At 37.8% G+C, this 72,089-nt stretch overlaps 1 protein-coding gene across 1 annotated transcript; it reads right to left on the bottom strand.

Annotated features, from left to right (window-relative positions):
- Positions 1 to 22,912: 22,912 nt before the first annotated feature.
- On the bottom strand, positions 22,913 to 52,906 carry BTG3 (BTG anti-proliferation factor 3). Its single transcript, XM_077118749.1, has 5 exons — positions 52,740 to 52,906; positions 48,395 to 48,573; positions 44,237 to 44,374; positions 39,728 to 39,929; positions 22,913 to 23,613 (listed from the first exon to the last, which is right to left on the bottom strand). Exons 2-5 carry the CDS (start codon positions 48,565 to 48,567, stop codon positions 23,374 to 23,376), a joined length of 753 nt encoding a protein of 250 aa, XP_076974864.1. The 5' UTR covers positions 48,568 to 48,573; positions 52,740 to 52,906; the 3' UTR covers positions 22,913 to 23,373.
- Between the last annotated feature and the right edge of the window lie 19,183 nt (positions 52,907 to 72,089).

Raw genomic sequence — 72,089 nt, forward strand, 5'->3', positions numbered from 1 at the left:
CAATTGTCTATAGATGAGAAGGTATATACCTGAACACTCTATTTTATTTCATTGGTCAATATATCTATCTTTATGCCAGTACCATGCTATTTTGACCACTGTAGCTTCATAATACGCCTTAAAGTCAGGTACCATGAGACCTCTGACTTCATTTTTCTTTCTCAGGATACTTTTAACTATTTGGGGCACCTTGCCCTTCCAGATAAATTTGATTATTCATTTTTCTATTTCTAAAAGTAAGCTTTTGGGATTTTAATTGGTATTGCATTGAATTGGTATATCAATTTAAGTAGAATTGACATCTTCACTATAGTCTTCCAATCCATGAACACTCTATGCCCTTCCATTTATTTAGGTCTTTTGTCATTTCTTTTAACAACTTCTTTTAGTTTCTCTGTATAAGTCTTTTGTCTCTTTAGTTAAATTTATTCCTAAATATTTTATTCTTTTGGCTGCTATTGCAAATGGAATTTTTTTCTTGATTTCCCCCTCAGATTTCTCATTATTAGTGTATAGAAACACTACAGATTTTTGAGTGTTGATCTTGTAAGCTGCCACTTTGCTGTACTCATTTATTAGTTCTAGTAGTTTTGCTGCGGATTTTGGTGGGGGGGTTGACATAGTATCATATCATCTGCAAACAGTGAGAGTTTTATTTCTTCCTTTCCAATTTTGATGTCTTGTATTTCTTTTTCTTGTCTAATTGCTCTGGCTAGAACTTCCAACACAATGTTGAATAACAATGGTGACAGTGGACATCCTTGTCTTGTTCCTGATCTTAGGGGGAACGTTTTCAGTTTTTCCCCATCAAGGATGATGTTAGCTGTGGGTTTTTCGTGTATTCCCTTTCTCATGTTGAGGGAGTTCCCTTCTATTCCTATCCTGTGAAGTGTTTTCAAAAGGAAAGGATGTTGAATTTTGTCAGATACCTTTTCTGCATCAATCAAGATGATCATGTGGTCTTTCTGCTGTGATTTGTTGATATGGTGTGTTGCATTAATTGATTTTCTTATGTTGAACCATCCTTGCATACCTGGGATGAATCCTACTTGTTCATGATGTATAATTCTTTTAATATGCTGCTGTATTCAATTTGCAAGAATTTTGTTGAGGATTTTTGCATCTATATTCATTAGAGAGATTGGTCTGTAGTTTTCTTTTCTTATAATATCTTTGTCTCGCTTTTAGTATGAGGGTGAAGTTGGCTTTGTAGAATGAGTTAGGTAGCTTTCCCCCCTCTTCAAGTTTTTTGAAGAGTTTGAGCAGAATTGGTACTAATTCTTCCCGGAATGTTCGGTAGAATTCAGATGTGAAGCCGTCTGGTCCTGGACTTTTCTTTTTGGGGAGCTTCTTAATGACTGATTCAATTTCTTTGTTTGTGATTAGTTTGTTGAGGTCATCTATTTCTTCTTGAGTCAATGTTGGTTGTTTATGTCTTTTTAGGAAGTTGTCCATTTCACTTACATTGTCGAGTTTATTAGCATAAAGGTGTTCATAGTACCCTTCATTACTTTCTTACTTCTGTGGAGACAGTGGTTATGTCTCCTCTTACATTTCTGATTTTATTTATTTGCATCCTCTCTCTTCTTCTTTTTGTTAACCTCACTAAGATAGGTCCATCAATCTTATTGATTTTCTCATAGAACCAACTTCTGGTTTTGTTAATATTCTCAATTGTTTTCATATTCTCAATTTCATTTATTTCTGCTCTAATCTTCATTATTTCTTTCCTTTTGCTTGCTTTGGGGTTAGTTTGCTGTTCTTTCTCTAGTTCTTCCATGGGAAAATTAATTCCTCAATTTTTGCTCTTTCTTCTTTTTTGATATAGGCATTTAGAGCAATAAATTTCCCTCTTAGCACTGCCTTTGCTGCACCCCATAAATTTTGATATTTTGTGTTTCCATTTTCATTCACTTCAAGATATTTACTGATTTCTCTTGTAATTCTTCCTTGACCCACTGGTTGTTTAAGAGTGTGTTGTTGAGCCTCCATATGTTTGTGAATTTTCTGGCACTCTACCTATTATTGATTTCCAACTTCATTCCTTTATGATCTGAGAAAATGTTTTGTATGATTTCAATCTTTTAAAATTTATTGAGACTTGCTTTGTGACCTAGCATATGTGACCTAGTCTATCCTTGAGAATGATCCATGAGCACTTTGGAAAAAGGCATATCCTGCTGTTGTGGGGTGCAAAGTTCTATAAATGTCTGTTAAGTCTAGCTCATTCATTTTATTATTCAAATTCTCTGTTTCTTTATTGATCCTCTGTCTAGATGTTCTGTCCATTGAGGAGAGTGGGGAATTGAAGTCTCCTACTATTATGGTAGATATGTTTCTCTTTTCAGTGTTCTCAGTGTTTGCCTCATGTATTCTGGAGCATTCTGGCTTGATGCATAAGTATTTATGATTGTTATGTCTTCTTGTTGAATTGTTCCTTTTATTAATACATAGTGTCCTTCTTTGTCTCTTTTAACTGTTTTACATTTGAAGTCTACTTTGTGGGATATTAGTATAGCTACTCCTGTTCTTTTCTGATTGTTATTTGCATGAAATATCTTTTCCCAACCTTTCACTTTCAACCTATATTTATCCTTGGGTCTAAGATGCGTTTCCTGTAAGCAGCATATAGATAGGTCCTGTTTTTTAATCCATTCAGCCAGTCTATGTTTTTTGGAGAGTTTAATCCATTAACATTTAGTGTTATTACTGTATAGACAGTATTTTCTTCTACATTTTGCCTTTGTCATATCTAATTTTTCTCTTTTTATCTTTACTGATAGACTTCAATTCTACACTCTTCTCCACACCTCTCTCTCTCTCCTGTCTTTTAGTATCTGTCTCTAGTGCTCCCTTTAGTATTTCTTGTAAGCCACTCTCTTGATCACAATTTCTCTCAGTGATTTTTTTGTCTGAAAATGTTTTAATTTCTCCCTCATGTTTGAAGGACAATTTTGCTGGATATAGAATTCTTGGTTGGCAGTTTTTCTCTTTTAGTAGTTTAAATATATCATCCCACTGTCTTCTCACCTCTTTGATATCTGCTAGAAATCTACACATAGTCTTATTGGGCTTCCCTTGTATGTGATGGATTGCTTTTCTCTTGCTTCTTTCAAGATTCTCCTTTTCTCTCTGACCTCTGACATATTGATTAGTAAATGTCTTGGAGTATGTCTATTTGGATCAATTCTGTTTGCACTTCTTGGATCTGTAATTTTAAGTCTTTTATAAGAGTTGGGAAATTTTCAGTGATAGTTTCCTCTATTAGTTTTTCTCTTCCTTTTCCCATCTCTTCTCCTTCTGGAACACCCACAACACGTATATTGATGTGCTTCATGTTGTTATTCAATTTCCTGAGTGCCTGCTCATATTTTTCCATTTTTTCCCTATATTTTCTTTTGCTTGTCAGATTTCAGATGTTCCATCCTCCAGCTTGCTAATCCCATCTTCTGCCTCTTGAAATCTGACATTGTAGGTTTCCAGTTTTTTTTTCATCATTCTACCATGCCTTTCATTGCCATAAGTTCTGTGATTTGTTTTTTCAGACTTTCAATTTCTTCTCTTTGTTCATTCCTTGCTTTCTTTATATTCTCCCTCAATTCACTGATTTGATTTTTGATGAGGTTTTCCATGTCTGTTCAAACATTCTGAATTAATTTTTTCAACTCCTGTATTTCATTTGAATTGTTGGTTTGTTCCTTTGACTGTACCATATCTTCAATTTTTCTCATGTGATTTGTTATTTTTTGCTGGCATCTAGGCATTTAATTACCTTAATTAGTTTATTCTGGAGATTGTTTTCACTTTTTTTACCTAGGATTTTCTTGCTGGATGACTTTGTTGTCTATCTGTTCTTTGATATTCAGTTCAGCTTATTCTGGACTTCTAGCTTAGGTTTTGTTTAACAGATCAGAATTTCTCAGTTCTTGTATTCTTGTTTTTTGCCCTGCCTGTATGGTGCCCTTTTTTCCCTCCTTAGAAGGGAGGTCTACTTAGGTATTATAGTCCACAGTCAGATTTTCCTAGACCAAACTGGCCTCTGTGAGGGGAGAAGAGTCACTTGTGTTAGTGTTCCCTCAGGGTGAGACCCAGCAGATTGAAAGGCTTTCCTGTGAAGCCTCTTGGCTGTCCATTTTTCCTGTCCTGACCAGCATGTGGCACTTGTCTGCCTGCAGGTCCCATCAGCATAAATGTGGTAACTTTAACTTCAGCAGACTCTCCCTGCTGGGGGGATGGTGGAGACAGAGGAGAGGTTGTACTCTGGTTTTAATCGCTTCACTTTTCCAGACCCTGGGGTGTGAACTCTTGAGGGGGGGGATTCCACCTGAGCTGGGCCCCACCCCTCTCCTGGGGAAGGCACAGGCTCCAGACAAATGCTCAAACAAGCTTAATTCTGCCTATGCCTGGGGCAGTGGAGCCTGAAAAGCCTTGTAGCTGTACCCAAAGAGCAGTCAAGCCATAGAAAAATAGCCACCAAAGTGAAAGAGAAAAATCCTTTTAAGAGCAGGACCCCCATACCTCAGATTTGCCAATCAAAAGCTTAAGTTGGCACTTCCAGGCCAAGATGGTGGCTTAACAATGTGTGCATTTTAGTTTGTCCTCCAGAAAAACTACTAAATAACCACAAACAGTACAGAACAGCTCCTGGGCCACGTCAGTGACCAGACACACAGCATACCCCAGTCTGGACCACCTGGACGAGCCCCCCAGAACTGTGAGTTCCCCAAGTCAAGGCAGCTGGTGCCCCTCCCCCACAGGCTGCTTCCCAGAGCAGAAAGGAAAGGGACTTTACCAGCAGCAGGGGCTGAGCCCAACTAAACGCCAATTGTGGAATTAATTAACAAGTTCTGACTACTAGAAATAGGCCCCCAGCTCAGGTGAACCTGGTCAAAGCAGAGGTCGCTCACATTTGCTCCAGAGCCGAGGGGGCAGGGCTGATGGAAAAAGAAAAAAAAGAGGAAACAGAGGTTTTTGTGGCTGTATTTCTACAAAGGCTTGACTGCCTCTGGATTCAGTGGCAGGACTTCTTAGGCTGCAACTGCCTCAGACATAGGCAAAGACAAGGTTGTTTGAGAGCTTGTCTGGAGACTTTGCCTTCCCCAGCGGAGGGGTGAAGCCAAACTCAGGTGGAATCCCTCTCTCAAGGAATTCAGACACCAGGACTTGGTAATTTGAAGCCATTAAAACCAGCCTACAACCTCTTCTCAGTCTCCACCACGTTCCCAGCATGGAGAGTCTGCCAAAGTTAAAGGTACTGCATCATCTTACTCTGGTGGGACCTGCAGGCAGACAAGTGCCACATACTAGGCAGGATACAAAAAACAGTGTCCAGAGACTTCACAGGAAAGTCTTTCAACCTGCTGGGTCTCACCCTCAGGAAAAACCGACTCAGGTGACTCTTTCCTCCTGATAGAAGGCCATTTTGGTCTGGGAAAATCTGGCTGGGGTCTATAATACCTAAGTAGACCCTTCTAAGTGTGTGTGTGTGTGTGTGTAGGCACCATACAAGCAGGGCAAGAAACAAGAAAACAAAAAACTGAAAAATTCTCCTCTGTTAAACAAAACTTAAGCTAGAGGTCCAGATAAACCTGAACTGAATGTCAAAGAACAGATAGACAACAAATTCATCCAGCAAGAAAACCCTAGGTAAAAGAAGTGCAAGCAATCTCCAGAATAAACTAATTAAGGTAATTAAATTCCTAGACGCCAGCAAAAAATAACAAATCACACTAGGAAAATTGAAGATATGGCCCAGTCAAATGAACAAACCAACAATTCAAATGAGCTATGGGAGCTGAAACAATTAATTCAGAATATACGAACAGACATGGAAAACCTCATCAAAAACCAAATCAATGAATTGAGGGAGGATATAAAGAAGGCAAGGAATGAACAAAAAGAAATCGAAGGTCTGAAAAAACAAATCATGGAACTTATGGGAATAAAAGCAGGATAGAGGAGATGAAAAAAACAATGGAAACCTACAATGATAGATTTCGAGAGACAGAACATAGGATTAGTGAACTGGAGGATGGAACATCTGAAATCCAGCAAGGAAAAGAAAATTTAGGGGAAAAAATGGAAAAATATGAGCAGAAACTCAGGGAATTGAAGGACAATATGAAGTGCATGAATATACATGTTGTGGGTCTCCCAGAAGGAGAAGAGAAGGGAAAAGAAGGGGAAAAACTAATGGAGGAAATTATCACTGAAAATTTCCCAAGTCTTATGAAAGACTTAAAATTACAAATCCAAGAAGTACAGTGTACCTCAAAGAGAATAGATCCAAATAGAAGTACTCCAAGACACTTACTAATCACAATGTCAGAGGTCAAAGAGAAAGAGAGAATCTTGAAAGCAGCAAAAGAAAAGCAATCCATCACATACAAGGGGAGCACGATAAGATTATTGGTAGATTTCTCAGCAGAAACCATGGAGGCGAGAAGACAGTGGTATGATATATTTAAATTATTAAAAGAGAAAAACTGCCAACCAAGAATTCTATATCCAGCAAAATCGTCCTTCAAAAATCAGGGAGAAATTAAAACATTTTCAGGCAAAAAATCACTGAGAGAATTTGTGACCAAGAGAACAGCTCTGCAAGAAATACGAAAGGGTGCACTAGAGACAGATATGAAGGCAGAAGAGAGAGGTGTGGAGAAGAGTATAGAAAGGAAGACCACGAAAAAAGTAAAAAGAAGGAAAATTAGAAGGACATATAAAAGCCAAAAGACAAAATGGTAGAGGAGGGTACTGCCTGGGCAGTAATAACACTGATGTTGATGGATTAAGCTTTCCAATCTGGGGACATGGACTGGCAGAATGGATTAGGGAATGGGACCCATCTATATGCTGTCTCTACTCAAAGGACATGAGGGCAAGGACACAAATGGACATTTGCACATCAATGTTTATAGCAGCATTATTTACAATTTCCAAGAGATGGAAACAGCCAAAATATCCATCAACAGTCAGGTGGCTAAAAAAAACTGTGGTATATACATACGATGGAATATTATGCAGCTGTAAGACAGATTAAGTTATGAAGTATGTAACAACATGGATGGACCTTATGGACATTATGCTGAGTGAGATTAGCCAGAAACAAAAGGAAAAATACTGTATGGTCTCACTGATGTGAACTGACATTGGTGAATGAACTTGGAGAATTTTGTTGGTAACAGAGACCATCAGGACATGGAAATAGGGTAAAATATTGGATGATTGGAGCTGAAGGGATGCAGATTGTGCAACAGGACTGAATGTAAAAACTCAGAAATGGAGTTACAGTTACTACCTAACTGTAATACTGTTATGTTAAAACACTGAATGAGGCTGAATGTGAGAATGATAAGAGGGAGGAGGGTTGGGGACACAAATGAAATCAGAAAGAAAGATAGACGATAAGGATTGAGACGGTTAATCTAGGATTGCCTAGAGTGTATAATGACAGTGGTTAAATGTACAAAATTTAAAAATGTTTTTGCATGAGGAAGAACAAAGGAATGTCATTACTGCAGTGTGCTGAAAATAGATGGTAATTAATATTTTAAAATTTCAACTTATGTGTGAGACTAGAGCAAAAAATGTTTGTATGATACAAAATTTATATTTTGACTAGTGCATTTCCTAATATGACTTATGTAGATAGCTTGGTTGAACGACATAAGTACATGGAACCTTGGGTAGGACATGAGATTTTGTTGATTTGTCCAGAGTGGTGCCCCAATGAATCCCAGAGTGATTTGATTAGTGAGCAGAAAAGTATTGGCAAAGTCCCCTTTGGGGAATGGTGAGAATGGGAAAATTCAACCCGCCAAGTTGAATTCTTGATATTCTCACAAGCAGTGTGGACAACCAAAGCTATAGGCTAAGCCCCCAGTCCTGGGGTTTGTTCATATGAAACTTAAACTCACAAATGATAGAGCAAGCCTACTAAAAATTAGGCCTAAGAGTCACCCCCAAGAGAGCCTCTTTTGTTACTCAGATGTGGCCTCTCTCTCCAGCCAACACAACAAGCAAACTCACCACCCTCCCCCTGTCTATGTGGGACATGACTCCCAGGGGTGTGGACCTTCCTGGCAACACGGGACAGAAATCCCAGAATGAGCTGAGATTCAGCATCAAGGGATTGAGAAAAACTCTAGAATGAGTTGAGACCCAGCATCAAGGGATTGAGAAAACCTTCTCGACCAAAAGAGGGAAGAGTGAAATGAGATAAAGTGTCAATGGCTGAGAGATTCCAAACAGAGTCGAGAGGTTATCCTGGAGGTTATTCTTATGCATTAAGTAGATATCACCTTGTTATCCAAGATGTAACGGAGAGGCTGGAGGGAACTGCCTGAAAATGTAGAGGTGTGTTCCAGTAGCCATGTTTCTTGATGATGATTGTATAATGGTGTAGCTTTCACAGTGTGACTGTGTGATTATGCAAACCTTGTGTCTTATGCTCCTTTTATCTACCTTATCAATAGATGAGTAGAACATATGGAATAAAAATAAATAATAGGGGGAACAAATGTTAAAATAAATTTAGTTTGAAATGCTAGCGATCAATGAAAGGGAGGAGTAAGGGGTGTGGTGTGTACGTTTTTTTTTTCCTGTTTTTGTTTTATTTTTCTGTTGTCTTTTTATTTTTTTTCTGAATTAATGCAAATGTTCTAAGAAATGATCATGATGATGAATATGCAACTATGTGATGATATTGCGAATTACTGATTGTATATGTAGAATGGACTGATCACATAGTAAGAATGTTTGTTCCCTGTAATTTTTTTTAATTAAATTAAATTGAAAAAAAAAGCTTAAGTTGGTACATTGCTCTGTTTATCTCCAGGTTCTCTGTGCCTCCTCCTTTCCTTCAGGGCCCAGACCTTTTCAAATCCAAAAAAAACCTCTGTTTTTTTTTTCCTTTTCCATCACCCCCGTCCCCTCTCCGCCGAGGCAAAAACCAACAATCTCTGCTTTTTTTTTTTTTTTCAACCTTGAATCTCAAGGTTCAGCTGAGCTGGGGACATATTTTTAATCATCAGATTTTGTTAATTAATTTCACAATTGGAGTTTTGTTGCAATCAGCCCCTGCTGCTGGTAAAGTCTCTTTTCTTTCCCCTCTGGGAAGCAGCCTGTGGGGGAGGGGTGCCGGCTGCCAAGTCTTGGGGAACTCACAATTCTGGGTGGGCTCGCAGTTGGTCCAGCTAGTCCAGACTGGGGTACGCTGTGTGTGTGGCCCCTGATGTGGCCCCAGCAGTTTGTTCTGTACTGTTCCTGGCTATTTATTAGCTGCTCTGTAGGATAACTAAATTCCACAACTCACTAAGCCACCATCTTGGCCCAGAATCCTGGATTATGTTTCTTAATCTATCCTGCCAGTCCGTATCTTTTAATTGGTAAATTTAGTACATTAACATTCAAAGTTATTACTTAAAAGGCATTTCTTGATTCCACAATCTCATCTTTTTAATTTTATTCTTTTCTCTCTTTTTCTTTGTATTATTTAAATTACCCTTAGTGGTACTCTTCACTTCTGTGCCCTCCTCCAGACCTCCCTCTCCTTTTTTTTTCAGCTGGCAGAATGCCTTTTAGTATTTCTTGTATAATTGGTCTCTTGTTGACAAATTATTTCAGGAGTTCTTTGTGAAAACTTTGATCTCTCCCTCAATTTTGATGGACACTTCGGCTGGATGCAGAATTCTTGGTGGAAGTCTTTTTTCTTTCAGGATCTTGAATATATCATACCATTGTCTTCTCACCTCCAGGGTATTAGTTGAGTTGTCTGATGTCAGTCTTATTTGATTTCCCTTGTATGTAGTAGATTGTTTTTCTCTTGTGACTTTGAAGATTTTCTGCTTCTCTTCAACATTTGACAGACTGATTTAGTATGTGCCTCAGGGAAGGCCTATTTGGATTTATTCTGTTTGGAGTTCTTTGGGTTTCTTTGACTTGTATATTTATATCCTTTACGGGGCTTGGGACGTTTTCCCCCATTATATCCTCAGCTACTATTCCCAGCCCTTTACTCCTCTCTTCTCCTTCTGGGACACCAGTGATTCTTATATTTGTGTGCTTTCTTTTGTCTATCATTTCCCTGAGTTCCCACTGAATTTTTTCCATCTTTTTATCCATTTGCTGTTTTGAGTCTTTGAAGTCAGTTTCTTGTTCTCTATATCACTTATTCTTTCTTCTGTCTCTTCCAATCTGGTGTTGTGTGCCTCTACTATGTTTTTTATTTGGTCAACAGAGTCTTTAATCTCTGTGATTTCCACTATTTTTCTATTTATTCTTTCAAGTTCCTCTTTGTGCTCTTCTATTGTCTTCTTGATCTCCTTTATGTCATTTGTTATCCCACTTATTTTAGTAAGTAGAGTTGTATGAACATCTTTAATTAGTTGTTCCAATGTCTGTGTCTCCTCTGGTGTTTAAATTTGGCCATTAGGCAGGGTTATATCTGTCTGCATTGTGATATGCTTAGTGATCTTCTGCTGTCCTCGTGGCATATAAAGATCTTGATTGATTTACTTTGAGAGTTGATTTCTTTCAGTGGTCTAAGACCTTGTGTTTGAGGATGGTTGTACAGCAGGGAGCAGGGTACAGGGTGGGGCACTCAGTATGGTGATTTGTTTCAAAGCAGGTATGGGCACAGATTGGGAATGTTATGTTGATGTTTGTGAACATGGGCACCCAGCGGCCAAGGAGAATGTAGCTGTGTGAGTGCACCAGTCTGCAGGGCATAATCCTGTGTGAGCTGGTCTAAGGCACGGGGCCTTTTGTGCGCATGCATAGAGCTGTGGCTACAGGTCGGCATTATGCCTTCATGGATTGGGGGTAGATGTGACCCAGCTGTGCACGTTGGCACTTTCTCAGAGCTGGGAAGTGAGACTGATGGCTGTGCACATGTGCAGTTCTAGAACTGCTGTAAAGTGCGGTTCCCAGAGCTGAATGACATGATTGGGGGCCTGTGTGCATGTGTGGGCCTGGGAGTGCCATAAATGGATGTGCTGAGCTCAAGGAGGGTGGGGTAAGGTGTGCAACACTATGGGCGGGTGGCGGGGGTAGCTTAGGTATGGGGTTTAGTGCCCACAATCTTTATGCACTGACACACAAACGGCCTGCAGGGAACAAGGAGGAGAAGACAGTGCTCAGGAGGTGTGCAGGAGAGGTGGGTTGGGCTGCACTTGGGGTGGAGGTGGGGGGCAGGTGTTACACTGGGGTCTGGTAGGGCACGGGGACCCAGAAGGTAAGGAATAGGAGCAGGTGATAGGGTTGAGGTGAGTGGGGTGTGGGGTCAGTCATGGGCCACAGGGCTGCGCTGGTGAGGGTAGTGCACCCAAGGAATGCAGCCTGGCTTACTTCCTAGTCCCATGTTCCTGGCCGTGTACTCCCGTGGGCTCCGTGGCTCCGCGCCTCTGCTGCTAGGCTCCAGCCTTCTGCCTCTCAGTTCCTTGACCTCTGCAATTAATCCTGCCATATGTGGTGATGAAGGCTCCTAAATCTGATTTCATTTTGATCTTTATGTTGCTTAAAATTATATGCGAAGGTGGGCCACTGTGGCTTAGCAGGCAGAGTTCTTGCCTCCCGGTGCCTGCCCATGCAAAAAGAAAAAAAATTATATGTGAAAGAACAAAGGAACTTGGAAGATGGCCGAATGCTATTACACTAATTTCTGCAATGAATAAAGTATATGCATTTTAAAACAGGAATTGCATGAGCCTTGTCTTACTATAACTAGGGCTTCTCTTACTATAACCACTTACCCAGTGGATGAGTTGATGCCATAGGCTCCATCCAAAATGCAGGGATATTGTTGTGCTTCTTTAAGATCTTCACAATGTTACTGCCTCCATTAAAATATAAGAGTATATAGAGAAATTTGGTAATAAGGACCATGAACACTCTACACTATGCTAAATCAGCAAATATTTGACAACTAAGAAACAAAAAAGGGAAAGCCTATGATGAACTTGGACACTACTACTATTACTAATTCCCCATGTGCTCTTTCCTCTTGACCAATCATTGGTACCGTTTGTCATCTCAATCCTCAGTCCACTTGGCTATTGAAGTTTGATTTATAATATAAGCAAATTCAATTTCTATCAAATTATTAGTCAGCTCTGTTTTCATAAATATCTGTTCCGTATATAACAAGGAACTTCATAAAGGCTCTATTAATCAATAGATCCTTTGACTTGTATTCTCACCTATTTAATTTTTGCATCAGTTCTTTTTTCAAATCTTGTTCGGATACTGAACCTTCTCACAACTTTCAAGAATTGGTAGATTTTATAGGTAACAAGCAAAACTTTGTACCAAGACACCATAGAACACAGCTCTACAAAGTCCCCACTTGATTTTGAGTCATGGCTTTAGCTGTCATCTTGGGCATTTTAATCTTCTCTGAGCTGGTGTCCTTATCTAAACTGAGGATACTAATGGTACCTACCCCATAACTTGTTATGAGGATCAAAGTAGTTGTTACACACATATATAGTAATAAAATAAAAAAACTAAGTTACTGTTTACTACTATCTGTAAAATGAATATAATATTCTACAAGTAAAATGCACATGGTAAGTGTTCATTTTTTTACTCTTCCCAATCACTAGATACTGTCACATAAAGGTGATGATTGAGTGAATAGCTGAGTTTAAGAACAGACATCTAGGTAGAAGCCAACCAAATGCTTATCATCATAGTTTGAAATCATAGACATTTGCTGAAAAGTTAGAGATGAATATTACATTAAAAACTAGAGGCACTTCAATATCAACATAATAGGACTCACCAAAAGCATTTAAAATTTTTAAAATTTTTGTTTAGTTTTTTCTTTATTATTATTTTTTGTATTTGTAATTTTTTATATGTCCATGTTCAAGTTTAACTTTTAGAATTTGGGACTTTCAGTTGTGCCAGGAGAATTAAAACAAATTATCATCATCAATTCACAAACGACTCCTGTTTGCAACAGCCTGATAAGGCTTTTCAGGCTGGAATTTTGCAGTTACATATTGGCTTCATTAGAGCAGTTCTGGAGTTGAGAAAGCTAGAAAAGTTGACTTCTACTCATAATTACCATTAAAAAGAGTTTGACAAACTTCTGTGCCCCCTATTTACTGAAATTTAAGACCCAGTACATAGGATTACTGAAAGATGGTTTTACTTAATTAGAAATGGACTGGAAAAGCTACGTTGATGTAGGCTTTCTTTTGCTTTAAATAAATTTCAGAACAAGGTAAGTGATAGTCAATAAAAGGCAGAATTTTCCACAGGTAATATATCTAATATACAAATTTTACATGTGTTTTTTTTTTCCCAAAAGGCCCTAACCATTTAGTTGGCAGCACTAATAAATAATAAATGCAGGAAATGTGTAGCAATATAACGGGGAATGCGTGGTTTGGTTACTAGGTGTATGCCAAAAATAACAATTGCTTCTTGGCAGTATGGCAACAATGCTTCTGATTTTTCCCAACACCCATACACCAACAGCATGAACAAACCACCAGAACAGATGCCACCTGCTAACTTCTATGAGAAGATACTTGAAACTTGACAGCTTTAAATCAATTGCCCACAAGTCTTCCATTAACACCACAAATCCCTATAGGGTCTATAAGGGAACAGTGTGATGATTTTGAGTTTAAAAAAAAACTTTTTAAAAAATTAATTAATTATTTATTTATTTTTATATTTTGCATAGGCAGGCACTGGGAATCAAACCCGGGTCTCTGGCATGGCAGGCCAGAACTCTGACTGCTGAGTTAAAAAATGTTTCAACTTCAATTTCCCTTGTGACACCATTTACCTGTAGGAAAATATGCAGAATTTTCAAGTAAGCACTTGTTTATACATTTCAGAGGGAAAATGGATATCATGGTTTAGAATATGTTAAAGCCTAACAATGTCAATAACATTAAAGCTAGTAAGGTCTCCAAGGTTTAAAAATGCGTTTTATGAAAAAAGTTGCAAACCTGATAAATCCCACAGTAACAATTGACTTAACACTTTCAAAACATTGAATCTTATACTTTGGCAACTATTTTGTATTCTATACCTCAATTGAATTCGCAAAAAAATATTAACAGGAAATTTTGGAATAGCCATGGTAATCCAATGATCTATTACCAAATCACTAAATAATTCAAGCCTGGAGACCAAAAACTGGGAGTTATCTCTGTGAAGAAAAAAAAAAATCGAACTCTTATAACTACTTCTGCTTTTCTTTTTGTAGCTCATGTACACTTTCAAGACTGATGGAATTATAGTGGTATAAACATGAAGGACTACTGAAGAATATGGCATATATTCTTAATGGCTATAAGATGTTTTATATCCGATGTACCTATTCACTGTCAGTAGGGGAATGAAAGGTGGAACCCCTCGGAGGGCATCATGGTGGTTCCACAGGAGACTAAGGGGTGGGTTTGCCATACAATCCTGAAACCCCTGTTGCTCAGTACATACCTGGAGGAACCAAGTGTGGGGAAATGAATGGACGTTGGCACGATGGTGTTTATGGTGGCAGCGATCATGATCCACAATGAATGGAGGTGGCCTAAGTGTACATCATCTACGGAATGGAAGGGTAACTACGGTGTATACATAAAATGGGCAACCGAGCAGCTGCAGGAAGAAATGAAGTTGTAAGGCATGCAACTAGATGAATGAATCTTAAGAGCTATATGTTGAATGAAATGTCAGGAACAAAAGACAAATATTGTCATGTCTCAATCATATGGACTGACTGTAATATAAAAATTTGGTGAACTAAAGTAAAGAGCAAGGGTTATCAGGTTGGAGCTTATTGTAAAGAGTCCTAGATTATAAGCTGTTACAGCAGTCATACTCAGGAGGTATAACTGCAAATTCTAAATTTTGAGATCCTGAGCTGTTTGCATATAACATGGTCTTTCTCAGAAACTTTGGGTATTTGACACCTGAGACTCAGAGTTAGAGCTCGGAAGCCATGAAAGTCAGCAGTGCTTCATACAGGAACTGTTTAAGTGATCAGACATCAAGTAGAGATATGAATGACACTGATCTGGATAGAACTAAGGTATATCAGAATATAGGGTAAAGGATTATATTGTCCATATTTTAAAACTTCAACTTCTGAGACTAAAGGAAGAGATTTTATTTGGTGAAAAATGTATAGTATGGGTAGTGTATTTCCTAATTTAATAGTTTAGTTGAACACCATAAGTACATGGAATCTTGAATTAGGGCATGAGATTTTGATGGTTTTTCCAGGTTAAGTTGATACCCTAATATATCCCAGAATAATTTGGGCAGTAAATTAAGAAGTATTTGCAAGGACCCCTTGGGGGACTGGGGAGAAAGGAGGAAATATTAAATTTTCCCATTTGGATAATTTCTGATATGATTATTTGATAATTTCTTGCGACCAAATAAATAGGCTGAGCCCTCAATCTTGGGGTTTGCCCCTATGAAACTTATTTCTGCAAAGAATAGGCTAAGTGTACTTAAAATTAAGCCTACCAGTCACCCCCAGAGCACCTCTTCTGTTGTTCAGATGTGGTCTCTCTCTCTAAGCCCACACAAGTGAACTCACTGCCCTCCCCCACTATGTGGGACATGATTCCCAGGGGCATAAATCTCCCTGGGAATGCAGGACAAAAAACCCGGGATGAGCCTGGATATGACATCATGGGATGGAGAAAGACTTCCTGACCAAAAGGGGAAAAATAGAAATGAGACAAAACAAAGTGTCAGTGGCTGAGAGATATCAGAGTTAAGAGGTAATCTTGGAGGTTATTCTTATGCATTATATAGATATCCCTTTTTCCCCCCTGAATTTATTGAATAGAATCTATTGAATAGAATTTATTAACTCTATTTTTTGGACTTAGCATTTGTTCACTGTGTTTTAACTTTTTTTTTCATTGTGTAGTATAACATATATACAAAGCAAAGAAATAAAAAGCAATAGGTTTCAAAGCACTCTTCAAAAACTGGCACAGGATAGATCCCAGAGTTCGTTATGGGCTACCATATGATCCTCTCATATTTTTCCTTCTTGCTGCTCCAGAACACAGGAGGCTATAGGGCTTAAATACTTTATCATCAAAATCAACTTTTTTTCCTTCTTTTTTTGTGAACAATAACATATTTACAAAAAAAAAAGCTATGAATTTGAAAGCACAGCACCACAATTACTTATAAAACAGATTTCAGACTTTGACATGGGTTCAATTTCACAATTTTAGGTTTTAACTTCTAGCTGCTCTAAAATACTGGACACTAAAAGAGATATCAATTTGATGATTTAGCACTCATATTCATTTGTGAAGTCTTATCTTTATGTATAATTCCACCATCACCTTTGATCTTTCCATACTTCTCATTGGGATTGTTTGGGCTATGGCAACTCTAAATTTTTGATATTAGAAGGGTCTGTCACTGATATGGGGTAAGGAGATGGAACTATCTGATGTTCTGGAGAGGCTGGACTAGGTGTCAGGACTTAACTGGACCAGAGACACATCTGGAGGTTGTAGGTTTTTGGCAAGTTACTCTAGTACCTGGAACCCTTGTGGAATCTTATAAACTGCCCTAGGTGTTCTTTAGGATTGGCTGGAATGGTCCTGGTTGGGGGTTGGCAGGTTATGAGAGGTAGCAAGGTCCACCTGAAGCTTGCATAAGAGTAACCTCCAGAGTAGCCTCTTAACTCTATTTGAACTCTCTCTGCCACTGATACTTTATTACACTTCTTTCTTCCCATTTGGTTAGGATGGAAATGTTGACCCCATAGTGCCAGGCCTGGATTCATCCCTGGGATTCCTCTCCCACATCTCCAGGGAGACTTTCACCACTGGATGTCATGTCCCACATACAGGGGAAGGCAATGATTTCATTTGCAGAGTTTGGCTTAGAGAGACTGAAGCCACATGTGAGCAACAACAGAGGTCCTCCAGAATTAAATCTTAGGCATGCCTATAGGTAGTCTAAGCTTCTATGCTACCTACATAAACTTTACAAGAGTAATAAGCCTCATGATCGAGGGCATGGCCTATTGATTTCGGTGTCCCTAAAGTTTGGCACAGTATCAGGGAATTCCCTGATGGTAAAGTTTAATAGTTCCATAGTCTTTCTCCCCTCCCTCATGGAACTTTGCCATATGTTTTGATTATCTGGTTAATATACTCTAGGATGTTTTCAGGCATTACAATAATCTATACAGAATTAAAGGACCTCTTTCTCATTTTGTGCTCTCTGTGGTTCAGTTGTTCAAATGAGTTACACAGAGAGGTTGAATTAGATAATATACTACAGAAAATTTCAGTTCCAGATCAAATAAACCTTTCTTTCATTGGTTTCAAAGAGTATGCATGGTTCTAAAATATAGACACTGTCTTCCTTACCCCTATATTCTGAATTAGTTTAACCCCAACCTGTCTGGCTTCATTCTTATCTCTAAATATCAGGTTATATATATAAAACAGCCTCTTAGAATTCAGAAATAATAATCACCACTCCAGACTTAATGTGTCTGCTCTAAAAGCTTACAATCTAGGCTCCTGTTTTCTTATAAGCGTTTTCTAAAGGTGACCATACCATTGTTGTTTTTTTGTATCTGGCTTATTTTGTTTCACCAAATGTCTCACATGTTCATTCAAATCATTGCATGCCTCACAATATTGTTCCTTTTTGTAGCTGCACAGCCTTAGTTCCTAAGTATACACCATCATTCGCCAGTCTACTTCTCAGTCAGTGCATCCTTCAGCCACCTGCATCCATCAGGCATCATGTAGAGGGCCCAAAGTCCACAGTCCATCAAAGTTCTCAATTTCAGATAATTTCATTGTTCCCAAGAGACAGAAAAGCAATAAACACACCCTCACCAAATAGGAAATATAAACCTCCTCTTAACTCTTGTCCCTCACCCCATTATTTACCTCTGCTGTTGCTGTGGTAGTGCTGATGGTTTCCTTTTGAACATAGCTCATAGCATGCAATAGCAGTTTCCCCCCTGCACCCTGGACTTAAACACTCCTTATACAAGAATCATTCTTTGAAGTAATTCTTACAAGAGCTCGTTCATATTTCTAGTGTGAGTCAGTGGGAAACGTAGGTCTATACAACATCTTTCAATCTTGCTCATCTTCAATATGGTAATATTACTTCCAGACCCACTAGAGAATTACCTTCACTTCTATTTATTACTGTACATTGGAGTTCAACCTCATTAGCTATTGGTTCACCCATCTCTAGCTTCTATGTATCTCTAAGTCCCCTGTATTCTGTATTATAAGTCTCTGATTATACCTTTATGCTGGTCATAAAAGTGGAATCATACAGTATTGTGTCTGGGTAATATCACTCAGCATTATGTCCTCAAGGCTCATCCATCTTGTCATGTGCTTAAGGACATCATTTTGTCTTAACTGCTGCCTAATATTCCATCATATGTATATACCACATTTTGTTGATCCACTCATCTGTTGATGGGCATTTGGTTTGTTTCCATCTTTTGGTGATTGTGAATACTGCTGCTATGAACATCAGTGTGCAAATGTCTGTTTGTGTCATCGCTTTCATCTCTTCTGGGTATATACCAAGTAGTGCTATTGCTGGGTCATAGGGCAACTCGATATTTAGTTTCCTAAGGAACCACCAGTCTTCCACAGTGGCTGCGCCATTGTACGTTCCCACCAGCAGTGCATAAGTGTCCCAGTTTCTCCACATCCTCTCCAGCATTTATATTTTCCTGATTGTTTAATAGCAGCCAATCGTATAGGTGTGAGGTTGTATTTCATTGTAGTCTTGATCTGCATTTCCCTTATATCCAGTGAAAATGAGCATCTCTTCATGTGCTTTTCAGCCATCCGTATTTGCTTGATTGAATCTCTTTACTTGTGATTGGTGTTGAGATCTTCTATTTCTCCTGAGTCAGTGTAGCTTGTCTGTGTGTCTCCAGGAATTTGTCCATTTCATCTAAGTTGTCTAGTTTGTTGGCGTATAGTTGTTCATGGTATCCTCATGATTTCTTTTATTTCTTCAGGGTCTGTGGTAACACAGCCCTTCTCATTTCTGATTTTGTTTATTTCCATCCTCTATCTTATTTTTTTGTCAGTCAGTCTTGCTAGTGGCCCATCAATTTTATTGATTTTCTCAAAGAACCAAATTTTGGTTTTATTGATTCTTTCTATTGTTCTTTTGTTCCCCCATTCATTTATTTCTGCTTTGATCTTTGTTATTTCTCTTCTCCTCTTTGCTTTGGGGTTATTTTTCTGTTTTTTTCTCCAGTTCCTCCAAGTTTACTGTTAAGTCCTTGATTTTTGCTTTCTTGTTTCTTTAATATAGGCATTTAAGGCAGTACATTACCCTCTCAGCACAGCCTTTGCTGCATCCCATAAGTTCTGATAAGCTGTATGCTTATTTTCATTCATTTCCAGATAGCTGCTGATTTCTCTACAATTTCTTCTTTGACCCACTGGTTGTTTAAGAGTGTGTTATTTAATTTCCAGATATTTCTGAGTGTTCTCATTCTTTGGTGGTTATTGAGATCCAGCTTCATCCCATTGTGATCAGAGAAAGTGCTTTGAATAATTTCAATATTTTTGAATTTATAAAGACCTGTTTTGTGCCCCCGTATATAATCTATACTGGAAAATGTTCTGTGAGCACTAGAGAGGAATGCATATCCTTGTGCTTTGGGGTGCAATGACCTATATATGTCTGTTAAGTCTAATTCATTTATCAAGTTATTTAACTTTTCTATTTCCTTGATGATCTTCTGTCTGGTTGTTCTATCTATAGAGGAGAGGGGTGTATTGAAGTTTCCTACTATTATTGTTGAAACATCTTTTATTCCCTTTAGTTTTGCCAATATCTGTCTCATGTACTTTGGAGCTCCTCGATTGGGAGCATAAACATTTATGATTGTTTTATCTTCTTGGTGAATTGACCCTTAAATTAGTATATAGTGCCCTTCTTTGTCTCTTATGATGTCTTTACATTTAAAGTCTGTTTTGTCCAGTATTAGTATAGCTACTCCTGCTTTCTTTTGGTTACAATTTATGTGGAAGATCTTTTTCCATCCTTTCATTTTCAATCTATTGGTATCCTTGTTTCTAAAATGGGTCTCTTGTAAGCAGCATATAGCTGAATTATGTTTCTTAATCCATTCTGCCAATATGTATCTTTTAATTGGTAAGTTCAGTCCGTTAACATTCAAAGTTATTACTGAAAGGGTGTTTCTTGATTCCACCATCTTATCTTTTTTATTTTATTTGTCAGATCTATATATTCTTTTCCCTCTTACTCTTTGTATTTTTTAAATTACCCTTAGTGGTACTCTTTAATTCTGTGCCCTCCTCCAGACCTCTCTCTCCTGTCTTTTTTTTTTCAGCTGGCAAAACTACTTTTAATATTTATTGTAGGGCCGGTCTCTTGTTGACAAATTCTTTCAGGACTTTGTCTGAGAAAACTTTAATCTCTTCCTCAAGTTTAAAGGAAAATTTGGTTTGGTGCAGAATTCTTGGCTGGAAGTCTTTCTCTTTCAGGATCTTGAATATATCACAGCACTGTCTTCTCGCCTCCAGGGTGCTAGTTGAGTTGTCTGAAGTCAGTCTTATTTGATTTCCTTTTTATGTAGTAGATTGTTTTTCTCTTGCTGCTTTCAGGATTTCTTCATCTCCTCAACATTTGACAAACTGATTAGTATGTGCCTCGGGAAAGGCCTATTTGAATTTATTCTGTTTGGAGTTCTTTGGGTTTCTTTGACTTGTATATTTATGTCCTTTAAGGGGCTTGGGAAGCTTTTCCCCATTATATCCTCAACTACTATTCTCAGCCCTTTATTCCTCTCTTCTCCTTCTGGAACACCAATGATTCTTGTATTTGTGCGCTTTCTTTTTTCTATTATTTTCCTGAGTTCCCACTGAATTTTTTCCATCTTTTTTGCCATTTGCTGTTTTGAGTCTTTGAAGTCAGTTATCCTGTCCTCTATATCACTCATTCTTTCTTCTGTCTCTTCAAATCTGGTGTTGTGTGCCTCTAGTATGGTTTTTTTTTTTTTTTACATGGGCAGGCACGGGAATCGAACCCTGATCCTCTGGCATGGCAGGCAAGCATTCTTGCCTGCTGAGCTACCGTGGCCCGCCCTCTAGTACGTTTTTTATTTGGTTAACAGAGTCTTTAATTTCTGTAATTTCTGCTATTTTTCTGTTTATTCTTTCAAGTTCCTCTTTGTGCTCTTCTATTGTCTTCTTGATCTCCTTTATGTCATTTACTACCCTGCTTATTTTATTAAGTAGAGTTGTATGAACATCTTTGATTAGTTGTTCCAATGTCTGTGTCTCCTCCGGTGTTTTAATTTGGTCATTAGGCAGGACTATATCTGTCTGCATTGTGATATGCTTAGTGATCTTCTGCTGTCTTCGTAGCATGTAAAGTTCTTGATTGATTTACTTCGGAAGTGATTTCTTTCAGTAGTCTAAGGCCTTGTGTTTGCGGAATGGTTGTACAGCAGGGAGCAGGGTACAGGGTGGAGCACTCAGTATGGTGATTTACTTCAGGGCAGGTATGGGTGCAGGTTGGGGGTGTTAAGCTGATGCTTGTGAACATGGGCACCCAGCAGCCAGGGAGGATGTAGCTGTGTGGGTGCACTGGTCTGGGGGATGTAATCTTGGTGTGAGCTGATCTAAGGCACAGGGTCCTTTGTGCACATGTGTAGAGGTGTGGCAGCAGGATAGCGTTACACCTTCATAGACTGGGGGCAGATGTGACCCAGCTGTGCATGTTGGCACTTTCTCAGAGCTGAGAAGTGAGGCTGACGATTGTTTGCATGTGCAGTTCCAGGACTGCTGTAATGTTTTTGCAGGTCCCAGAGCTGAATGATGTGATTGGGGGCCTATGGGCATGCGTGGGCCTGGGAGCGCCATAAATGGATGCGCTGAGCTCAGGGAGGGCGGGGTGAGGCTGTGTGACACTATGGGTGGGGGTAGCCTATAGGTATGGAGGTAACTCCATGAGTTGCATAAGGCAACTTCTACGTGCTTGAAGCAGCCTGCAGGGAACTGGGAGTGGGGGGTAGTGCTTGGGAGGAGTGTAGGAGGTGGCTTGTCCTCTGCAACCAGGGCTGCCACATGTGCAGAAGGCTCTCCCAGGTCAGCCACACTCATGCAGTGCTGCCTGTTACACTCCTGTCCCTCCTCTTTCCTGAGGAGCAGGACTGACTGATCTCAAGCTGCTCTAATCGGCCATCTTCCTGGAAGTTCTCTAGATATCCCTTTTTAGTTTATGGTGTATTGGAATGGCTAGAGGGAATTATTACCTGAAACTGTACAGCTGTGTTCCAATAGCCTTGATTATATAATGTTATAGCTTTCACAATGTGACTGTGTGATTGTGAAAACCTTGTCTGATGCTCCTTTTATCTAGGATATAGACAGACGAGTAAAAAATATGGCTAAAATAAACAATAGGGGGAACAAAGGTTAAAATAAATTGCATAGATGGAAATACTAGTGGTAAATGAGAGGGAGGGGTAAGAAGTATGGTATGTATGAGCTTTTTCTTTTCCTGGAGTGATGCAAATGGTAAAAAAAAAGATGAATAAACAACTATATAATGATATTGTGAGCCATTAATTGTGTATCATGTTTGGTATATTTGTATGTTAAGAATGTATACTAAATTTCATCAGTTAACAAAATGTATTATATCTTCAATTAGTTAGCATCAACAAATATTAGATTTTATATTTTTATATATACAGTAGCCTTTGGAGAAAACAGAGCTAAGAAAACGTGAGTTTTTTAAAAGGGAATGTTGAAATTCCAATTTCTGTTTGGATATTTGTATTTTACATATTTAATTAAATATGTTTAAATGAAAACATCCCCTTTCCCTTTCCCCCTTTTTATGCAAATAACAGAAACACACATTGTCATGCCTTAAACTATTTTTTATTTGCAACTACATGATTTCACACAATTCTTTTAAACAATGACATAAAATAGATTTCCTTGTGTATAAATAACTTACATACTCTCCATAAAGTAAATGTGTAAAGGTGCTAGAACAGATCATCCACTCCTACAGTGTTCTGTATCCAACAAAGTTGATGGCACAAAATATAAATACTCAAGTCCAGTATTAAAAACTCAGGCACTTGACTAACTTTAATAAAGATTCTCAAACTATATCAATATATCTAAAGTGCATATATATATATATATATATATATATATATATTTTAAGAAAGATTATTCTCAATAACGTCTCTATAAAAATAAGTTTGATGGTTTGGTCCATCTAACTTTACTACTATGAGTATGAACTTTTCACTTTTAACATATAGTCAGGTTTATGCAACCTCTCTCAACATGACACCAAGAGACTCAAAAGGTGCTAATGAGGCGCTAACACGTGAGGATTAATCCAGTGATTCCGGTCGCAATGCATTCCAGGAGGAGGTACCCATGTCACTGGAATTGGACGATAGGGTTTATTCTTCCTTCCCTGATTTGGATAACCAAATGGAAGAGGAGGAGGGTAGTGGCTATGGTGGCCATTTCCTCGGTACATTCCTGACTTTTTCCTGGGCAAAGGATGCCACATTGGAAGAGGTGGGAATATCAGTTCTGAAACCTGTGGGGAAGAAAACCTTAAGTTTACTCAAAAGAAAAATTAGTCATGTTTTACGTAAATACTAAGTGATCTTCTAGGTTCCTCATAAAATACAAGCAAAATCACTCACTTAAGAGAGTTAAAAACCTTATAAGGTAGCCAATCAATGTTTTCTGAATGAAGAAATAAATTAATATACTCAACCACAGACAAAACCCTCCGACCAGTTCATAAAAGGTAAGGGATTACCTGTTTTCCAACTACAAAGGTTTTCCAACTACAAAAAATAAAAACGAATGAATGGAAGCTTGTAAGGATATACCATGTTCTAGACCAGTGGTGTCTATGCTAAGTAGGAGTCACCAAGGAGATTTTTTTTTTTTTATTAACGGAAAGGAAAAAAAAAAAAGAAATTAACACAACATTTAGAAATCATACCATTCTACATATGCACTCAGTAATTCTTAACATCATCACATAGATGCATGATCATTGTTTCTTAGTACATTTGCATCGGTTTAGAGGAACTAGCAACACAACAGAAAAAGATATAAAATGTTAATATAAAGAAAAGAAATAAAAGTAGTAATAATAGTAAAAAAAAACAACAACAAACAAACCAACAAGCAAACAAAAACAAAAAAAACCCTATAGCTCAGATGCAGCTTCATTCAGTATTTTAACATGATTACTTTACAATTAGGTATTATTGTGCTGTCCATTTTTGAGTTTTTGTATCTAGTCCTGTTGCACAGTCTGTATCCCTTCAGCTTCAATTACCCATTGTCTTACCCTGTTTCTAACTCCTGCTGGTCTCTGTTACCAATGACATATTTCAAGTTTATTCTCGAATGTCCGTTCACATCAGTGGGACCATACAGTATTTGTCCTTTAGTTTTTGGCTGGATTCACTCAGCATAATATTCTCTAGGTCCATCCATGTTATTACATGGTTCATAAGTTATCTTGTCTTAAAGCTGCATAATATTCCATCGTATGTATATACCACAGTTTGTTTAGCCACTCTTCTGTTGATGGAGATTTTGGCTATTTCCATCTCTTTGCAATTGTAAATAACGCTGCTATAAACATTGGTGTGCAAATGTCCGTTTGTGTCTTTGCCCTTAAGTCCTTTGAGTAGATACCTAGCAATGGTATTGCTGGGTCGTATGGCAATTCTATATTCAGCTTTTTGAGGAACCGCCAAACTGCCTTCCACAGTGGTTGCACCATTTGACATTCCCACCAACAGTGGATAAGTGTGCCTCTTTCTCCGCATCCTCTCCAGCACTTGTCATTTTCTGTTTTGTTGATAATGGCCATTCTGGTGGGTGTGAGATGATATCTCATTGTGGTTTTGATTTGCATTACTCTAATGGCCAGGGACATTGAGCATCTCTTCATGTGCCTCTTGGCCATCCGTATTTCTTCTTCTGGTAGGTGTCTGTTTAAGTCTTTTTCCCATTTTGTAATTGGGTTGGCTGTCTTTTTGTTGTTGAGTTGAACAATCTCTTTATAAATTCTGGATATTAGACCTTTATCTGATATGTCGTTTCCAAATATTGTCTCCCATTGTGTAGGCTGTCTTTCTACTTTCTTGATGAAGTTCTTTGATGCACAAAAGTGTTTAATTTTGAGGAGCTCCCATTTATTTATTTCCTTCTTCAGTGTTCTTGCTTTAGGTTTAAGGTCCATAAAACCACCTCCAGTTGTAAGATCCATAAGATATCTCCCAACATTTTCCTCTAACTGTTTTATGGTCTTAGACCTAATGTTTAGATCTTTGATCCATTTTGAGTTAACTTTTGTATAGGGTGTGAGAGATGGGTCTTCTTTCATTCTTTTGCATATGGATATCCAGTTCTCTAGGCACCATTTATTGAAGAGACTGTTCTGTCCCAGGTGAGTTGGCTTGACTGCCTTATCAAAGATCAAATGTCCATAGATGAGAGGGTCTATATCTGAGCACTCTATTCGATTCCATTGGTCGATATATCTATCTTTATGCCAATACCATGCTGTTTTGACCACTGTGGCTTCATAATATGCCTTAAAGTCAGGCAGCGCGAGACCTCCAGCTTCATTTTTTTTCCTCAAGATGTTTTTAGCAATTCGGGGCACCCTGCCCTTCCAGATAAATTTGCTTATTGGTTTTTCTATTTCTGAAAAATAAGTTGTTGGGATTTTGATTGGTATTGCATTGAATCTGTAAATCAATTTAGGTAGGATTGACATCTTAACTATATTTAGTCTTCCAATCCATGAACACGGTATGCCCTTCCATCTATTTAGGTCTTCTGTGATTTCTTTTAAGTTTTTTGTAGTTTTCTTTATATAGTTTTTTTTGTCTCTTTGGTTAAATTTATTCCTAGGTATTTTATTCTTTTAGTTGCGATTGTAAATGGGATTCGTTTCTTGATTTCCGCCTCAGCTTGTTCATTACTAGTGTATAGAAAAGCTACAGATTTTTGAATGTTGATCTTGTAGCCTGCTACTTTACTGTACTCATTTATTAGCTCTAGTAATTTTGTTGTGGATTTTTCTGGGTTTTCTACATATAGTATCATATCGTCTGCAAACAGTGATAGTTTTACTTCTTCCTTTCCAATTTTGATGCCTTGTATTTCTTTTTCTTGCCTAATTGCTCTGGCTAGAACTTCCAACACAATGTTGAATAATAGTGGTGATAGTGGACATCCTTGTCTTGTTCCTGATCTTAGGGGGAAAGTTTTCAATTTTTCCCCATTGAGGATGATATTAGCTGTGGGTTTTTCATATATTCCCTCTATCATTTTAAGGAAGTTCCCTTGTATTCCTATCTTTTGAAATGTTTTCAGCAGGAAAGGATGCTGAATCTTGTCAAATGCCTTCTCTGCATCAATTGAGATGATCATGTGATTTTTCTGCTTTGATTTGTTGATATGGTGTATTACATTAATTGATTTTCTTATGTTGAACCATCCTTGCATACCTGGGATGAATCCTACTTGGTCATGATGTATAATTCTTTTAATGTGTTGTTGGATACGATTTGCTAGAATTTTATTGAGATTTTTGGATCTGTATTCATTAGAGAGATTGGTCTGTAGTTTTCTTTTTTTGTAATATCTTTGCCTGGTTTTGGTATGAGGGTGATGTTGGCTTCATAGAATGAATTAGGTAGTTTTCCCTCCACTTCGATTATGTTGAACAGTTTGAGGAGAGTAGGTACTAATTCTTTCTGGAATGTTTGATAGAATTCACATGTGAAGCCGTCTGGTCCTGGACTTTTCTTTTTAGGGAGCTTTTGAATAACTAATTCAATCTCTTTACTTGTGATTGGTTTGTTGAGGTTGTCTATTTCTTCTTGAGTCAAAGTTGGTTGTTCATGTCTTTCCAGGAACCTGTCCATTTCTTCTAAATTGTTGTATTTATTAGCGTAAAGTTGTTCATAGTATCCTGTTATTACCTCCTTTATTTCTGTGAGGTCAGTAGTTATGTCTCCTCTTTCATTTCTAATCTTATTTATTTGCATCCTCTCTCTTCTTCTTTTTGTCAATCTTGCTAAGGGCCCATCAATCTTGTTGATTTTCTCATAGAACCAACTTCTGGTCTTATTGATTTTCTCTATTGTTTTCATGTTTTCAATTTCATTTATTTCTGCTCTAATCTTTGTTATTTCTTTCCTTTTGCTTGCTTTGGGATTAGTTTGCTGTTCTTTCTCCAGTTCTTCCAAGTGGACAGTTAATTCCTGCATTTTTGCGTTTTCTTCTTTTCTGATAAAGGCATTTAGGGCAATAAATTTCCCTCTTAGCACTGCCTTTGCTGCGTCCCATAAGTTTTGATATGTTGTGTCTTCATTTTCATTTGCCTCTAGGTATTTACTAATTTCTCTTGCAATTTCTTCTTTGACCCACTTGTTGTTTAAGAGTGTGTTGTTGAGCCTCCATGTATTTATGAATTTTCTGGCACTCCGCCTATTATTGATTTCCAACTTCATTCCTTTATGATCCGAGAAAGTGTTGTGTATGATTTCAATATTTTTAAATTTGTTAAGATTTGCTTTGTGACCCAGCATATGGTCTATCTTTGAGAATGATCCATGAGCACTTGAAAAAAAGGTGTATCCTGCTGTTGTGGGATGTAATGTCCTATAAATGTCTGTTAAGTCAAGCTCATTTATAGTAATATTCAGGTTCTCTATTTCTTTATTGATCCTCTGTGTAGATGTTCTGTCCATTGATGAGAGTCGTGAATTGAAGTCTCCAACTATTATGGTATATGTGTCTATTTCCCTTTTCAGTGTTTGCAGTGTATTCCTCACGTATTTTGGGGCATTCTGGTTCGGTGCGTAAATATTTATGATTGTTATGTCTTCTTGCTTAATTGTTCCTTTTAATAGTATATAGTGTCCTTCTTTGTCTCTTTTAACTGTTTTACATTTGAAGTGTAACTTGTTGGATATTAGTATAGCCACTCCTGCTCTTTTCTGGTTGTTATTTGCATGAAATATCTTTTCCCAACCTTTCACTTTCAACCTATATTTATCTTTGGGTCTAAGATGTGTTTCCTGTAGACAGCATATAGAAGGATCCTGTTTTTTAATCCATTCTGCCAGTCTATGTCTTTTAATTGGGGAATTCAGTCCATTGACATTTAGAGTTATTACTGTTTGGATAATATTTTCCTCTACCATTTTGCCTTTTGTATTATATATATCATATCTGACTTTCCTTCTTTCTACACTTTTCTCCACGTCTCTCTCTTCTGTCTTTTTGTATCTGACTCTAGTGCTTCCTTTAGTATTTCTTGCAGAGCTGGTCTCTTGGTCACAAATTCTCTTAGTGACTTTTTGTCTGAGAATGTTTTAATTTCTCCCTCATTTTTGAAGGACAATTTTGCTGGATATAGGAGTCTTGGCTGGCAGTTTTTCTCTTTTAGTAACTTAAATATATCATCCCACTGTCTTCTAGCTTCCATGGTTTCTGCTGAGAAATCTACACATAGTCTTATTGGGTTTCCCTTGTATGTGACGGATTGTTTTTCTCTCGCTGCTTTCAAGATCCTCTCTTTCTCTTTGACCTCTGACATTCTAACTAGTAAGTGTCTTGGGGAACGCCTATTTGTGTCTACTCTCTTTGGGGTGCGCTGCACTTCTTGGATCTGTAATTTTAGGTCTTTCATAAGAGTTGGGAAATTTTCAGTGATAATTTCTTCCATTAATTTTTCTCCTCCTTTTCCCTTCTCTTCTCCTTCTGGGATACCCACTACACGTATATTTGTACGGTTCACATTGTCCTTGAGTTCCCTGATACCTTGTTCAAATTTTTCCATTCTTTTCCGGATAGTTTGTTTCTTTTTGGAATTCAGATGTTTCATCCTCCAAATCACTAATTCTATCTTCTGTTTCTTTAAATGTCGTTGTAGGTATCCATTGTTTTTTCCATCTTTTCTACTTTATCTTTCACTTCCATAAGTTCTGTGATTTGTTTTTTCAGTTTTTCTATTTCTTCTTTATGTTCAGCCCATGTCTTCTTCATGTCCTCCCTCAATTTATCGATTTCGTTTTTGAAGAGGTTTTCCATTTCTGTTCGTATATTCAGCATTAGTTGTTTCAGCTCCTGTATCTCATTTGAACTATTGGTTTCTTCGTTTGACTGGGCCATATGTTCAATTTTCTGAGCGTGATCCGTTATCTTCTGCTGGCGTCTGGGCATTTAGTCAGATTTCCCTGGGTGTTGGATCCCACAGGTTGAAAGATTTTTCTGTGGAATCTCTGGGTTCTGTTTTTCTTATCCTGCCCAGTAGGTGGTGCTCGTGGCACATGTTTGTCTACGGGTTCCACCAGTGAAAGTTGCTGTGGGTCCTTTAACCTGGAAAATTCTCGCCGTAGGGGAGGTTCGGCAGCCGAAGCGTCTTGGAAGAATGCCAGCCGGCCTGGGGTTCCGAATGCGGGGAGGGTCGCCGGCCGCCGCAGCACGGGAGAGCGTCTGGCCGAATTAGCTAGTCGGCCCGGGGCACCAAGTGTGGCGGGAGGGCGCCAGCTGTCGCAGCCCAGGAGAGTGCACTATTCCCAGCCGACGGGGGAGTCACGTGTTTGGAAGGGATCCCCCGGTCACTGTTCTCCGCAGTCTGGGGATTTCCGACCCAACTATCTCAGTTGTTCCGGGGGGCCTCGTGTGGTGGGGGCACCAGCCGCCGCGGCCTAAGGGGACCGCCTGTCCAATTCTACCAGCTGGCCTGGGAAGGTGAAAGGGAGGGACTCCGGTCGCTTGCCGTCCCACCCAGGAAAGCCCGTGCCCCTTGGTGATCTCACCGGAGCTGGTTCTCCCAGATAGTCAGCCGTTCCAGGATGGGGTACGCCGTCCCTTTGATCTCCCTCGTGGCTCCGGGAGCTGCTCTGTATTATTTCCACTCCCCCAGTAGCTGTTCTGGAGGAGGAAAGGTGAGGGCGGCAAGGCTGTAGAGGCTGGTGGTGGAGGAGCCGGTGAAGGCAGGGGAAGAGGGCACCGTGGTGGTTGGAGAGCGGCAGGAGGGGGAGGAGGGGGGAGAAGGAGGGCCGGCGGAGAAAGAGAGGGGAGAAGGAGGGTGGGCGGGTCGGCTGCTGCGGGGCGTGGGCGCCGCGCGGTGGGCCGGCGGAGAAAGAGAGGGGAGAAGGAGGGCGGGCGGGTTGGCTGCTGCGGGGCGTGGGCGCCGCGCGGCGGGCTGGCGGAGAAAGAGAGGGGAGAAGGAGGGCGGGCGGGTCGGCTGCTGCGGGGAGTGGGCCACCAAGGAGATTTTGAATCCAAGATATTCATACACCCAGCCCTGAATCACTGAACAATAATCTCAGTGAAAAACAATCACAGGAGTGGAACCCAGGTGTTTTGATAAAGCTCTCCAGCTGATTCTCCTGTGGCCAGTTTAATAAGTATTTGGGAACAGTCTTAGATTCTTCTATAAATCAGGTGAGCACATTATGTTCCCAGTATTCAAAAGTTCTTACCAGCAGCTGTGGCTCTCTTTAGTTTCAGATTTCTCTGCTCTGCCCTTCTTAGTACACACTGATATATACACATACACATATACACACACACAGATATATATTCTGTACAGAACTGCATTCAAAGGGTACAAAAGTGTATACAGTTGAAGGCAATGGGAAATTACAAAACATATGAAGATGTAGATACAGCCCAGCCTAATGACCAAATTAAAACACTGGAAGAGACACAGACGTTGAAACAACTAATCAAAGATGTTCAGACAACAAATTCAACAGGTTGGCTACTGTCATAAAGGAGATCAAGAAGAAACTAAAAGAGCATAAAGAAGAATTTAAAAGAATAAATAGAAAAATAGCAGATAATAACAGAGATTAAAGATGCTATAGACCAAATAAAAAATATACTAGACAGATACAACAGCAGATCTGAAGAGGCAGAAGAAACAGTAAGCAAACTAGAGGACAACTGATTTTGAACACAGAAAAGAACAAATGGCAAAAAAAAGATGGAAAAAAATGAATTGGACCTCAGAGAAATGAAGAACAAAATGAAGCACACGAATATATGCATCATTGGTATCCCAGAAGAGTTAAGGGCTAGGAAGATTAGTTGAGGAGATAATGGGGGAAAACTTCTCAACCCTTATAAAAGACATAAATATGTAAATCAAAGAAGCAACAAACCCCAAACAGAATAAATCCAAATAGGCCTACTCCAAGACACATACTGACAAGTCTGTCAAATGTTGAAAACAAGCAGAAAATTCTAAAAGTGGCAAGAGAAAAGCAATCTACTACATACAAGGGAAACCACATAAGACTAAGTTTGGACTACTCAACAGGCACCAGGGAGGCGAGAAGGCAAGCAGTATGATATATGTAAGATCCTGAAAAAGAAAGACTTGCAGCCAATAATTCTGTACCCAGAAAACTGTATTTCAAAACTGAGGAAGAGATTAAAATTTTCACAAAAACAAATGCTGAAAGAGTATGTCAACAAGAGACCAGTCCTTCAAGAAATACTAAAGGGAGTTCACAGAATTGAAGAGTACCAGTAAGGGTAACTTAAAGGATAAAAAGAGAAAGAGGAAAAAGAATATAGAGATCTGACAAAGTCCAAAGGATAAGATGGAACTGCCAATAATAACTCTGAATGTTAACGGACTAAACACACCAATTAAAAGATACAGATTGGCAGAATGGATTAAGAAATATGATCCAGCTATATGTTGCTCATAAAAGAATCACCTTAGATCCAAGGATACAAATAGACTGAAAGTGAAAAGATGGAAAAAGATGTTCCACGCAAGCTACAACCAAAAGAAAGCAGGAGTAGCCAGACAAAACAGACTTTAAACGTAAAGACATCATAAGAGATAAAGAAGGACACCACCTATTAATAAAAGCAACAATTCACCAAGAAGAAATAACCATCATGACTATGCTCCCAATTAAGGAGCTCGAAAGTACATGAGGAAAACACTGGCAAAACTGAAGGGAGTGATAGACGTTTCAACAACAGTGGGAGAAGTCAACACACCACTCTTCTTTATAGTCAGAACAACCAGGCAGAGGATCAACAAGGACACAGAGAAGTTAAACAATTTGATACATGAATTAGACCTAACAGACATACACAGATTGTTATACTCCAAAACACTGGGATATACATTCTTCTCTAGTGCTCATGGACTGTTCCCCAGGATACATCATATGCTGGGGCACAAAAAAGGTCTTAAAAGATTGAAATTATTCAAAGCATGTCTCTGATCACACTGGAATGAAGTTGGAAATCAGTAACCACCAAAGAATCACAACTTCCACACATATGTGGAGATTAAATAATACACTCTTAGAAAAACAGTGGGTCAAAGAAGAAATTGTCGGAGAAACCAGCAGCTATCTGGAGACAAATAAAAAGGAGAATATGACATATCAAAACTTATCGATGCAGCAAAGACAGTACTGAGAGAGAAATGCATTACCCTTAATGCCTATATTAAAAAAGAATAAAAATCAAAGACTTAATTGCTCACCTGGAGGAACCAGAGAAAGAACAGCAAACTAACCCCAAAAGCAAACAGAAGAGAAATAACAAAAATCAAAGCTGAATTAAATGAACTGGAGAACAAAAGAACAGTAGAAAGAATTAATAAAACCAAAAGTTGGTTCAGAAAAATCAATAAAATCAATGGACCCCTAGTTAGGCTGACAAAGAAAAAGAGAGAGGATGCAAATAAACAAAATCAGAAATAAGGGGGGTGTCACTATCATGGACCCTGAAGAAAAAAAAAATCATAAAAGGATACTATGAACTATACATCAGCAAATTAGACAACACAGATGAGATGAACAAATTCCTAGATACACACAAACAGGCCACACTGACTCAAGAAATAGAAAATCTAAACAAACTGATTATAAGTAAAGAGATTAGACTCAGTCTTAAAAATTTTTATACAAAGAAAAGCCCAGGGCCAGATGGCTTCAGGGAATTTTATCAAACATTTCAAAAAGAATTAGCACCAATTCTATACAAATTAAAAAAAAAAAAAAGAGCAAAAAGGATTGTTACTTAACTCATTTTATGAAGCTAAACATCACTCTAATATCAAAATCAGATAAAGATGCTATAAGAATGAAAAACTACAGGTCAATCTCCCTTGAATACAGATGCAAAAATTCTCAACAGAATACTAGGAAATTGAATCCAACGGACACATTAATGGAATTATACGTTATGACCAAGTGAGGTTTAAACCAGGAATGCAATGGTGGTTCACCACAAGAAAATTGATGTAATGAGGCACATTCACATAATGAAAGGGAAAAAATCACATGATCACCTTGATAGATGCTGAAAAAGCATTCCACAAAATTCAACATCTTTTCTGATAAAAACACTTCAAAAGGTAGGAATCAAAGGTAACTTCCTCGATATGATAAAGGGCATATATGAAAAACTGAGAGCCAGTATCATGGTGAGAGAGCCAGTATCACTCAATGGTGAGAGACTGAAAGCCTTCCTCCTAAGACTGGGAATGAGATTAGGATGTCCTCTGTCACCACTATTATTCAACATTCTACTAGAAGTTCTAGCAAGAGCAATCAGGCAGGAAAAAGGAATAAAAGGTATACAAATAAAAAAGGAAGTAAAACTTTCATTATTTGCAGATGACAAGATATTATACTTGGAAAATCGTGAAATACAGAATATAGGGGACCCAGAGACACATGGAAGCTAGAGATGGGTAAACGGTTAGCTAACAAGGATGACCTTAAATGTAAGGGAATGGATAAAAGTGAAGTTAGTTCATTAGTGCGCCTATAAATAATATTGCCATATTGAAGGTGAACATTATTGAAAGGGGTTGTATAGAGCCATGTATCCCATCAATTAACAAAATAAATATAAGTAAGCTTTTGTATGAACTACTCCAAAGATATGAATCTTGTACAAAGAGTTTATAATATCAGGGTGTAGGGGGAAAACTACTGTTGCATGCTGTGGGTTATGTTTAACTGGAAGACATCAACAGTACCACAACAATACCAGGGGTAAATAATGAGAGGAGGGGGTGAAGAGAGACAAGAGTTACGAGAAATTTTAATTTTCTGTTTGGTGAGGTTGTGTTTATCAGTTATTTTTCTCTTGAGATCAGTGAAAATGGTCTAAAATTAAAGTGTTGATGGACTATTGACCTTGGACATTATACATGATGTCCAGTGGACAGAGGTGGCTGAAGGATACACTGACTGAGAAACAGAATAGTGAACTGTGTTACATACATATGGTTGAATATTGTGCTGCTATAGAAAGGAACGAAGCCATGAGGCATGCAACGCTGTGAACAAACCTGTAGGGCAATACGTGATGCAAAACAAGCCAGAAACAAAAAGAGTAAATACTACATAGTTTCATTTAGAAAATACTTAAAATAAAATTGGGGCCTAGATTATAAGCTCTTATAGCAGTCACATGTAGTACGGAGTGGTAACTGTTATTTCTAGATTCTCAGAGGCTGTGCTATATGTTAACTTGGTATTTCCTGAAACTTTGTGTACCTGTGTGACACCTAAGACTCAGAGTAGGAGTTCTGCAGCTCTGCCACATACAGCAAATGTTAAAGAAATTGAAACACAGGGAGCTGAGAATGGGAACAAGGTCATGTAATTCTGTATTGCTTAATGTAATGCCTGATACATCCCAGGGTATGCTAAGCAATACTGGCAAAATCCCTTGAGGGATGGGAGAAAAAATATGGAACTATTATATTTTACCACTGGGGAAACCCCTGATACTGTGTCAAGATTAGGGAATTCCAAGTCAATAGGTCAAGCCCTTGATCTTAAGCCTTGCTCCTGTGAAGCTTATTTATAAAGCAGAGAAACTTAGGCTATCTATAGTTATGCCTAATAGTTACTTTCAGAGGACCTCTTTTGTTACTCACACTGGCCTCTCTCTCTCTCTCTAAGGCCAACCCGCAAGTGAAATCATTACCATCCCCTCTATGTGAGACATGACATCCAGGGATGAAAGCCTCCTTGGCAGCATGGGAGATGAACTCCAGGGCTGAGTCTGGCCCTGGCACCATGGGATCAACAATTCCATCCTGACCAAAAGGGGGAAAAGAAGTGTAACAAATAAGGTATCAATGACTGAGAGAGTTCAAATAGAGTCAAGAGGCTATTCTGGAGGTCACTCTTATATAAGCATGCCAAATCCCAACCAAAACTATTCCAGCCAATCCTAAAGAACACATAGGGTAAGATATAAGATTCCACAAAGGTTTCATGCACTGGGGTAACTTTTCAGAAACCTACAACCTTCAGATGGATCCCTGGATCACACAAGTCCTGAAACTTAGAGGGGCCAGCTTCTCCAGAATACCAACTAGTCCCATTCCCCATTCCATATGATTGACAGCCCCTTCCAACATGAAAAAGTTAAAATCAGTATAGCCCAGATATCCCTAAACAGTGGGAGAAAGATCAAAGGTGATGGTGGAGTTATACAGAGAAGGTAGGGTTTAACAAATGAGTATGATTGCTGAATCATTATACTGACATTTCTTTTAGTCTCCAGTATGTTAGAGCAGTTAGAAGTAAAAACCTAAAATTGTGGAATTGTAACTCTGAAATCTATCCTACAATTCTTGCTCTGTGCTTAAATTTGTTGTTTTTTTTTTGTATGTTATTTTTTATCATCGATTGTGATGAGTAAAAAAAAAATCCTTCTAGCCTCAGTGTTCTGGAGCAGATAGAAGGAAAAATTTGAGATGATGGAATATAGCCCATGATGAACTCTGTAACTATTCATTGAAGAGTGTTTTGAAAATTATTGCTTTTTTCTTTCTTTGCTTTGAATATATTTATATTATACAATAAAAAATGTTAAAAAAAAAAAAGCGTATACAATAGTAAGCCTATCCTAACTACCAGTACCCAACTACCCTCTTGAGGGCACTTTTTAACAATTTTTTGTTTTCTTTCAGAGATATTCTATGCATATACCTCTGAATCCTATATATACACTTTTATCCACAATAATGGGGAAATAATGAAGTATTTGTAGTTCAAACTATTAACCGACATACTGCAAACAAGTGGCAAAATGGAGTAATGTCTCACTTCTTTCCATGATGCTAATTGTTTTTTTGCCAGAAAGTAGATAAAATCCTAGAGCTTGCTACCTGCCTCCTAGTTATTCCTCACATCCCACTTGGCAACCACTGTTCTGATTTATCACCAGACTTAGTTTTCTGTTTTTAAACTTCATATAAATGGAATCACCAGCATATATACCTTTCATGTCTGGCTTCTTTCGCTCAACACCTAATGTTTCTGAGGTTCTTCCAGATTGTCCCTATCATTAGCTCTGTTTTATTGCTGAGTAACCAACCTACTGTATGAATATGTCAGAATTTGTTTATCCATTCACCTGTTAATGGACATTTGGGTTGTTACCAGTTTTTTTTACTATTATGAATAAAGCCACTCTAGACATTTTAATACAAGGCTTAGTAGACATATATTTTCACTTCTCTTGGCTAAACAGTTAGAATTGTTGTACAAAAGCTAATGCATACATTAACTCTGTAATCGCCAAACAATTTCTCAAAGGGGGTTGGTACCGTTTTATACTCCCACCAGTAGCTCAGTAATCCTGCTGCTTCACATTCCTGCCAGCATTTGGTGCTATCAGTCTTTTCAATTTTAGCCATTTTTTTTATGCCAGTACCATGTTGTTTTGACCACTGTAGCTTTATAATACACCTTAAAGTCAGGTAATGTGAGGCCTCCAACTTCATTTTTCTTTCTCAGCACATTTTTAGCTATTTGGGGCATGCACCCTGCAGTAAATTCGGTTATTGATTTTTCTATTTCTGAAAAGTAAGCTTTTGGGATTTTAATTGGTATTGCATTGAATCTGTAAATCAATTTAGGTAGAACTGACATCTTAACTATATTTAGTTTTCCAATCCATGAACACGGTATGCCATCCCATTTATTTAGGTCTTCTGTGATTTCTTCTGACAATTTCTTGTAGTTTTCTTTGTATAGGTCTTTGTCTCTTTAGTTAAATTTATTCCTAAATATTTTATTCCTTTGGTTGCCATTGTAAATAGAATTTTTTTCTTGATTTCCCCCTCAGACTGTTCATTACTAGTGTACAGAAACACTACAGATTCCTGAGTGTTGATCTTGTAACTTTAGCCATTTTAGAGGAAGCAGTGTTTCACCGGAAAATTTCATTTCCCTGATGACCAATGAGGTTGAATACATTTTTGTGTGTACTGGTCTTATACACTTATACAATTTCTTTTGTAGAGTGTTTATACACATCTTTTGCTCAATTTTTTAAATTGTTTTTTTTTTTTAAAGAAAATTCTGGAAGCAAGTCTTTTGACAAATAGATGTATTGAGATTAGTGTGTTCCAGTCTACAGCTTGCACATTTATTTTCTTAACGATTTCTCTTAATGAGTAGAGATTTTAAATTTTGGTGAGGTTCAACTTTTCAATTTTTGTACACATGCTAATGCTTTTTGTATCCTCTAGAAGAAATCTCCGCCAATCCCAAGATTATATATTTATATTTCTGTACGTTTTCTTCTAGAAGCTTTAGAGTTTTAGCTTTTATTTCTAGGTCTATGATCCATCTCTAATTTTTGCTATACGGTATTAGTTAGAGGTTGAGGTGTTTTCTTCTTCCCCGTGGTGTTTTAGCACCAGTTTTTGAAGCCTTTCCCTGTTGCACTGTTCTAGCACTTCTGTTTAAAAACAAAGCAAACACACAAAAAACCTTAGTGTATGTATGTGGATCTATTTCTGAACCCTTTACTCTGTTTCACTGATCAATCTGTGCATCTTTAAGTTGTTATCAAAGTGATTTAATTAATACAATAGCTTTATCTAACTAAGTGAGTTCTCCAACTTTGTTCTCCTTTTAAATTTTCAAATCAATCAGTCAATTTCTAGAAAAAGTTTGAGATTTTGATTGATATTGATTTGAATTTATATCAATTTGGGAAGAACTGACATAATTTTGACTTCTTAATTGGTGGAGAACTGTCCATGGAGAAACCTTTGAGAAAATGAACCAGAGAGCATAGGAATTTTTTGTCCTTACTTTGATAGTTCCTCTTAGAGTTCTTGGTAATGTCACGTTTTATATCAAAAAGTGGAAAAGGAAGAAGAGAATAACAAGAGTGTTACTTGCACCAACTTTCTACAAGAATGCTGGTAATAGTAGTGCTTCTGTCATGAAATGATTTGTTAGTAAATAAAATGCCAAGAAAAAATGTTTTTCTTAAAACAGATGAGAAAGACACCCTGATTTCCATACTTTTATGCTTCAATTTTATCCCAATAGTCTTTCAACCTGAAGGGAAAATAAAAGCAGTTTAATTTAAAAATAAAATCTAAAAATTAAGATCAATTTACTTGCAAAATACTAGTAGCCATCAGTCCAATTGCTTTGTTGAATTAACAACAAATATAAAATTCTGAGGTAGAATTTTGAACAAATTCCAGAAAATTTAATAAAAGTAATTTGCAGTATATAATGCTTCACACAGTGGAAAAAAAAAAAAGGTCAAATATTTATGGGAGAGGTTTTTTAAATGATCCTTGAAAAATGAGTATTATGTATAAAGGGAACCTCAGGAAGAATGCACAAAAAACTGTTATGGGTAATGAATGTCTGTGGAAGGGCACAGGACTAGTGGTCAGGAGGAGAGAGACTTCTTACTATTATACTCTTCTACACTATTTGAAGTTTTTTCAAGCAAGTACATACATAATTTTATAACATATAAACTTATGTCCCCAAATATGATAATCTTAAAAATGCAACATTCCTCTCAAACCTAGGAAGGATAATTCAATAACTAAAGAGAAGTAAAATTACACTGAAACAATGTTATTATATAAATGTTGCTGAAAAGGCTAGTGACACTCAAAACTCCAATACTGTACAATACTGACTTCTTACTTGTGAGTTCTAAATTTTCAACTTAACCCAAATCCAACCCTACCATAAACGTGGTATGTTACATTATTATTATTTGGGCTAACGACCAAATTGATAACAATTGTACATTAACAATATATTCAAAATTAGAAAGTACGTGTACAGAATAAGGCTCAACTCAAAAAACCTCATTTAGATGGGCTTTAAAATATATATATTAAATGCTGTTTGGTATGTGGAATACAAATAATAAGTGAATGGATCTGTAAATGCATGCACACTAGCTATATGACTCTTCAGCCATCAAAGTGAAAGGAAACCGTCTTGATTCGTATTAACTCAGAGGTCTAAAAGCACCCAAAGGTATGAAAGTCAAACTGGTAAGGCCTGCAAAAAACGAATGGCTGTGCTTGAATTTTAAAACATTAAGGATGTTTCATCATCATGATTTTTCTATTCTTTGCCACACCTTTTGAAAAATATTTACCTCAGTTACTGAGTAATAAAGAAGACCTTTGATAAAGTGACCCAGGAAGACTATTCACATTTCACAGGAGCAGATTCCCTTTGGGATGGGAAAGTCAAGAACTGTGATACAGATCTCAAATCAGAAACTGGTCCTCACAAGCAAGACTTCCTAAAGCAACCTGGGAAGCTCAGCTCATGCCTTTCAATATGAACCCGTTTCACAGTTACCTGGTACACAGGGCTGGGGGTTGCAGTCACTGAACTGGGTTTCACTTCCTTACTAGGCTCTTCATCCGAAGAAGAGGATCCAGAATGATAATCAGAGGTAACTTTATCAAGAGCCCTGGTAACTTTCTTGGAGATCTCATCCTTGTTTTCATCCTCATTTTCAAAGCTGGCAACAATAAATGCATTGTTTTTCTCTCCATACCTATGAATAAAATTAAATACTTACAAACTTTGAAGTCATATCAATAAAGCAAGAAATGCCCACAGTGCTGTGGGAGGGGAAAGTCCATGTAATGGATGGTGCTGAGGAAATCACAACATTGTCACTGTGGGTCTTCCCACTGAATTGTATGCTTGGGAGTGGTTGATCCCAAAAAAGATTAATGGAATATACGCAAAACATTGTGTGTATACTCTGTAAGCTTTATATAAATGTTAAATTTTCTAAACTTGATAACTGTATTTAAAAAGTGGTTACATTCAGGGGTGTAAACCTTCCTGGCAACATGGGACAGAAATCCTAGAATGAGCTGAGACTCAGCATCAAGATATTGAGAAAACCTCGACTGAAAGGGGGGAGAGAGAAATGAGACAAAATGAAATGTCAATGGTGGAGAGATTCCAAACAGAGTCTAGAGGTTATCCTGGAGGTTATTCTTATGCATTATATAGATATCATCTTTTTAGTTTAAGGTGTATTAGAGAGGCTAGAGGAAAGTGCCTGAAACTGCAGAGCTGTGTTCTATAGCCATGTTTCTTGAAGATGAGTGTATAAAGATACAGCTTTCATAATGTGACTGTGTAATTGTGAAAACCTTGTGTCTGATGCTCCTTTTGTCTACAGTATGGAGACGCAAGTAAAACATATAGATTAAAAATAAATAATGGGGGAACAAATGTTAACATTAAAAATATATATATATTGGGTAGATGGACACACTAGTAGTTAATGAGAGGGAGGGGTAAGGGGTATGGTATGTATGAGTTTTTTCTTTTTTCTTTTTATTTTGTTTTCTGGAATGATGCAAATGTTCTAAAAACTGATCATGGTAATGAATATACACCTACGTAATGATATCGTGAGCCACTGATTGTACACCATGTATGGAATATTTGTATGTTAAGAATGTATGTGCTTGTATGTTGTTTTATCAATAAAAAAATAGAAAAAAATGGTTACATAAGTTTAAATTCTTGTTCTTAGAAAACGTACATGAAGGTATTAACTGTTTACAAGGCTCTGGGTATCTGGTATGAATGGGGGTATGTTGGAGTTCTTTGTATGGGTTTTGCATTATTTTTCCAACTGATCCGTAAGTCTGAAATTATTTCAAAATAATTTTTTTAACTATTAAAAAACTGTTTTTAAAAGAAATGCCCATAAGAACAATTAAACGCATCTCGACATGCTACTGGTACCAGTCTCAATCTTCACTGGCATCAAAGAAGAAGCCCTCTCAGGACTTGGGTCTACATATTTAACATTTTAATTCACCTCTATGCTGACAAATATACCACAATTTTCTACTTCTGGTTTATGTAAGGATGAATAAAAATGATCCGGTCTCTTTCCCAATTTTTAATTTTCTACTGCCATCTAACCAATAAAATATTGTTTAAAATAAAGAGAAATTCATTGTTTTCACTGCATTTTTTATATACCATTGACATTAGTTTCACAGCAAAATTTTCTAGTGTATCTAAAACTAAACCCTGCAAGGTATATCCCTAGAAATTCAAGTTATAGATCAACCAAACATTTCCTATGGGATTTACTTTTATCAAGAGTACATTAAGAGGGTGGTGCAATGGTGGCTCAACAGCAGAATTTTCACTTGCCATGCTGTAGACCTGGGTTCAATTCCCAGCGCCAGCCCATGCAAAAAAAAAAGATTATATTAAGAAGGCCTGTGTTTTCTACATCCACAATGACAAAACATTAGAATTGAGGCAATTATTGAGGTTAAAGAAAAAAAATACTACCTTCATTTCCATTGGTTGAAAGGGGCCATAAATGCCATCTAAATATAGTATATAACTTTTTTAAAATTCTTTTTTAGTTTACATCAAACAATGAGTTGCTACTGGATAGAAGAAAGCACTGACCCTTTTCTGGTATTTGCTCTGCCACTAGCTCTGTGACCAGAGACAAATAACTTTATTTCTCTAAGCCTCAGTATCCTATCTACTGTTTGAGGCTGGGGATGGGTTGTTACATTGGCTGATAGTTCTTAGCAGTAGATACTTGAGCAGTTCCTCACAATACAGAATTCATGACTATAAATTCAGGTTTACTTAGCATGGGGTTTTAGCAATGGATATTTATCCCTTTGTCCTCTCCAAGGCTGAGACTTAACAAATCTCAATGTAATCAAAAGTTCATCAAAGCTTAACAATAGTGATATTAACAATGGGCTTAGGCATACCTGCAGGTTTGCCCATTAATGAGTCAGAATTCAAACAAAACAGAAAGGTGGGAAATTTGAGAAAAATCCCTGCCTTTGTAGAAATAGAAACCTAAATCAAGAGTAGCTATCTAATGATTGGTAGGATCAACTTGAATAACTCAAATTTCCTACATAAGCAAGTTCAATTAGGTTCTGCCATCTTTTTTTTTTTTGTAGTGCTTGGTTACGAGAATCCCTTCATGCTAAGTGAAGCTGCTAACTTTACTGCTGTAATATTAGAAAATGTAGTTAATTCCTCTCCTTCAGGGCACTGAAAATGGACAACTGCCAAACTTATTTTTCAATGATGCACTGCTAAAACATTAAGGCAGTCACAACAGACAAATCAATAGTACCTAATACTTTTTATCAGGATTAAAAAAAGGCTAACACACAAACAGAAAAACAAAAAAAGAAAAAAAAAAGGCTAACACACACTAAAGCTACAGAATCTGTTAAGTAGCTAATGAAGATGCCAGTTATTCTGACCTTTTTTCATCATAGGAAAAATCTGATATGGTCTGTACATCCACTCAGATATTTCATTAATTGATAACTGTTCTGACTACTCAGCACTTTTCACACCCTTCCAACATTTTATTCTGACAGTATAACTCCGATTATGAAGAAAGATCTCTCTGAGTACATCTCAATTTTTTTCATAACCTTAGTTGGTTTCTAGTTATCAATGACTTATCTTCATTTGATGACTCGGATATTTTTTCTATTATAAAATCCTCTATTAGGTTTGTTTCAATTTTCAGAATATTTATCTAACCAGCTTTGGTCCCAAAGTACTTCTCAATATCTCAATATCTTCTGTTAACTTCATCAATTACCTCCACTTAATTGCTAACATGTCTTTCTTTTTGGGATTCTGTTATACTGAATGAGTACTCTAGAATGTTCACAGAACTAAAGCTTTTTTTCATTAGGGGCCAAGATGTACTTTACCTTGATGATTTAGGATCACTATTCCTAAATATTATGTATGCGTGCAATGAATGGTACATTTGTTCACACCATTTAACTTTTTCACTTCTGTCTCATGTCAGACTATATGACATTTTTTTGTAGCTTTATGACCACTATGAACAACCCCCCTTCAAATGTTGCTTCTAATCTTTTATGGGCTGAGAAACTACACAACGAACTTAAAGAACTGTGTGATAAATTGACGCGTCAATAAGAATGCAATGAAAAAGCTGTTTCTTATAAACTGAGATCTTCTGCAGGGGTTCAGCTGACAGTCTCCAATGTCTGACCTTGGCCTAAAAGGAATTCTAAATTAGTCTCAGAATCTAAAAGAAAGAAGTGGGAGAGGTTTATGGACATAAAGATTCTCCACCAGTTCTTTCTCAGGTTGAAAAATGGTAAAGCAAGCCATCTCAAGTTTAGGCCTGAGGAGGTCAAACACTAAGATTTTAGGACTAATTTAGAACTCTCAACTTGGGCCGAGGCCAGACTTTAGAGCCTCTGTCTACTAAATTCCACAACTAAGAGTATCTGGTCCACAATGACTGTTTTTCTAATGGATGGTGTTCAAGTAATTGCATACCTAGAACTTAACTTTTATATCTGTTCATTAGGAGATGAGAGAAATAACTACAACTGTGAAAACAAAATTATGAAAATATCACTCACTTAAAAAATAATAAGTGGGATAAGTGGGAGACAGAGACCAAGCAAAAGTAATTATGTGGGACTAACTTTTGTCTAATTTGAAGAAGGCAAAAAGACAACATACCACCAATGAAAGAAAATTCTAATTGCCCTAGACAAGTCTAGGTGTCTAAGTTCTATTTCTTACCAAAATAAATTTCTTGACAAAGCGCTAGAAAACCCCTGCCCAATGGGTTTTTCAGTTTCTTCAGCTGCAAAACAGGTACATAACCAGTCTTTCACCAGCACCTCCAGAAAAGTGCTTAATAAAATCCACATTTTAGAAAGCTAAACCACAAGTTCCTGCCTGTAAATATACACAGGCAGGCAGTACATGAAAGAATTTCATAAAATTTGTTCCACATGGCAATCAATACAGCTGCCAAACTTGAAAACTCACCGACAGCACACCTCACATGGGTCCACCCAAAGAGTGAGTTCCTTTGGTAAGCCCAAATCACTGTACAAGATGCAGCTGTTTTCACAGGCTTTTAGGACGTCGGGATCAACTCTCTGAAATTTATTGACACGAATGCATCTACAACAAAGTGGATTTCATATTAATGGTTTTGGTTTTAACTGAATTTTAACCATAAATCTAAGTATATTTACTAATACTTGCCAAAGGGAATAAAAAAAAAATCTCCTGGTGAAGAACCCAGAAGCATATTTATTCTGAATAAAAAATGTGAACTACAGGCAAAGAGGCAGCATCGATAAGACTACCCAGTTTATTGGACAGAAGAGGGCACCTGTGTGAGCCTAGGCACCATCACTAGAACTGCCTATATCTCAGTTTATCCAGAGACTACTCAACCTCACATATACATTAAATGAGCAAGAAGTATAAAAACTGCATAAGATTATTTACAGCTCTAAAGGTAAAAATTCTTCTAGGCTAGTTTCTATACAACAAAATCTCCAACTAACAAAAGATCTCAGTCAGTGTTTCAATTATCTTTGGAAACTCTTATGACCAGTTTTGATCTGTTATTACTTTGCTTTTGCATCCTAATAATAAAGTAAGTTTTAAGAAAGGTACCCTTTGCCTTACCTATAATTGTTCTTTGTAGTATCAGTCAAGGACATAGAAGCATTTGCCTCAAATACTTAAGATCAAAATACAATCCCAAAGTATTATTGTATTATTTTAACCTCAGTTACCCAAAGGCTTTCTTTCAAAATAAAAAAAAAGTTGTAAAAATAAATGAGAAGAATTGCTTAACCAATAGAGCCTATGTACCATTAATTTAAACCAAAGAAATATTGCACCTACCTAATGGAATGCTCAAAGATGACTAGAGTGAATGCAAAAATACATGCTATTTGTATTTACTATTTTTGGTTCATGCTTTGATCCCACTGTTCTTGGGGGCTTAGGTTTTTCCTTATTGGTTTATAAAAGATATTTGTATTGTAAATGTATTAACTCTTTATTATATACACAACAAATGTGTCCTTCTTTTTGCCAGTTTATCATCTGACTTTCAAGGCTATTTATTCTGGTTTTCAGAATTATCCAAACAGAATGACCAACCATCGATCCATCCAATAAATATTTACTGAGCCACAATCATATGTAAGGTTCTGTAAGACATTGGCATTAAAAGAGAAAAAAAAAACACATGTTAAAGTAAGTGTTCTACTTCAGTAGGAAAATGGTCACTATATTGGAAAGTATTTCCCACCAAAGGCCTACTACTATTAGGAAAATAAATAAAACCTGTGTTTTAGTACTAGTCCTACTACTTATTTACTAGGTGAACTTAGGTAAGTAATTTTGCCTACACCCTAGACCTGAAGCTATAAATTATGGACAATAAGTTAACTGACAAACAGTAATTATACCAGTTAAATAAAACTATGAAAAAGTTCTAATTAGGTAGTGGTCAATGTTTCTAATCTAAAGAATAATAATTATTTTTTGAAGATTTCCATATATTAGCTCCTTTAATTCTCCGAACTACCCTTATGAGTTAGATACTATCAACCCCCTTATAAGGAAGAAAGGAGGCAATTTGAGTAACTTCCCCAATACCACAGAGCTAGTAGGTGATGGGTATAGGCTTTGAATCCAGGCTAGTTGACTCCAAAGATGATGCTGTTATTAAATAGCACTCTATTTTGCCTGTTGGCAAAACATAACTGTTAACAATACAACAAATTCAGAGGGGGAAACTGTCCTATTGTAAGATGTCAGTCCTTTCCATAAGATGGTTCGGTGCTACAAATTTCTATATTGGGTAGGTGACTCAAAGCTCATATGTGCCCCAGGATCAAAAGCAGCTAGGGGTAAGGAGTTATATCTCAGATGTTTTTCTTATTCACCATGAGGGTGAGGTGGGCCCTAAGCTTAAAAAATATGTATGTAGATACAGATGCTTGAATAGAGACTCTGCTCAACAAAATGAGCATACCTTACATATTTCTATGCTTTTTTTCCCCCACTGTATAAACCACGGCTACCTATCCATTAACTATACTTCAAAAACAAGTTTTAAAAGTTGCATTAAAATAGTCTATCATTTCCTTAATTTTGACAGTTTAGTTCTTTTCAATTTTTTGCAATTATAAATGAAGTGTAAGAAATATCCATATTCATACATATTTGTCTGCACTTTTGATTATGCTTCTGGAATAGATTTTTTGGAGACTTACTGTTCAGAGTACGAATATTTTTACAAATCTTGATAATACTGCCAAATAATGCCCTCCACAAGCACTTCATATTTTACTTTGTTATATTGTTGCAGAGAAACAATTTTAATTCTAAAACATTTAGAAACAAAAAGAACACTTATAACCTATCCTATGGATTGAAGTCTATTAACTCTCATTGATCCTATATCCTATTTCTTTTTATAATAGTAATGAGCCACCAGAAAGTCAAATAGTTTTTTACTTCAGAGCCTGCTTCAAAATGACTCAATGATACTTAAGATCTCATGCCAATTTAATCCTGCTTGATTAACTTTTCTCAAGTTTTTAGAATGAATAAAAATGAAATTGTAAACTGTCTGACCTTTAAGCATTTACTTGACAGTGTCTGCTTTTTTAGTAATAGTATGGTAGCTTGGCACTTCCAAAAGCCTTCATCCAATGTCAATTAAATGAGTATAAAAAGCCTAAATAGCTCTCCCTCACAAGAACTGTCCACTGTATCAGAAATAAAGATGGGCAGAAAAAAACTAAAAGAATCAAATAAGAAGATAAAAAATAAACCTGTTTTATATAGAACACCTATATTTCTACTTTGACCACATTATCAAATTTAATAGGAAACCTCTGGATAAAAATGAAGAGGGAATATATAATTATCTTGACTCTTTTCTTGTCAATGGAATGTAAGCACTACTGGCTTTTAGCAAATAAGAAACAAATCATATTTTAACCTGCTTCCTAGATTTCTTGAATAATCAGTCCTGCCACTTGCAAGAGCTCAGTGACTGAAAGGAATTTCTACATCAAAGCAGCAAAGTGCTGATTTGTGGAAGAACTGGAGACAGCAAGCAATATGCACAAATCAGAGAATTTCTGTATTGTCACTATAGTCACAATTGTACCACTTTCACTTTTTTGTGGTCACATTCACAAACGGGAAGGTTTGACAGCTGACTTCAGCAGAACATTCTTGAGTCAGGTTCTGGAGCAGCCACATAAATACTAGGAAGTGAGCATGCCAGGGCATGTTTTACAGGAGCTTGTTCTTCTTTAAGCTGTAAAAATAACTAATAAACCAGAGTACAAAAGACAGCTGCAAGTGAGAATTATTTCCTTCTCAGCCCAAAGGCAGTGGTGGCCACTGTGGTATATGGAAAACCCATAAGAATTTAGAGTCAGGTAGACCCAAGTTCAAATCCTAGAGCCAACATTTACCAGCTATAGATCACAGGTGAGTTACTTTCCTCTATAAACAGGTATACTGGCTGGTCTATGCATATTAAATGCATACAGAATTATGCATCATAAATGAAATCATTCTTGTATTAGGGTCTAATAATCCTAGTCCCCTTTCTCTAGTTACTTTTTTAAAAAAAATGTGTAACATGTAATTTATATTTGGACACCAGAAGACTCATTTTCCTCAACTCTTTACCCTGCCCATTTAACATTTTTGGGATCATCTACAATTGTGGAAATACCCAAATACCCATGATATGCGCCCCAGGATCAAAAGCAGCTAGGGGTAAGGAGTTATATCTTAGATGTTTTTCTTATCTTACCACAAGGGCGATGTGGGCCCTAAGCTTAAAAAACATGTATGTAGATACAGATGCTTGAATAGAAATGCACTCATTCAGGGGCCAAATTATAAGCCACAAAACTAATAATTCCAATGGGTATGTTGGCCTCCTGAGTTCAGGTAGTGGTACTCCATCAACAAATATTTATATATTAAATTTTAGGAACAAGAAAATACCTAGACACTCTAGAGATTTGTATCTTGCAGATAAAACTCTGATAGACATTGTTCAGAGGCCTCTGGCCTTATACCCATTTCGGGGGTTGATCAATCTCTTCGTTTAGTCCAATCCAATCATCCAATCTACTTGTTTACCTGTAGGCCTGTCCTTTTGATGGTTTTTCAGGATACCAATGATTTTTATATTTTTCTTGAAGTATTAGAGTCAATTTCTCAGCAAATCTCTCAACTGCCTCTTTTTTCAACTTATCATGTTTGCGAACTAGCCTTGTGAAAAAGAAGACAACAGCAGCAATTTCGTTCTTCATCTTTGCCTGCAAAGATAAAACACATTTTTTCAAAGAGAATTTTAAAAAGCTCTGTGAACTATCCGTCCTTTACAACTCCCAGTTCTCCTTCCATTTTTTAATGTAGTGCTCACTTTATTTTTATTGATATATATTATATATTCACATATCATGTAATCATCCGTGTACAATGGTTCACAATATCATCAAATAGATGTGCATTTATCATCACAATCTATTTTTTTTTCTTTTCTGTGAAAAATGACATATATACAAAAAAGCAATAAATTTCAAAGCACATTGTAACAACTAGCTGCAGAACAAATTTCAGAGTTTGGTATGGGTTACAATTCTATAATTTTAGGTTTCACTTCTAGCTGCTCTAAGACACTGGAGACTAATGTTCTGTGCAGCCAGCTAAAAGGAAAAATCTGAGATGATGATATGTATGGTAGCCCGTGACAAACTCTGGGATCTGTCCTGAAACCCCTTGCTCATGACTGCTTTGAAAACTACTGCTTTTTTCTTTCTTTGCTGTGTATATAAGTTATATTATACAAAAAAAGTTAAAAAAAAAATAAGATACTAGAGACTAAATGAAATATCATTATAATGATTCAGCAATCATAAACCCTACCTTCTCTGTATAACTCCACCATGACTTTTGATTTTTCTTCCATTCTTTAAGGGTATCTGGGCCATGCCCATTCTAACTTTTTCATGTTAATACTATGGAATGGGGGATGGAACTTGTTTAGTTGATGCGCTGGAGAGGCCAGCCCCTCTGCATTTCAAGATCCTCCTTTCAATTTTATCTTGTTTCATGGGCTCCTATCTGGAGTAGGGCATAATCACTAATTTATTTTATATCATAAAGACTTTATTATAAAATATTATTTAAGAATCTAATCACCTAGTTTAGTAGAGAAATTCAGTAAAGATAAACACACCAAATATTATTGTTGGCTAAAATAAATTCAGAAATATTACTCAGAGAATCACTATGGTAAATGATACCACTACACATTTTTGACTAAATGTGTCTTATTTAGCTACAATGATTTAAGCTAAAACCTGTGAAATAATTTGAGCTTTATTTAAAGCACAAAAACGTCCACTCTAAAATTCAGTACTGTAGAGCTATTTTGAAAAACAGCCTGGCAGTTCTTAAAGAGTTTATTGAGTTACCATATGACCCAAAGAATGTATCCAAGAGAATACATAGGAACTTGTACACAAATGTTCACAGCAGCATTATTCATAATAGCAAAAAAATGGAAACAATACAAATGTCCATCAACTGACGAATGGATAAATAAAATGTGGTAATATCCATGTAATGGAGTATTATTCAGCAATAAAAAGGAATAAGGTACTTTACCTGCCATGTGGGAGGAGAGACCCAAGTTCAATTTCTAGCCCATACACCCCCCCCATGCCCCCCAAAAAGGAAGGAAGTACTGATAAATGCCACAACATGGATGAATCTTAAAAACATTATGCTAAGGGGAAAAAAGGTCATATAAAAGACCACATGATTGTCTTTATAATACATGAAAACGGAGAGTAGATTTGCCGCCAGATTCAAGGGGGCTGGAGAGAAAGGAGGAATGACTGTTGATGGTATGGAGGATATGGAATTTTTTTTTGGAGTAATAAAAATGTTCTAAAACTGTGATGATGGTTGTACAACTCTTTGAATATACAAAAACCACTGAACTATGTATTTTAAATGAGTGGATTACATCTCAATAAGGTTAGTACACATTTTTTTAAATTCAGTACTGAGTTTCTTTAAGCACTCTTTCAGGAAGAGTGCTTTACCTAAAAGATGTGATCTAAAAATAGTGGCTCTATCAAAACATATTTAAGACAGTACAAATTCAGGGTCATCCACAGAAAATTAAACTAAAAGCAAGCAAACAGTTGCATTTTGGAGCTGTACCTTTTTAAAATGGCAAATCTGATTTATCATTGATTAATCCATAAAGGCAAAAACCTTGTCCTAGGACTGTTTTCATGTATATTCTGTCTTTATAAGATGAGCTCATTCATTTGGCTACTGTAAGTAACTTGGAGTTATTCAGATGTCACATTTAGTAAGCAATATCACCTAGTTCAGAGCCAATTATTAAAGATATACAGCCTCTGCTATGTTTAGAACAAAAACCAACTAACCTAGCCATAGTTTGTGTTCCCACACATTCAAAAAATAAAGTTGGTTGTCAGCTTCCTTTTTCTCTTATAAAACTGCTCTTTAAGTCTGTCTTCATATGATCCCTTTACTCTGTGTGCAAATTCAAACAAGGGACCTCACTGAGAAGTAAATTCTATACAGTTATCCGAGAAGTGTTTTGGCAGCCTGTATACCACACTGATCCTGGATGGGAAGACACCTGAACCTTTCTCCTGGAACTTCACAATGGCAAATCCAACTTCAGGTGTCAGGCACAGCCTCCAGCCTATGTGCAAAGGTAAGCAGACACACAAAGCTACAACCCACTACAGTCGTTGTGCAGCCTCCTGTGAAAAATGCAAGCCGTTTTCACTCTCTAAAGCTACAGTTACACATCACCATGTTATGGTGGAAAAGAAAAGCCACTGCAATTTAATATATGGTTTGGGAGGAAAGCTGCTGATGGACCTACATTAGCCTGCACCTCACCGAAGAAAACAAGGAACAACACTAAAGAGATATTCTGAATTCTCAACTAGATCATTCTCCCTATTCATTAAATTTCCCAACTATGTGCAACCTAGTTTTGGGGTTGTAGGTTTTTTATTTTGTTTCACATCGAAAAAGAAAAGAAAAGAAAAAAAAAACCACTCAGTGGTCTTTACTTTTGCTTGCTTGTAACACAAGATGAGCCATATGGAGTTAATTTTTTTGTTTGTTTGAAGGCATTATCACTGGACTAGCTGAAAAATTAACTCACCTCCACCTGTATTCTAGGAGTTCCAAAAGGTAAAAGAGGGAGAGCTATAAAGCCAGAGAGAGAAAAACCAGAAACAAGCGGGGCCTAGAAGACCTTAAGCATCCAGAGTAAGTAGCCACAATTCCTCCACCCACCCTCGGAGCAAAAAGCTCGCATTTAAAATAACGCACGGTGACGTCATCGTGGGACGCAGTCACCGCGGCGGCTGCTCCTCAAGTTCTACTTTGTTCCAGTGGCTCCCTTGCTCACGAATGCATGGGTAAAATCCAAAGGAATACCAACCCCTACCAAAGTGTATAACTCAGTACTTTCTCTTCTCTTGTAACGAAAAGCTAATCGCAACCGTTTCTAGAAACAAACGCTTCTCCAGACAGACGTTCCCAAGGCTGAGGAAGCGGGAACACAGTCTGTGGGAGTGAACGGCCTTGACCAGCCTCAGCGGCGCTATAGGGCTGGGGGATGGCGGCAGGAGCGGGCTCTACAAAGTGAGGAAAAAATTTCCAAGGGGCTAGGAGTTTTACTTTTGAAGCCATCCAAACCCGCTGTTAAGCACTCACGTTTGGGTTTTAAGAGCGCTAGGTGAGTAAGCATCAAACATCCCCACCCACTCTGGAGAGAGAGGCTCGCAAGCTGAGGTCAAGTTCTGCAATCCCGCTCCACCCCACCCCAGTGAAGAGGGAAGGGTCCTTGAACTCAATTCCTTTCCTGCACCCCTACTCTCCGACATGCTGGCTGGAGTGAGCCTGCCAGCTTGCCGGAGATGTCCGCTGTCCCCAGGAAGGAATCAGGGCTCTGGGTGGCCCCACGTTCGAGGACCGGACTTCCCTCTTGCGCAACGCACACACGGCAAGCCCTGGTCCCCGGCTCCAGAAGTGAGGGAGCAAAACCCACGGACGCGAAAGAGAAGAATAACAGGAGGAGGGGTGGGAAGGAGCAACGCCGTCGTCCAACCCGAAGCGGAAGGTAACGCGCGCCCCGGCGCTGTGGAAACGTGGCAGGAGCTGGAGGCGGCGTCTTTTTCATCCGGATCCCACCGAGGGTGCCGCGGCAACACCCGCTAGCGCCCCCCAAGGCCCCTAACCCTTTCTACACACGGAGCCCGAGCCGGTACAACCCGGTTCGATCCAGCACACCTCCTCTTTCCCCGGCGCACCCTTGCCAGTGAGCCCTCGACGTGGCCACAGCGGCACTCGGACCACCCTCCCCCCGATGCCCTCAGCCCCGCCAGCTCCACCTCCCCCGTTCCGATCTCCTCACCCCCGCCGCCGCCGCCGCTCTGGAGCCGCAGACTAGCCGGCCCCGACCGTCTCCTGGCTGGGAACCGAGGGTGCCGGCTGCGCCGGCCCGCGCTCGGCAGCAGGGAGCGCAGCGAGCCTCGTCCGACGCTTGCTGCTCCCGCGTCGTCGGGCGGCCGAGCGTGCGCGCCAAGGAAGGCGGGCGGCAGAGCGAGCGCGCGCGGCCCCGAGGCGGCGCGCAGGGGGCTCGCAGCCCGGAAGAGGGGAGGGGCGATGACCCGGGAAAGGGTTGGTCCCGCGCGGGACCGGCTCGCGCGCCCCGGGGGAGGGAGGGGGAGGAGCCGGAGGGGCGGGTCTTGGCATGAACCTGCCTCCGCTGGCTGGGCAGCGCCGTCGGCTCCACCACGCGGCAGGCTCGGACACTCTAGTGCGTGAGCGAGGTCCATATTGCGGAGACTTCCTTTCTTGAGAAATAAGGCCGCTGAGAACCAAGCCCTACCAACTACAATGCCCTAGGGGGTTGCGCAACCCAGGGCCCCTCGGCTATCCCAACTTGTCTCTACTTTCCACTCTGCACCCTGATACCCTCCCTCCGGAAACGGAGAGGTCTAGATTCAGCTCTAGCTTCAGCTCTCTAGACCCAGGGTTTTGGGAAAGAGAGAGGCCACATGGACCAGACAGGAGGGGAAACTTTACGTTTATGTGATAGGTCATCACCTTTCTTGCTGGGCTAATTGCGGGCACTTGGGCTGTGATTAATTAGCCACCCTGTTTTATTTTAGGTTGTTTGTTTAAAACTCCTATCTGGGCCCTTCCCTAGCTGAGCTAGTCGCTCTCTGAGACTGTGTCCTGTTGACTGCACAGGGCCTAGAAGTGAGTTCACTGCCTTGCCCAAAGGAGAGGGGCTCCGGGGATGGTGGCTGTTTGAACGATGTCTTAAGAGTCCAGGCTTTCTATTTTTGACCCACTTTTTGCGCAAGGACTTACCAGGCACAGAGCTTAATCTTTGAGCAAATACAAATAGGAAAGCTGCATTAACTTTTTGAAGAAAAGGAGGAAAATCTTTCTAATCTTTTTTATTAAATTGGTGCCATGGTGTCGATTTTGAGAAAGCACTTAAATACATCAAACAGGCCAGGAAATACAAGACAGTTCTTTTGTTGTTGTTTAAAGAAGGCTAATTCTCACATGGGCTAAAACATGCTGCAAGTTACTCAAAACCTGGTCAAGTAATATATTGACCAGATTCCCAGCTGCCCATCAGTGCTGAGAGCATGTTTTCTATCCAGTTTTATAAATAATTTAAATTTACATTACTGAATGTTGGTGGCCATAGCCTATTAGCAATTCAAAACATATTTTTAGCTGTAATAAATATAGAATTCCCGAGCCAGTACAATAAACACAGAGCCCTGAACATTACTCAAAATTTGTTCAGAAATTTCAATGGCTTGGGATATTAGTATTTTATGTAATGTTCATTAAATTTGTGACCCAGGTTATTCAGTCTTTGGGCAGTACCATGTTGAAAAGAACACAGGTAGGTATCAGAAACTAATTCCAAACTTAAAATTTTTTTCTTATCCAAATACTGTAAGCAAATATGTAACAGACAATATATCCTAAACACTTTCCTTTTCTTTTCATCCACTTCCTTTACAGTAGACGCTTTTGTGCCTCTGTCTTCAAAACTTGCCCTACTGTCCTCCAGCCCTGATTGTATGATTTGAATCCTGCCCTTGAGCTCTCTTTCCTCTGCTTTGGAATCTAGAAAAATTGATCTAGCAAGACAGGCCCTTCCTTTTTAGGAGAAAGGTTGGGGGGAGCAGAGCTTATATAAACAAGTGCACATATATATTTTGCCTTTCACAGCTGACTCTAAAGGTTCACTATACTGATTCTTGATTGATAGAGTCTGCTTTCATATAAGTGGCTTCTTTTGAGTATGAGCCACCCTGACAGGACCAGAACTTTATAATTACTCGCTTACTGTGGTTTGCACTCCAGAATCACACAGTGCACAACTCACACAAAATCAACGAAGAAATCTATCAATAACTTCCAAAATCAGGGCATATTTTCCACTAAATAAATTTATAACTCTTCACTATCTTTTATTCCTTTGAACTCAGAGGAATTGAAAACGGAAGTGTCTCAGATATCATCTTCTCAATCCGTATGTCAGATCTGAGTCTGAATATGAAATCATTATTGTCATCACTTTTAGAGTGGACTGAGAGGCAGGTGGTTTCTCTCATGTCTTAACATCAGGAGAAAGCATGCAGCCTTCGAGGGGGCCATTGGAGGTCCAGTAAGTGGGAGCTAAGATGTCTTAATTCCAAAAACACTTCAATATATATTTTCAAAATTTTCCAAGACCTAGCCATTTGGCTAAATTAAAATAAACTAAATTTTCTTTCTTTGTTTCAACTTCTTAGAAAATACTCATAAGCTGGCACTGGTTAAAAAACATGAGCATAAAGAAAATTTGTAATGTTCATTGCTTTCTCCATTACATCATGCAATAAAACTGGCTTCCAAAAGTCACAACTCAAACTCTCTTGATGAATGAGGCAATGGAAACTGGGCACACGAACCTCCTATTTTGAGTTGCATTAACTGTTGACACCCATCTCTTTGTCCCAACTATGTCCCAAGCATGCCCCATTGTTTTTAGGAGAAAATGTTTTGATCAAGCTTCTCAGATTCTTTATTGATAACTGGTTAGGATTTGTTAAATTTTGTGAAGTGGGTTAGGAAAATGTACAGGCTATATTACTTAGGTAGGCTGCATACTTTGAGTTCAGATAACGTTTCATATTGGAAACTCCCTGGTAAGATATCCCTCCTTGGTAGAAGAGATGCCATTATTGTTGAGTTTCTTTGACAAAACTCTCCTGTTCTTCATACCAGCAGAGAAACTACCTTTTATTTTTTTAACCTATTTTTTTTTCAAACTATATCCAGCTTTACTAAAGATACTTTTCATAAGCAGTCTTGGTATTTTTGGCAGGACACGGGTAGACAGTCATCAACAGTATACAACAAACTTTCAAATTCCCTCTTTAATGGGCTACCAGAATCAGAAAGCCACTATAAAATCCAATGAAGTCTACATTTGATGCTCTGAACAAGGAAAGTTTAGAGGGAGGGTTGACATTTCACATTTAGAAACTGACTTTTATTAGTAAGTAGTGCATAAACTCTCACTCCTATTCAGTGTAGCAACAAAATTAAGAATATAGGTATATGCAATTAGTAAAATATTCAGAAAGGTTGTAAGAGGAAGACATGCTTGAAATACCACCTTTATTCGATTGTGTTTCTTTAAAGTCACAGTGGTAAGTTGGCTTGCAAACGTAAATCCCTTATTGTACAACATAAAGCTTTTTTTTCTAAGGAAAAAACATTGCCTTGTTTTTATTCTTCTCTGGCCTTTTCAGTCAGTCATATGGTGGTAGTACTGGGTGAGGATTGGAAGAGGGAGCAGTGAATGTTTGTTTTCAGGAGCCATCTGCATGATCTTATTTGACTACACACCATATCAAAAATTTGTGCTGGGGCATTGGGGCAGTGGTCAGAGAGGATTAAAAGATGAATAAATAAGTTGCTTATAATCTAGTAGAGAAGATAGAGCCATGGGAACAATATACTTTACATATTACAAGTGCCATATAAAAATATAAACACAACAGTGTTATGGGTATGTAAAATAGTTTGGGTGTAATTGGGCTCCCAGCTGAAAGGAAGTTTCACAAATGTTGTGAGTACACCTTTGCAAACTTCCTTACTACTTTTCAAATATAGGCTGGTGGAGGGGGAGAGGCCATAAGCATAAGGAAATTGATTTTGAGACAGAGTCGCTCCTCTGATGTACACAATCTCAGTTGCACCCCAGAGATGGGTAGAATTAATCAAATTTGCACAGCAAGTTCTGGCTTTTGAAGGTCTAATTAAGGGTGATTATGAGTATGTATTAAAAATATGCTTCGTCAGCAGATGATCCAATGAAGTATTACCATAAAGAGGAGGAGGAGAAGCTGAAAACGTGGAACAAAAATTACTACATTAATAATTGCTTGTGATGTGGTTGGCAAAAAATGTTTTGTTATGGTGCTTACAAGAGTGCTTTAAGGAGATAATTGCTGGAGGTAGGTTTTTCTCTACCCTGTAGAAAGGCTTCAATTAATTCTTTTTGTGATACAAAAAGTGTCATATATAAATACACACATGTAATTGTATGTATACATATATACACATATTTTTATCATGTGTGTATATACAAATACAAAGATATAGAGAGAAATTTATGACAAATATTTTTCAGTGTCTGGAACACTAGCCTAAAGTGCTCACAAATAAAAATGTTTTCAGGAGGAAAGTTGCTGAGTGTAATGAATTAGCTATGGCCTATATCATTACCAACAACTTTAATGCTATGGGGATGGGGGAAAGGAATATGGGTGGAAAGAAAAGAGTCAAAGTTGTTTAGTTGGTAAGATTCTGTTTAGTTTTGTTTTTATTTTAAATTACAGACATATAAATGCTGAATTCTCAAAGTGCTAAGGAACCAAAATGAATTAAAACATAATACTCCTCACCAGATGTTCAGCATAAATATTAAATGTTATATAAATATGTGCACAATTCTAGAATGTTTATCTCAGAGCAACAGCTCTTAGGGGTAATATAATTCACTAGTTTTTTGATATAAACATGTAGTTTATGCTAAATTCACTGAGATTTTCCAATAATATGATCTATGTTTAATTTGGAAGTCCTAAAATTAAGGGATGGCCATTTATTTTAGATTTTCTGTAATGGAATTCTGCAATTTTATTATTTTTAAGATGGGTAATTCACTGAATACATAACTAAATTGTAAAAAAAATTTTTGGTTTATGGAATTATGTATATATTTATATTCACAATCAGAAAAAAAAAATGCCAATCTAAAAGAAACTTTTCAGAAGGGTTGAACCAGGAGTCACCACTCCTCATTGCACTCCTTTTTTGGGGATTTTAAAATCAGCATCTCATACATTGAATGCTGTCTATGTGCTGAGAACTTCCAAATTAATATTTCCAGTTCCAAACATCCCTGTGAAATCCAGACTTGTGTATTTGACAGCTTAATGAATATCTGCATTTGGATGTCTGATAGGTATTTCAGACATGACGTGTCCAAGCATGAACTCTTGCCACTGTCTCCTCAACCCCGATGAGCTCTTCCCGCCTTATGTGTTAACTGTGTATAACTCTTCCATCCACGGTTCAGGTTTAGGAGTTCACAGTGACTCTTCTTTTCCCCATCCCCACCCCCCATAGTCTATCCATCAGCAAATCCTTTTGGCTCATCCTTTGATTTTTTTGGACTTTTGACCCACTCAAATGACATTTTTGTATCAGTCAACTTAATGTACCCCAAAATCTTAACCATTCCCATTTCCATTGGTATCTCCTCAGACCAAAGTGTTGCATGAACTATTACAACATCTGTCTAACTAAATTTTACACAGGCAATTCAGAGAAATTCTTTTGTAAGTAGGCTCTTAGCCTCACTGGCTTTCCATCTCACCCTGAGTAAAAGACAAAGGTCTTGCAATGGTCTACAAGGCCCCACAATAGCTGCCCCCTCATCTATACTTTCCCCCTACCTCTCTTGCTTTATCCCCTACACACTAACCCCTCATTTCAATCCACTGTCATGGTCTGTATTCATTTTCTGTTGTTGCTGTAACACATGACAATACAAATTGCCACAAACTTAACAGCTTAAAACATACAAATATATTATCTCATAGTTCTGTAGGTCAGAAAATCACATTTCTTTACATCAGAAGGTCAGTGTGTCTGTGTTGACACAGCTGATTTTTCTGCTTCCAAGGCTGAAACCAAGGTGTCTGCTGTCTGGGATCTCAGCTGGAGGCTCTGGGAAGAACCTGATTCCAAGCACTTTTATGTTGTTGGCAGAATCTAGTGCCTTGTAGCTAGAGGTCCCTGTTTCCTTGCTGGGTGTCAGCTTGGGGCTGCCACTAGTTCCTAGAAGCCCCTCTCAGGTCCTTGAACATTGTACCCCTCCCATATCTGAAATCTCTCTGATTTCCCCTTCTGTCAAATCTCTTTTGCTCCTGTTGGAGAAAATTCTTTGCTTGTATGAGTTTATGTGGTTACATTTGGCCCACCCCAATAATCCAGGATAATCTCTTTATTTTAAAGTCTCAAACTTTATTTCATCTGCAAAGTTCCTTTGCCAGTAATATAACATATTCACATGAATATGGCCTTAGATATTTTGAGGGACCATTATTCTGCCTATCGAATGGCCTCGTGGCCAAGCATGCTTCCATCTCAGGGTCCATAGGCTTGCTGCCCTACTACCCAGAATGTTCTCCTAGATAATTATATGTCTCACTCCATCACTTCCTTCATGCCTCTGCTTGATTATCACTAAATCATAACACTTCCTCTGACCAGCCTTTAAAAGAAACAACCCCAATTATTTTCTTTCCCCTTTAATCTGCTTTCCCCATCCCCTTTTTCTCGCTACTACCTAATGATGTGGAATATACTTACTTTCTTGTTTATTATCTGTCTCCTTCTCCAAAAAAAGTCCTTTGAGAGAAGGGGCTTTGATTTATTCACTGCTGGATTGCCAGCTACCTAGAACAATTCATGGCACATGGTAATATGTTCAATAAATATTTGTTGAGTGAATGCAAATCACCAAAAAAACCCCAGAAAATCACTCCATTTTCAGGTCTGAGAAAAATGTGTTACCTAAAACTGAGTTGACTTAAAAGACTATTAATAATTTTTTTTTGCATTCACATATGTTACCATAATAATTTTTTAAAAGAATCTTATTTGTAAGATGATTATTAATTAATCAAATGCCTTGCTGAAGTCATTAATCATGACTTTTATTAGTGCCCCACAATCTATTATATAAGAAATCAAGTAGTTTGGTGTTACTTTCCTTGGTATAATTAAAATAGCTCTAAGTTTTCATTGCTTCCATCCTTAATCATTACAAACTTTGTAATAATCTCTTCTCAAATCTTGAAAGAACTCAAGATCAAGTTTGTAGTTTTCAGAATCTATGTTCCTCCTTTCGAAATTAGGACATCACCCCATTGCAAATTCTTGGCATTTCTTTGATTTTAAATATTTGCTCAATTTATTGACAGGGCATGCATGCTAAATCTACAGATGACTCAGGAGCCAGAGATATCCACTTAAAGTTACCATTATTTTCCTTCTTTTTCATTATCCTCCTCCCCAGCTCCCCATATCTTTTGTGCTTTTTAGTTTAAGGTTGTTTTCTTTGAAGCAAAAAATGAAAACAAAAGGAGACCTTGAAGATTTTGTTTTCTGTCTCCATCTGCCCCAAGAAAGGCCCTAAACATTTTCTCTGGATTTAGCTCAGCAGCCCTTTTTCAAAGCTTCAGTTTATTCTGATATTTACCCTCCTTTCCCCGTTGTTATGGGTTTCAACTTGCCTTTTTATTTGTAGCTGATTCATTAGGTAGCACCTTGTGCAGTCTCTTTGGTTTCCCATGCATTTTCTCCTTTTCTTTCCTCCTAGGTATTATTTTTTATATATGGGCAAGCCATTTTAGAATGAATGGCTCATTATTCTTGAGCCATTTTCAGTTTTAGATCATGTCAGTGTAAACATTCCTATCTCTCTAAATTAAAACAGATTTTAAAATATATATTTTTATGAGCCTGAACTAAGTGCAAGCAGAAAAAATTGTGGTATACAGCAGAGCAATTTTTTCTCAACATGTGATTCCCAGGCCACTCTGTCAGGATTATGGGGCAATGGGTGGGGGGGTGGGGGGGCAGTGCTTATTAAAATGGTGATTACCAATTACTGAGAATAAGCATTTTAAACAAGCTTCTCCAATTAGATTCTTCAAAATTTGAAAACTTCATCTGTCAAGCATAAGTCCTTACTATTTAAGAGCTAATTCTATATTTAAGTTGAAAAGACATAAACATAATATATGCCAAATAAATGGTATAGACAGTATGTACATTTGAGTCAGATATCTAGTCCAGCTCTTAGGTTATAGACTGGAATGCATTAAGATTGGCTTCAAAAGCTGATGTTTATTGCTTATAAGAAGCACTCAAGAACTGTTTGTTAAATTAATGTCAGAGCTGTATTGATAGGTGAAGAAACCATAAAATTTTTGAACTGGTAAAGAGCTTAGAATCCTCTTGCTTTCCCTTATTAACATACAGATAGCTAAATTGAGTCCCAAGGAATTTATTTGACTCAATTACCCTATGTCACATAGGTTCCCTTATTCCTGACTAAATGCTCTCTCTACTATTCCATGATAGAATTTGGACTAGTTAAGAGCAATGGGGAAGGCATTTTGATAACTGTAGTAAATTTAGCTCAATGAACTTCAAAGAGGTGTGTTTGACCAATGTAAATGGATGGGTGGAGTGTTAAAATTAAGAGATTAACAAATAAACCTGAAAAGGCAGGTTGGAATCAGATTGTGAGCAAAGTTGAATACCAGAGTAAAGGATATAAAGTGCAGAGCTGTTGAAAAATTTGGCATAAGGAAGTGACAAGACAAAAGCAGTTTATTAAAAAGATTAACCTGAAATTGCTAATGGGCAGAATGGAAGGAACGGAAGGCCAGAGCCGGGCAGAAATGTGAGGAGGAGCTCGACGATGATCCACGATGAGAAAATTAAGGGCCAGATTGAGAAACTATTGGATGGGTGAGAAAATTGGAAGTACAGCTCATTAAAACATGACAATGTGTTCAATTCTGGTCTAGCTTACTAGTTTCTGTTTGTATTTAATTAACTTTTTAGTTGCATTTTTTAAAAAACAAGGTGTAATGGGTATCAGCTTCAACAAAAATTTCTGTCCACCATTGCCACAGCTTCTGACACTACCTCCAAATATTGCAGTAATTCAATTACAGTCAATTCAGTTCTGACTCTACCTGGAGTTGACCAGACTCCACAGTTTGAGGACAATCATCTAGAAGATTGTACTTCAAGAACCCGTTGCACGTTCTAGGACCAGGCCACTGACACTTTTGACCAAGTGGCTACAAATTTCGGGGGTTTGCACTACCTTGTCAGGTTTGATAATTTGCTGGAACAACTCACAGAACTCACTGAAAATGCAAAACCAAAATTTGTACTTTATTAAAGTAAAAGGATACAAATAAGAAGCCAAAAGGAGAGACACAGAGGGCAAGGTCTAGGAGGGTCTCGAACACAAGTTTTTGTATCCTCTCTGCATGGAGTCAGAACACGTCACCCTCTGCTATGATTGTCTTATCAGTCATAGAAGCTCTTAGGAGCTTCGAGTGTTTCAGGTGACCAAGTTTATATGGGTTCCATTATATTGGCAAGAGTGATAGAATCAATGGCTATGTGTTTGATATCACTCTGAAGCTCCCCTCCCCTCCTAGAAGGAGGTGGGCTGATATGATATGGCTCCGAGCCCTAAACCCTAATCACACTGTTGGTCTTTCTGGTGTAGCCAACTGTCCCCCCGCTACCCTGCCCCAAGTCTTCAGTTGTGGCTGGCCCTGGTCTGTGACTATCAGTGTGGTTCAAGGCCCACCTCCAGGATGAGCAAGAGGTATTTGTATCATAGGAAATTCCGGAGATTTTGTGGCAGTTTTCCAGGAACTGGGAACAAAGACTAGCTAAGTTTTTGTTTTTATCACACAACAGATTTCAGTTTTTCTCACCTCAATCAATGTAGGGCATAGCTCAAAGCCCCAAATTTCCTTTTCTCAAAACTAAATAAATAAATATTCAAATGTATGTTTTACACTTAGAGGACTGTATTAAAATACTAATTAGGGCCGTGCAATGGTGGCTCAGTGGCAGAATTCTCGCCTGCCATGCCAGAGACCCCTGTTCGATTTCTGGTGCCTGCCCGTGTGAAAACAAAATGAAACAAAACAATTAACCCAACGAATCTTTTTAGAAAAATATCTATTCTTTTCTAGGCACTGTGTCAAGTTCTGGGTCCTTAGAAATGCATTAGGTATGAACGTTGTCCTCAAGGAGCTTATATATTACTGGGGAGAGAAAGATAATAAAATAATATCTGGTTTTAATGCTTCCATGAAAACACAAAGGGGAAAATAAATTCTACTGATAGAGAGAGGGGGAGTCAATGAAATTAAAAGAAAAATAATTTTCATTTGTGAAAACACTTGGCTGGACCATTTCGTTTAGATTCTCTGACCACTGCCAGAATAACCAAAGATATGTCCAAATAGCTCTGGATGGGAAATAAAGAGACATTTGAGGACTACATGTAGCCAAGTGATCAAAAGCAAGACTCTAAGAAGACTCTAAAAATTAAAAAATTGAAACTTAAAAGTACATTAGGCTGGCCTTTGAGTGAAGAAACCCCTTAAATGAAAACTTCTCAGATTAAGAGTTGATCCAAAGTCCTAAGAAAAGGAATATATTATTTTTTATTCTTAAATTTGAAAAATGTGTGAAATGAAAAATTTTAGAAACACACATAAGTAGAGAAAATAGCACAATGAAATCCCCATATCCATGAAGATTTAATATTGGTCATGATTTTGCTACACATGATTAAATTTCTTTTCCCTCTCCATGCTAAATTTTTTTCAAATGTATCTCAGAAATTTTGTCATTTCATATCTACATATTTGAAGATGCATTTCTGAAAAAACATAGCTTTTTTTACATAGCTCAACTTATTTTTACACCTAACAAAATTAATAATTCCTTGCTATCACTTTAGTATTTTTGAATATCCAGACCTTATTAAAATATCCCTCGCTGTCTCAAGACTTATTTTTCAGTTGTGTTTTAGTTTCCTACAGTGCTCAAGCAAATACCATGAAATAAATCAGGTTAAACAATGGGAATTCATTTGTTTACCATTTTGAGGCTAAAAGAAAGTCCAAATCAAGGCAAAATCAAGGTGATACTTTCTCCCCTAAAACTATGGCATTCTGAGCTTGTCAAATGGTATGCTGGTTTGAAATGATTTATGTACCCTAGATAAACCATGTTTTAATCCTAATCTCATTTCATAAAGGCAGCATTTCTTTTAATCCCTGTTCAGCACTATAGATTGGAGACTTGATTGGATTATCTCCATGGAGATGAGACTCTATCATTTGTGGGTATTAAACTTGATTAGATGAAAATGTGTCTCCACCCATTCCAAGTGGGTCTTGATTACTTTACTGCAATCCTTTGAAAGAGGAAGCATTTTTGGAAAAGGCTGGAAATTCTGAGAGAGCAGAGAATGATGACATAATGACGAGAGCTGTGAAGCAGAGTCCACCAGCCAGTGACCTTTGAAGATGAAGGAGAACACCGCTGGGGGAGCTTCATGAAGCAAGAAGCCTAGAGAGGAAGCTAGAAGATGTTGCCATGCTCGCCATGTGCCTTTCCAGTTGAGAGAGAAACCCTGAACTTTATCGACCTTTCTTGGGTGAAAGTAACCTCTTGTTGGTGTATTAATTTGGACATCTTTACAGACTTGCTTTAATTGGGACATTTTCTTGGCCTCAGAACTGTAAAGTAGCAACTTACTAAATTCCCCTTTTTAAAAGCCATTCTGTTTCTGGTATGTTGCATTGCGGCAGCTAGCAAACTAGAACACATGGCAAGGCTCATGGCGGGATCTCCTGACCTCTCCTTTCTCTTCTAGGTTTTGTTAATTTCAGCTTCTTACTTCCCATGGCCTTCTCTCTCTCTCTCTCTGTCTGAATTTCATTCTGTTTATAAAGGACTTCAGTAATAGGATTAAGACCCATCCTCATTGAGGTGAGCCACACCTCTTAACTGAAGTAACCTCTCAAAAGATCCTACATACAATGGGTTCACACCATAGGAATTGATTAGATTCAAGAGCATGTTTTTCTGAGGTAGGTATAGCTTTGAACCACCAAGAGTTGGTTGGTTGAATTACAATTTGAAGTCCACGTGTTACATTTTATTTTATTATTTTTTAATAGAAACATTGTAGGTTTACAGAAAAATCATGCATAAAATACAGAGTTCCCATATATCACCCTATTAACAATGTGCATTAGCCCATGCATTGCATTTAAGTGGTCTGTCTCTCAAATCTTTTTAATCGAGAGACTTATTTCCTTCCTTTATTTCCTCATATTATTGGTTGTTGAAGAAACTGGTACTGTTGTCCTTTAAAATGTCCCACATTCTCCCTCTCTCTCTCAGCCAACATGACAACGTCCTCCCCTTCTCTGCATGGGACATGACTCTCAGGGCTGTAAACCTTCCTAGCAACGTGGGACAAAAATCCTAGAATGAGCTGGGACTCAGCATCAAGGGATTGAGAAAACCTTCTTGACCAAAATGGGTAAGAGAGAAATGAGACAAAATAAAGTGTCAATGGCTGAGAGATTTCAAACAGAGTCGAGAGGTTATCTTGGAGATTATTCTTATGCATTATATAGACACCACCTTTTTAGTTAAGTTGCACTGGGGAGGCTGGAGGAAAGTGCCTGAAAATGTAGAGCTGTGTTCCAGGAGCTACTACATTAGTAGCTTCTTGAAGATGATTATATAATGATACAGCTTTCGCAATGTGATTGTGTGATTGTGAAAACCTTGTGTCTGATGCTCCTTTTATCTATGGTATGGACAGATGAGTAAAACATATGGATTAAAAATAAGTGAATAATAAGGGGAACAAATAGGGGAAATTAGGGCCAAAATATATTGGGTAGATAGAAATACTAGAAATCAATGAGAGGGGAGGGTAAGGGGTATGGTATTGTGCTGGTTTGAAATGATGTATGTACCCTAGAAAAGCCATGTTTTAATCCTAATCCCATTTTGTAAAGGCAACCATTTCTTCTAACCCCTATTCAATACTGTATGTTTGAAACTGTAATTAGATCATATCCCTGGAGATGTGATTTAATCAAGAGTGGTTGTGAAGCTGGATTAAGTCACAACATGTCTGCACCCATTCAGGTGGGTCTTGATTAGCTTCTGAAGTCCTATAAAAGAAGAAACATTTTGGAGAATGAGAGCAATTTAGAGAGAGCAGAGCAGAACGACATAGCCACGAGAAGCAGAGTCTAACAGCCAGCAACCTTTGGAGATGAAGAAGGAAAATGCCTCCCCAGGAGCTTCATAAAACAGGAAGCCAAGAGAGAAAGCTAGCAGATGACACTGTGTTCACTATGTGCCCTTCCAGCCAAGAGAGAAACCCTGACTGCGTTTGCCATGTGCCTTCTCACTTGAGAGAGAGACCCTGAACTTCATCGCCGTTCTTGAACCAAGGTATCTTTCCCTGGATGCCTTTGATTGGACATTTCTATAGACTTGTTCATTAAAATTGTTAATTAAAATTGGGACATTTTATTGGCCTTATAACTGTAAACTAGCAACTCTTTGAATTCCCCTTTTTTAAAAGCAGTTCTGTTTCTGGTATACTGCATTCCAGCAGCTAGCAAACTAGAACAGTATGCACGAGTTTTTTCTTTTTTCTTTTTCTGAATTGATACAAACATTCTAAGAAATGATCATGGTGATGATATTGTGAGTTTTTTATTATATACCAAGTATGGAATGATCATATGGTAAGAATGATCATGTTTGTATGTTGTTATGTTTAAATAAATTAATTTAAAAAAAGTCCCCCATTCTGGATTTGTTCTAATATTCACTAAAAGTTACTTTCTAAAAGCAAACTTGGGGACAAAGGTTAAAATAAATTGAGTAGGTGGAATTACTACTTTTCATTGAGAGGTAGGGGTAAGAGGTATGGTATGTATGAGTTTTTTCTTTTTATTTCTTTTTCTGGAGTAATGCAAATGTTAAAAAAAAATGATCAAGGTGATGAATGCACAGTTAAGTGATGATGTTGTGAGCCACTGACTGTACACCATGTATGAAATGTTTGTATGTTGTTTTATCAATAGAAATATATTTTAAAAAAAGGTATTTTCTGTACTGTTCTGCAGTTTAATTACCAGCTGTATTAGTCAGGGTTCTCTAGAGAAACAGAACCAACAGGAGATATCTCTAAATATGAGGTTTAAAGAAGCATCTCACATAACCATGGGGAAGCAAGAGTCCAAAATCCATAGGGCAGGTTTGAGGCTGGCAACTCCGATGAAGTTCTTCATTGAACTCTGCAAGAGAGGCTGGCTGGCTGAAGAAGTAGTGAAAATTCTCTCTTCTCTCTTAAAAGTCTCCAATTGATGGGATTAGATCCAATTGCTTGGATTCTTTTGTTGTGGAAGGCATACCCTTAGTTGATCATAGATGTAATCAGTCACAGATGCAATCAACTGATGTTTTAATAAACCACTTTCTGGTTTATCGACCAGCCACAAAATATCCTCACAGTAACTGGTTGGGCCAGCCACAAAATATCCTCGCAGTAACTGGTTGGGCCAGTGCTTGCCTAATCAGACAACTGGGCACTATCACCTGGCCAAGTTGACATCAGGACCTAATGATCACACTTTCCTTTTGCCACACACTTTCTGCTCCCCACTCAACTTTGAGTTAGAGGTTCTCAAACCTAGGAGAAGAAAAAAAATTGGGGAGTTACTGTCCAGAAGGGTATTGGATTGTGGAAAAGGGAATGCAAATGCAAAAGGTGAAATGCAGGGCAAAGATGGAGAAGACAAGGAAAGCAGGAAGGGTGGGCCAGAGATCAGGCAGATAAACCCATGCCTTCTCCCTGATTCTCTACACCCACGGAAGGAAGTGAAGTAAAAATGAAGACATCAAGTGTAGACTCTCTGAGATTGAGTAAGAGCGGTATTATATTATTAAGAAGATGAGAGAAATCCAAATAGTAAAAATACTAAATCCACTAAATAGGTTAATTTTACACTGGCATTGCAATTTCTTTAACTTAAATCTAGAACTTGCAGAAGTTTCCCTAAGAAAAGAATGGATTATGACCCTTGTTATTGTAGAATTACATAGAATTCAGTATAATTTTTTTGTGGTTCATATAAAAGCTTATTTGTATTTGTAGTGTTACTCAGTGGGATATATAGGTCTATACAACCTTTTTCAATCATGTTCAGCTTCAATTTGGTAATATTACTTATGAACCCACTAATGAACTGCCTTCACTTCTATCTATTCCCGCACACCTGAATTGAACCTCATTAGCTAACAGTTCATCCATCTCTAGCTTCTATATATCTCTAAGTCTCCTATATTCTGTATTATAAGCCTACAATTTTATCTTTACCATAGTCATTAAAGTGGAGGCATAAAGTATCTATCCTTTTGTGTCTGGCTTATTTCACTCAGCATTATGTCCTCAAGCTTCATCCAGCTTGTCATATGCTTCAGGATGTCACTTTGTCTTATTGCTGCATAACAGTCCATCGTACAGTATATACCACATTTTGTTAATCCACGTGTCTGTTGATGGGCATTTGGATTGTTTCCATATTTTGGCGATTGTGAATAATGCTGCTATGAACATCAGTGTACAGATATCTGTTTGTGTCACTTCTTTCAGCTCTTCTGGGTACATATGAAGTAGCGCTATTGCCAGGTCATAGAGCAACTTGATGTTTAGTTTCCTAAGGAATTGCCAAACTGTCTTCCATAGCAGCTGTACCATTATACATTCCCACCAGCAGTGATAAGTGTCCTAATTTCTCCACATCCTCTCCAACATTTATAGTTTCCTGTTTGTTTAATAGCAGCCATTCCCAAAGGTGTGAGGTGTTTACTTATCATAGTCTTGATCAGAATTCAGTGTAGTTTTACAGTTTGTTGCTGTTGTAGATTTAGACTTGTAAAATAAAACAGTTGGACTGAAAATGTCTTACTCTTACCCAAGATCATTGCTCTACTTTTTTTCCATGCTCTTTTGCTTTTTGTTGGCTTGCACACTAACTCATTTTAAATCAAGTATTTGAAAGTGTCAAATAAAAGTATTGCAGCAGCCAGGCAGTCTCTCACTTGACTGTAAGATAGCACTCACTGATGTTAACATGCGTTCTTTTTTTAATTGTGAAATATAACTTATATACTAAAAAGCAATAAATTTCAAAGTGCATTGTAACAAATAGTTATAGAACAGATTTCCAAGGTTAGTATGGCCTACAGTTCCACAATTTTAGGTTTTTCCTTCTAGCTGCTCTGAGATTACAGGAGTTTAAAAGAAATATCAATATAATGATTCAGCAATCATACACATTTATTAAATCCTATCTTCTCTGTTATAGCTCTTCCTTCTCCCCTTTCTAGGTTTTCTTCCTCTTTTCTTTTTTTGTTTAAACTTTTAAAATTGTATAATATAACATACATAAAAACCAAAGAAAGAAAAAAGCAATAGTTTTCAAAGTACTCTTCAACAAGTAGTTACAGGACAAACCCCAGAGTTTGTCATGGGCTACCATATTATCCTCTCAGATTTTTCTAGCTGCCTCAGTCCTCCTTCTACTTTAATCTTTCTCCCAATCTTTAGGGATTTTTGGGCTATGCCCATTCTAGCTTTTTCATATTTGAAAGGGCTGTGGATAACATGGGAGGGGGGATGCAAACAGTTGATGTTCTTGGAGAGGCTGGCCCCTCTGAGTTTCCTAGGACTTGTCTGGCCTAGGAACCCATCTGTAGGTTGTAGATTTCTGGAAAGTAATCATAGTGCATGGGATTTTTTTTTTATTAGTTAAAAAAAATTAACAACAAACAAAACATTAAGATATCATTCCATTCTACATACATAATCAGTAATTCTTAATATCATCACATAGTTGCATATTCATCATTTCTTAGAACATTTGCATCAATTTAGAAAAAGAAATAAAAAGACAACAGAAAAAGAAATAAAACAAAAACAGAAAAAAAAAGATTATACCTACCATACCCCTTATCCCTCACTTTCACTGATCACTAGCATTTCAAACTAAATTTATGTTAACATTCGTTCTCCCTATTATTTATTTTTATTCCATGTGTTCTACTCATCTGTTGATATGGTAGCTAAAAGGAGCATCAGACACAAGGTTTTCACAATCACAGAGTCTCATTGTGAAAGCTGTATCATTGTTCAATCATCCTCAAGAAACATGGCTACTGGAACACAGCTCTACATTTTCAGGCAGTTCCCTCCAGTCTCTCCACAACATCTTGAACAACAAGGTGATATCTACTTAATGCATAAGAATAACCTCCAGGATAACCTCTCAACTCTGTTTGGAATCTCTCAGCCATTGACACTTAGTCTCGTTTTACTCTTCCCCCTTTGGTCGAGAAGATTCTCTCAATCCCTTGATGTTAATTCTCAGCTCATTCTAGGGTTTTTCTCAGTCCCTTGATGCTGTTTCAGCTCATTCCAGGATCTCTGTCCCACATTGCCAGGAAGGTCCACACCCCTGAGAGTCATGTCCCATGCAGAGAGGGGGAGGGTTGTGAGACTGCTTGTCGTGTTGGCTGGAGAGAGAGGCCACATCTGAGCAACAAAAGAGGCTCTCTTGAGTGTGACTCTTAGGCCTAAATTTTAAGTAGACTTGACCTATCCCTTGTGGGGTTAAGTGTCATATGAACAAACTCCAAGACTGGGGGCTCAGCCTATAGCTTTGGTTGTCCACACTGCTTGTGAGAATATCAAGAATTCAACTTGGGGAAGTTGTATTTCTCCCCACTCTCACCATTCCCCGAAGGGGGCTTTGCAAATACTTTTCCACTCACTGATCGAATCATTCTGGGATTCATCAGGGCATCACTATGGACAAACCAGCAAAATCTCATGTCCTACCTGAGATTCCAAGTGCTTATGGAGTTCAGTCAAACTACCTACATAAGTTATATTAGGAAATGCACTAGTCAAAACATAAATTTTGTAACAAACAAACATTTTTTGCTTTAGTCTCACACATACGGTGACATTTTAAAATATTAATTACCATCTATTTTCAGCACCCTGCAATAATGACATTCCTTTGTTCTTCCTCAGTGCACGGAATTTTTGTAGACTCTCAGACCCCTAGATGTTCTTTAGGGTTGGCAGGAATGGTTTTGGTTGAGTTTTGGCAAACCATGGTAAATAGCAATATCCAGCTGAAATTTGCATTAAGAGTAGCCTCTAGAAGAGCCTGTCAACTCTACTTGAACTCTCTCAACCAATGATACCTTGTTTTGTTACAATTATTTCCCACCATTTGGTCAGGCAGGCATTGATGATCCCATGGTGCCAGGGCCAGGATCATCCCTGGAATTGTCAGGGAGACTTTCACCCATGAATGTCATGTCCCACATAGAGGAGCGGGTAATGATTTTACTTGCAGAGTTAGGCTTAGAGAGAGAGAGAGGCCACATCTGAGCAACAAAAGAGCTCCTCTGGAAACAACTCCACATTTTTTTCCACATTTTTTCTCCCATCAATAAGGAACTTTGCCAATACTTTAAAATTATCTGTTCAATATATTCTGGGATGTATCTAGGCATTACATCAAGCTATACAAAATTGCAATACCTCATTCCCATTCTGGATTCAATGTGTTTGGGTTGTTTAAATGATCCATCCAGACAGGTTGAATTAGATTATATACTACAGAAAATTTAGTTTTGGACAAAATGAACATCTCTTCCTTTGAGCATGAGTTCAATTTTTAATAAAAAAATTTTTTTATGAGTTCCAAATACACCAAAACTTTGCCAGTATTTCCTTTGAAAACTTAATGTACCACAATCAATGCAGACTCCAGTAACAACTCAAATATATCAAATATTTATTTTCATGGAGACCACACTCAGCATGACATTATTAGCAGTTTTAGCTTTCTTTATTTATTCTTTATATCACTTCAGTTTGCTATTTTAGGTGCTTCTCCATATTACTGCCACCTAATACAGAAGCTAAAGGCATTTGTTTGTCCTGCCTAGCCATTACCAAGTATAGTGTCACTTGATTATGGTGACAATGTGGGGAAGATGAGATTCATGTCACACTATTTCAAGTGTCTGAATTTGTGAAATTTCATCAGGAAGCAATAAATGTGTGAAAATTTGGGTATAAAATTACTTAATTAATCTACCAATTAATTAATTTATTTTTAGTTTTAGTACCATCTAGTGAAAGAGTCAGACAGAGCCATGTGGAAAGACAAGAAAATTTCTACTTGTCTCCAAAAATTTGAAGAGTTTTATAGTCTGAAGGTTGGATTAGGAACTGAGTTGATAATCCTATGGAAGTAATCAATAAAAGTTATCTAAAAATGTGATAACATTGAACCTTTTACAAAAAGACCTAAATAGATCTGTAGTATAGATTTGGAAGAGGGCTCAGAAATTGTTTCCTTCAATAACCTCCTTTTGAAAATGTCAAGACTAATACCTAAAGAGATAAAGTTACCTGTCCAAG

Source organism: Tamandua tetradactyla, chromosome 10, assembly GCF_023851605.1.
Source record: "Tamandua tetradactyla isolate mTamTet1 chromosome 10, mTamTet1.pri, whole genome shotgun sequence".
In the NCBI taxonomy this organism is placed as follows: domain Eukaryota; kingdom Metazoa; phylum Chordata; class Mammalia; order Pilosa; family Myrmecophagidae; genus Tamandua; species Tamandua tetradactyla.

Bases quoted from the DNA above. Each gene is read 5' to 3' on its own strand.
- BTG3 (XM_077118749.1), bottom strand. From the start codon at position 48,567: ATGAAGAACGAAATTGCTGCTGTTGTCTTCTTTTTCACAAGGCTAGTT. The intron at 44,375-48,394 runs GTAAACAAGTAG...ACTTTGTTGTAG, and splicing joins TCAAAAGGACAGGCCTACAG to ATGCATTCGTGTCAATAAAT. The intron at 23,614-39,727 runs GTAACTGTGAAA...TCTTCCCCACAG, and splicing joins CCCCCAGCCCTGTGTACCAG to GTTTCAGAACTGATATTCCC.